The sequence below is a fragment of the Vipera ursinii genome (assembly GCF_947247035.1).
Source record: "Vipera ursinii genome assembly, chromosome: 2".
Taxonomy (NCBI): Eukaryota; Metazoa; Chordata; class Lepidosauria; order Squamata; family Viperidae; genus Vipera; species Vipera ursinii.
The window spans coordinates 227,265,759-227,337,847 of NC_139513.1; positions in this window are offsets into that span (position 1 = coordinate 227,265,759).

A 72,089-nucleotide genomic window follows, 5' to 3' on the forward strand; every position below is an offset into this window, starting at 1 on the left:
GAATCACAAAGGTCAGTTGCTCTCCCTAAGGTAGTGCAGAACTGAGACTGCAGAAGGAGTTGTGGTTTAATGGACCAGCAAAGATCAGATCCAGTTGGTGAGGAAGACACAGGCTTTCTGCCTGTCCTGTTTTACTAGGAAGCCCCCACTCTTCTTAGGAATCAAGAAATTACAACATCCATTGCAAATAATCCACTGTCGATCTTGCTCTCTTGTTTCTTCTTTTGCTCTCTTTCACTCCCTCATGCTCATCTTGTTCTTCCTCTCACTTTCTCTGTATCAGTCACTTTTGTCATTCTTTCTCATCTGCTGAGCTTGAAAGGAAACCTGAACTGAAGCTCTCTTTCTTCATCCCATAGTGGAGAAAGAGGAGCAGCATGAAGGCCAAGGTTGGGGCAGGCTGGAGCATATTATGCTCTAACATTACATGTTGCCCATTGCTACTTCATGCTTAAAGCCCAGGAGTTAGGGAAAAGTTTCCTTCCCCTCATCTTTATTCATGGGGAAAGTCACATACCTACACAAATACACACCTACACAACTATACACACAGACACATTCCTGCATGTTATAATGCTGAATTTAGGATGATGTACTGAATGAAAGTGATTTCTTGTTTATGAAGGATTAGGGTTAAGTTAAATTAGGCTCCTTGGACATCTGCCACCGCTTCCTTCCTTCCTTCCTTCCTTCCTTCCTTCCTTCCTTCCTTCCTTCCTTCCTTCCTTCCTTCCTTCTTTCTTTTCTTTTCTTTCTTTTCTTTTTCTTGTTTGTCTTTCATGGACAAAGTTGGGGGAGCAAGGGTGGCTAGGAGAGGATTCTACTCAGCTTAGTTTCTGTTGATTGCCCTTAAAAAAAGGAAACATAAACTACGACATGTTTATTGTCAATGTTCACAATTTTGTTTCAGTTTTTACCTTGTCGCTTATCTCCTAGGACAATTAACACAAAAGAGTTGCCTCTCTTGGTTTCAATTTTCTACCAGTTCTTCTTTATTAGTACCATTATAGATCACACACATATGAAATGAAGAGCTCAGCAGCACTTAAGCTACGTACTTGAAGCTGGTTTATTGTTCTTAAGAGCAGCTGGAAATTTGTATAGCTTAGTTTCTGGAATATTTTTTAAGGATTATAAATTATACCGATATTGTTTGAAAGCTAACTGAATATATATTGAACAGGTTCTTTCCTCTGAAATACACTGTTTCTTGAATAATAATTATTGGCATAAAGAAATTACACAAGAGGCCCAATTGTTCTACAGTGCTATAACCATTGAAAAGAAATATTTTTTATGAACAAGGTGAACAGTTTTTTTGTCTTGGTATACCATTTTATTTATAAGATTATTTTTTGCTTGCAAACTCTTAGTCCAGGTGTGCCTTTGCACATGTTCCCCCCCAAAAAAAACCTGTTCATTGTATAAAAACAACACAATTACTTTCAGTACTAACTTCACTCTACTATAAACACTCAGGATATGAGTTGTAAAATTCAGATATTAAAGAATTTATAAGAAGACTGTCAAGGTGATGATTTAAGAGCTGACCAGCTGATGCAATGATGGGAATGAGTCAGCAGGTTCTTTGGCTGTTGCCTCTTTAAGAGCCTGTGTAAAAAAGGGGAGGCTCTGCTAGTGTGTCTTCTTTTTTTCCCCCTTTCCTGCTCTATTTGCTGTTTGTTGGGTTCTGCTCATAGCACGTGTATGTATATTGTTCCTAGTGATACTTGTATAACATTGTAGATATTGTAGATAAACCATCATTTGGTGCAAACCACTGTTTGCTGTGCCAGCTCCTGTGTCAGCGATAGGACTGTGCAATGAGAGCTTGCCCCAGGGCCAGAGGGGTTATACTTCATGGTTTGTTTGTGGTTAGTGGTGGTTAGAGGAAGTAGGAAAAATGGACTCTGTCAGCGTAATGGGAGGAGGTTTCCTTCGACACCAGCATAATCATTCTGCCAGCAGACAAACGCAACGCCACGGTGGTAATGAACTCATCTGACTACCATATCAAATTATCCAACCTACTCCGAGACTCCACATACAAACTCCTCAAGACAGATCCCACCAACTACCTGGAAAAAACCACAAAATCCAAAATAAAAGCCACCCCCATCAGTGAAGAGATCCAGCAAACAATCATTCCCAGAGAAAAATCATCCAGATGTCCTAAGCTCTATGGTCTACCCAAGATACACAAAGAAGGAACCCCACTCAGACCCATAGTCAGCTCCATAGGCTCACCTCTACAAAATCTAGCCAAATTTCTTGCCAAACAACTACAGCCTTACGCAAATTCCATCACCTCACACATACAAAACTCATTCCAATTCATAGAGATCATAAGTAAACTAAACTTACAGCCCTGTGACCTACTTGTTAGCTTCGATGTCGTATCCCTCTTCACCCAAGTGCCAATCAAAGAAGCCTTGACAGCTATCCTAAATAAATACAACCCCCCAAAACACATCCTAGATCTGACCAACCACTGCCTATCTAACACATACTTCATCTACAATGGACAAAGATACAAACAAATGGAAGGAGCACCCATGGGATCACCCCTTTCACCTGTCATCACAAACCTCCTGGAACACTTTGAAACCCTCGCTCTAGAAAACTCCAACCACAAACCCAAACTCTGGCTCAGATACGTAGATGACACCTTTGTAATCTGGCCACACGGCAAAGAAAAACTGGATGACTTCCTCACACACCTCAATAGCCTACACCCCAAAATACAATTCACCATGGAAACAGAAGCTAACAATCAACTTCCCTTCCTTGATGTCTTAGTCTACAAGAAATCCAATGGCTCCCTAGGACACACTATTTACCATAAAAAAACACACACAAACCGCTATCTGAACGCACTCTCACACCACCACCCAGCACAGATCAACCCCGTAGCCAAGACACTCATCTCCAGAACAAAACACCTAGCTGACGAACAACACCTAAAAACTGAACTACACACTCTCACTAATGTACTAACTGCCAATGGATTCCAAAGAAACACAATTACCAACTTAATCCGAAGAGAGACACCCACAAAAACCCAAGACAGAGAACAAGAAAATGGCAAAGCCCTACTCCCATACTTAAAAGGGACCACAGACAGAATCAGCAAGGTCCTCCAAAAACACAACATCAAAACAGCATTCTACACAGACAGAAAAATATCCACCATCCTAAGAAACCCCAAGGACATAATTGGGTTAGAAAACCAAGGAGTATACGAAATCCCATGCACCACCTGCCCCACCACATACATCAGACAGACCAACAGAAGAATAAGTGCATGCATTGAAGAGCACAAAAACTCACTCAGAAAGGGAGAACAAACTTCATCCCTGGTCCAACACTTTGAAGCCACGGGACATGAAATTGATTTTAAAAAAACCAAAACTATCGCCAAAATTGAACATTTTAACAACAGAATAATCAGAGAAGCCATTGAGATAGAAAAACGCCCCCACAGCATGAACAAACGAGATGATACCTCTCGCCTACCAGCCATCTGGAAACCCGCCTTGATTGACAGACGAGGCCCAACCACCAAGAATGATACCAGACCCAAACTCATGATAACATCACATGACATCACCACCACACAACCATTCAAAAAGCAAATCCGAACCCACAATGATAACGAGGCACAACCACAAAACAGAAACCTAACTACAGCTGCAACATCAGCCACTTTAAACCCCTCCAAACCACACAATAAGCAAACTGACACCCACTATAAAAACATGGCACCACCACAAACACGAAGCCGAACAAAAGCAGCACAACTCACCAGCTCAGGTCTGGGGATGGCAGCTGAGACCAGCCCATCTACTCAGAACACCCACCCACCCAATCAGAACACACCCACCATTCAAAACACACTCCCACCCAATCAGAACACACTTGGTCCCCCACCCAATCAGAGCACACCTCCACCCACAGAACACACCCCCTCTGGCAGTTTAAAAAAGAGGAACAAACAGCCACATGCTTCTCCCAGAAGAAGGAAGCTAAAGCCACCAGCCTGATGATGACGGATGGGATTCCGTCGAAACGTTGCACCTACACCTTTAGTTCTACGCGGGGAAAAAACCCGAATAACCAAAGATCCATACACACACACACACACACACACACACACACACACACACACACAGAGTCATGCTCGAAATTGTTGGCACCCCAGAAATTTTTCCAGAAAATCAAGTATTTCTCACAGAAAAGTATTGCAGGAACACATGTTTTGCTATACACAGGTTTATTCCCTTTGTGTGTATTGGAACACAACAAAAAAGGGAGGAAAAAAAGCAAATTGGACATAATGTCAAACAAAACTCCAAAAATGGGCCGGACAAAATTATTGGCACCCTTTCAAAATTGTGGGTAAACAAAATTGTTTCAAGCATGTGATGCTCCTTTAAACACACCTGGGGCAAGTAACAGGTGTGGGCAATATAAAAATCACACCTGAAAGCAGATAAAAAGGAGAGAAGTTCACTTAGTCTTTGCATTGTGTGTCTGTGTGTGCCACACTAAGCATGGAAAACAGAAAGAGGAGAAGAGAACTGTCTGAGAACTTGAGAACCAAAATTGTGGACAAATATCAACAATCTCAAGGTTACAAGTCCATCTCCAGAGATCTAGATTTGCCTTTGTCCACAGTGTGCAACATTATCAAGAAGTTTGCAACCCATGGCACTGTAGCGAATCTCCCTGGTCGTGGACAGAAGAGAAAAATTTATGAAAGGTTGCAACGCAGGATAGTCCAGATGGTGGATAAGCAGCCCCAAACAAGTTCCAAAGGAATGCAAGCTGTCCTGCAGGCTCAGGGAGCATCAGTGTCGGCGCAAACTATCCGTCGACATTTAAATGAAATGAAACACTATGGCAGGAGACCCAGGAGGACCCCACTGCTGACACAGAGACATAAAAAAGCAAGATTATAGTTTGCTAAAATGTACTTAAGTAAGCCAAAATCCTTCTGGGAAAACGTCTTGTGGACAGATGAGACAAAGATAGAGCTTTTTGGTAAAGCACATCATTCTACTGTTTACCGAAAATGAAATGAGGCCTACAAAGAAAAGAACACAGTACCTACAGTGAAATGTGGTGGAGGTTCAATGATGTTTTGGGGTTGTTTTGCTGCTTCTGGCACTGGGTGCCTTGAATGTGTGCAAGGCATCATGAAATCTGAGGATTACCAAAGGATTTTGGGTCGCACTGTAGAGCCCAGTGTCAGAAAGCTGGGTTTGCGTCCGAGATCTTGGGTCTTCCAGCAGGACAATGACCCCAAACATACGTCAAAAAGCACCCAGAAATGGATGGCAAGAAAGTGCTGGAGAGTTCTGAAGTGGCCAGCAATGAGTCCAGATCTGAATCCCATTGAACACCTGTGGAGAGATCTTAAAATTGCTGTTGGGAAAAGGCGCCCTTCCAATAAGAGAGACCTGGAGCAGTTTGCAAAGGAAGAGTGGTCCATAATTCCGGGTGAGAGGTGTAAGAAGCTTATTGATGGTTATAGGAAGCGACTGATTTCAGTTATTTTTTCCAAAGGGTGTGCAACCAAATATTAAGTTAAGGGTGCCAATAATTTTGTCCGGCCCATTTTTGGAGTTTTGTTTGACATTATGTCCAATTTGCTTTTTTTCCTCCCTTTTTTGTTGTGTTCCAATACATACAAAGGGAATAAACCTGTGTATAGCAAAACATGTGTTCCTGCAATACTTTTCTGTGAGAAATACTTGATTTTCTGGAAAAATTTCTGGGGTGCCAACAATTTTGAGCATGACTTATAGTCATGCTCAAAATTGTTGGCACAAATATGCATATATATATGCATATATATATGCAAATTATTCAAATTGCTAATAAAGAATTTGGGAGGCTAAGGGACTTCCGGTGGCGGCGCGGCGCCGAAGACAGCCTCCCCTGGCTGCCCGCGGCTCAGCTGTTTGTTTTTTCGCCCGAAACAGCGCCGATCAGCTGTTCGGGCGAAATTGAAGCCCCCTCCTCGGGAGAAGAGGAGGGGGTGAGGCCCCAGGTAGGGGTAGAGTTCTCCGAGGCCGCCTGAGCTTGGAGCTTGGGCGGCTGAAGGATCGAACTCCCCCGAAGCCTGGGTTGCTCCCAGCTGGCCGTCGTCTCTGCTCCGAACTTCCTGGAGCAGAGCCAGGCATCTGCGAACCATCCCTGCCTGAAGAAAGGACTATGATTTAAAGGAACAGGCAGAGCGGTACAAGAGGAAAAGGTGAAGAGGACTATTTTACTGTACTCTCTAACTTGTTGGACTTTTTAAACTTTAATTGAAAGTGCGTCATAATTGAGGATTAAAAGATGGCGGCTAAACCTCCCTCTAAAACTCTTCGGAGTGGAGGATCCTCGCCGGTGCAACAATCATCACTACAGGCATTGCATCCTCCTGAAGTGCTGACATCGAAGGATTTGCGAGATGCCTTGGATAAACATGCCCAGGTACTTTTGGAATCAATTAATCAATCAATTGCTGATAAATTTGCACAGATGGAGGAGAAATTGGAGAAATTTGAGGAAAGAATGGAAGAGAGGATGGAACAGAAGTACAGCGTGATGAAGGTAGACATTTTGACTTCAGTGCATAAAGTGGCGGAATGTGTGGAAGATTTAGATGAAAAAGTGGATGATTTGGCTCAAAGGAATGCTATACTAGAAGTAAAAGCACGGGAGAATGAAATTGAAAGAGGCAAGTTGGAAAGGGAGTTAAGCCATGCCCAATATTACCAGATGCAGTTTGCTGTCAGAATTAGAGGCTTAAAAGAGAATGTTAAAGAAGATTTAAAGCAGCTGATCTCTGAGGCTCTCGAAGGGGTATTGAACCAGCCAGCATCTGAAATAAGAGCAGCTATGGATAAAGTGTTTCGGGTGAATTCATGGATTGCCAGACAGAGAAAGTTGCCTAGAGATGTGGTGGTTTATTTTGCAAAAAGAGAAATTAGAGATCAAGTTATACAAGCTGCCTATGATGCTAAGGTTGTGATTGCTGAACAAGAAGTCTTGGTTTTAAAAGAAATTCCTCCAAGGATTTTAAGGGGAAGAAAGGACTATACATTTCTTGTGCAAGAGCTCAAGCAAAGAGATATAAGGTTCAGATGGGAGATTCCAGAGGGGCTGATGGTGATGTATGAAGGTAAAAGGTATAGGCTGATTACTGTGAAACAAGCACGTGATTTCTACAATAATGTCTTAAAAGCAACCCCATTAACGCTCCTGGAAGCTGGAAAGGGATCTGGAGAAGAAGAACAACAAGAGGAGGAAACAGAGGAAAATGGTGCTGGAGGAGATCAAGCTACAATCTCTTTGGATGATCCTGGAGAGCAAAGAGTGACGCGTGCTGCTTTAAAACGAGCAAAGAAAATAAAAGAACAAGATCAGCAAAAGTCTTCAGATTCTTCACAACGCATTCATAGCCAAGCTGTGGGAGGAGCACGGCCTAAAGTAACCAGTCCTATCAAAGCTGTGGTCCAAGAGCTTTTCGGGGATATACATGGCAACTAAATTTTTAACCTGGAATGTTAATGGACTAAACTCACCGCAGAAGAGGAAGAAAGTTTTTCAATATTTAAAACAATTTAAGATAGATGTTATATGCCTGCAAGAAACGCATATTAGAGTTTTGGATCAAAAGTATTTATTGAACTCGAGGCTGGGTACGCAATTTGTTGCTTCTGCAGAGAATAAGAAAAATGGAGTGGTTGTTTATGTTAAAAGTGCCTTAACAGCGGACCTAATTGAAGCAGATAAGCATGGAAGATATGTTATAATCGAGCTGTTGTTTGAAGGTAAAAAGACGCTTTTAGTTGGATTATATGCTCCAAATCAACAACAAGCTGACTTTTTTAGTTTACTTCATACAAAGCTTACCCAGTTGGATTATAAATCCTTTATTTTTATGGGGGACTGGAATGGAGTTATGGATGTACAGTTGGATAAGGCTGGAGCCTTTAAGCGCATTCCAAGTCACGCTAGACTGCCTAAATCTTTTTTTGAAATGATGGATGACCTGGAATTGCGAGATATTTGGCGTGAGAGACATTTGCAGGAGAAGGATTATACATTTTATTCTGATAGACACCAATCTTTTTCGAGGATTGATTTTATTTTGTTGACTAATGATTTTCTTTTGAGAACTAAAAAGGTGAAAATCTGCACAAGAATTATCTCTGATCACAGTCCAGTGTGGTTGGAGATTGATAAGGAAAGAGGAGATAGACGCTCATGGCGCGTAAATGAGAATTTGTTTTGAAATCAGAGAAATGTGGAAGAATGCAAACAGCGGATGAAGGATTTTTTTGAGATGAATATGAATAAGGGTACCTCTATGGATATGGTTTGGGATGCTAGCAAGGCCTATATGAGAGGGGTGTTGATATATATGAATAATAGACATAGACGTGCAGTGGAAACTAGAAGGAAAGAACTGGAGAATGAAATAAAGGAAAAAGAAAAGGCTTTGATTTTGAACCCAGAGGAGGTGAAGATCAAGGAGGCTATTAGACTGTTACGAGGACAATTTGATAAATTAATGGCTGATCAAGTGGCGACCAATCTGCGGTTTGCTAGGCATAATACTTTTTGCAATGCTAATAAGCCAGGCAGATGGTTGGCTTATAGACTGAGGAAAAAACAAAGGGCATCTAATATAGATAAGATTGAGTATAAAGGAAGGGTTGTGTATCAACAGAATCTTATTAAGGATGCCTTTGTGGATTTTTACTCGAAATTATATACTAAAGAGGACATTAATGCAAAAGATATTGATACATATTTGGAGAAGGCTAGCATCCCGGTTCTTACGCAAGTACAAAAAGAGGGGATTAACCAACTGATTACAGAAGAAGAAATTTTTACAGCTATTAAGGAATTGAAGGTGGATAAAGCACCAGGCACTGATGGCTTGACTGCGGCCTATTATAAAAACTTACAATTAGAGATGATAAAACCGTTAAAGGAACTGTTCCAGACAATCCAGAGGGGGGGAAAGGTGCCCCCGTCTTGGAGAACAGCTTTTATCTCTTTGATTCCGAAGGAAGACCAGGATGCTACTTTAGTTAAAAATTACAGACCGATATCGCTTTTAAATACAGATTATAAGATATTTGCTAAGGTTTTGGCTAATAGACTGATGAGGGTTCTGCAACAGGTGATTCATGGGGACCAAACGGGGTTTATTAGTGGAAGACAAATGAAAACTAATGTGAGACATATAGTTGATGTGTTAGAGTTTTTGGAAAGGCACAACCAGATCTCTGCTGCGCTAATCTTTTTAGATGCTGAAAAGGCTTTTGATCAATTGAACTGGCAATTTTTGTTGAAAGTTTTAGACAAAATGGATTTTGGGGAAAATTTTTTACAACCGATTAGGGCATTATACCAAAAACAAACTGCCCGAATTATAGTTAACAATAGTTTGAAAACAGTATGTAATATTGAGAAGGGCACAAGGCAAGGGTGTCCGCTATCGCCCTTGTTATTTGTATTAACATTAGAGATATTATTGGTTAAGATTCGGAATTCGGAAAAAATTAAGGGGATACAAGTTGGAGATCAGGATTACAGATTGAGAGCATTTGCAGATGATCTGGTTGTTACAGTGACCCAGCCAGAGAACTCTGTTGTGGACCTGATGGAGATAATAACACAATATGGGAAGGTTTCTGGATTTAAAGTAAATATACAGAAAACTAAAATTTTGGCTAGAAATATGACAGTTTCGCAGAAGGCTCTCCTAGAAGGATTAACTGGATTTGAGATTGTTAAAAGGGTTAAATATTTGGGGGTGATTTTGTCGCCCTCTAATACAAAGCTATATAAAAATAATTATGAAAAGTTATGGGGGAAAATTCAAAAAGAACTGGAGAGTTGGGAAAAATTGCAATTGTCTTTGTTGGGACGGATTGCAGCAGTGAAAATGAATGTCCTGCCCAAATTTTTATTCTTATTTCAAATGATACCGATTCTTAAGAAAGACTCTAACTTGGAGGAATGGCAGCGTGGTATCAATAAATTTGTGTGGGCAGGGAAAAAGCCACGAGTTAAACTTAAGATTATGCAGGATACTCGTGAGAGAGGTGGCCTTAAAATGCCTAATTTTAAATTATATTATGAAGCTGCTGCACTAGTAGGAATAAGTGATTGGATTAATTTGACACAATCGAGGTTATTAAATCTTGAGGGCCATGATCTGTTGTTTGGCTGGCATGCATATTTGTTGTATGATAAGAAGGTAGATACTGTGTTTAGGATGCATATTTTAAGACAGGCATTGCTGAGAGTTTGGAAGAAGTATAGACATAAGTTAAGCAGCAAGATACCATTGTGGGCAATTCCAAAAGACGCAATAGAAAATATACATGCTGGTTTCAAACATGATGAGACTACTTACAAGGAAATTTTAAGTTTGGAAAGGAATATTTGGTGCTTGAAATCATATAGTTTCTTGCGAGAAGAGAAGGTTGTTCAGACTTGGTTTCAATATATTCAGTTACAGGCCAGGTGGAAAGAAGACCAAAAAAATGGATTTGCAATGATTGATGAAAATTTGATAAAGCAAATTAGAAATCAAGGACCAGCACATATTAAACGGATATATCTTGCATTGATAGAGATCGATTCAGAAACAGAGCTTGTTAAGGATTGTATGATAAAATGGGCCCAAAACATTCAGGAAGTTATTACAATGGACACGTGGGAAAAGATCTGGGTGAGGAATGTAAAATTCACTCAAGCTCAAAGTCTAAGAGAGAACTTTTACAAAATGTTTTATAGATGGCATCTAGATCCTAAAAAGCTTGCAAGTATGTATCCGAATTATCAGCCTAAATGTTGGAGGTGTGGTGATGAAGAGGCAACATATTTTCACATATGGTGGACATGTAAAAAGGTCAAGGCTTTTTGGATAAAAGTCTGGTGGAATATGCAGAAGATTTTTAAACGGAGGATAAAGTTTTGTCCGCAATTTTTTTTGTTGGGAATAATTGTTGACGCTACAGTTGTGGACTCTAAGCTGATGTTGAATTTAGTTACGGCAGCAAGACTTTTGATAGGTCAATATTGGAAGAAAGAGGAACTGCCGACTATACAAGAGTGGATTTTAAAGGTTTCCGACTTGGCAGAGATGGCGAAGATTTCGGCCTATTTGAAAGATTACTCGCAAGAACATTATATTATGGAATGGAGAAAATGGATTGAGTTTATCCAGAATAAGTATAGGGTCAAGAAGTTTTATCTAGCATTTGAATAAGTCTTCTTTCGTTTTCTTTTTTCTTTTTTTATTTTGTCTTCTATATATATTTAATAATGCTAAGTTTTGTTTGATCCTATATAAGTTAGAGAGTGATGGATTTTAGAATTTATAGTTGTTAGTATATGGTTGTTTATGATTGCTTTTTTATATATATATACCTTGTATTTAGCTCTGGGAAGTCCGGGGGGGGAGGGGGGTTGGGGGGAGGTGGGGGGGAGGAGGGAGGGGGGGAGGGGGGGGAAGGGGGGAGGTAGGGAGGGGAGGAGGGAGGGGGAAGGGGGTTTTTTAAAGGAAAACTGTATTTTTAAAACTTTTCAATAAAAAAAAAAGAATTTGGGAGGCTAAGATGATCATTTCGAACTCTTTATGTTCTCATCAGTTAGTCATACCCTTTATCTGAGATTCAGGTATGACTAACTGATGAGAACATAAAGAGTTCGAAATGATCATCTTAGCCTCCCAAATTCTTTATTAGCAATTTGAATAATTTGCACAAATAATGAGCTGTCATAAGTTGACTATGTCCTGTGGATAAGCCCTGAGTCGGGCCAAAACAGGAATGAAAGAGTTAATTAGCAAGGTCCACTCAAAAAGCCTTGACAAATATATATATATATATATATATATATATATATATATATATATATATCTATATCCCCTTCATGGATTACTGCCTTGTCGTGGCGAAGGGGCTTGCGTAATTCAATGAAGCTATGAGCTATGCCATGCAGGGCCACCCAAGACGGACAGGTCATAGCAGAGAGTTCTGACAAAACGTGATCCACTGGAGAAGGAAATGGCAACCCACTCCAGTATCTTTGCCATGAAAACCCTATGGACAGTACCAAAAGGCAAAATGATATGACGCTGGAAGATGAGCCCCTCAGGTCGGAAGGCGTCCAATATGCTACTGGGGAAGAGCAGAGGGCTAGTACTAGTAGCGCCAGAAAGAATGAAGCGACTGGGCCAAAGCCGAAAGGACGCTCAGCTGTGGATATGTCTGATGGTGAAAGGAAAGTCCGATGCTGTAAAGATTTTTTCTCCATAGGAACCTGGAATGTAAGATCCATGAATCAAGGCAAGCTGGACGTGGTCAAACAAGAGATGACAAGACTGAACATCGACATCTTAGGTATCAGCGAACTAAAATGGACAGGAATGGGTGAATTTAATTCAGATGACCATCAGGTATACTACTGCGGGCAAGAATCCCTCAGAAGAAATGGAGTAGCCTTCATAGTCAATAAAAGAGTAGGAAAAGCAATACTGGGATACAATCCTCAAAATGACAGAATGATCTCAGTTCGAATCCAAGGCAAACCATTCAATATCACAGTAGTCCAAGTCTATGCCCCAACCACCGGTGCTGAAGAGGATGAAATTGACCGGTTCTATGAAGCCCTACAGCACCTTATAGAACTAACACCAAAAAATGATGTCCTTATCATCATGGGGGATTGGAATGCTAAAGTAGGAAGCCAAAAGATAACCGGAATAACAGGCAAGTTTGGCCTTGGAGTACAAAATGAAGCAGGGCACAGGCTGATAGAATTTTGTCAAGAGAATACGATGGTCATAGCAAACACTCTTTTCCAACAACCCAAGAGACGGCTCTACACATGGACATCACCAGACGGTCAACACAGAAATCAGATTGACTATATGCTCTGCAGCCAAAGATGGAGAAGCTCTATACAGTCAGTAAAAACAAGACCAGGAGCTGACTGTGGCTCAGACCATGAGCTTCTTGTTGCAAAGTTTAGGCTTAAACTGAAGAAAGTAGGGAAAAGCACCAGGCCAGTCAGGTATGAATTAAATCATATCCCCGTTGAATATACAGTAGAGGTGACAAATAGATTTAAGGAATTAGATCTGATAGACAGGGTGCCTGAAGAACTATGGACAGAGGTTCGCAACATTGTACAAGAGGTAGCAACCAAAACCATCCCAAAGAAAAAGAAATGCAAGAAAGCAAAATGGCTGTCTGAGGAAGCTTTGCAAATAGCTGAGGAAAGGAGGGAAGCAAAAGGCAAGGGAGAAAAAGAAAGATACGCCCAATTGAATGCAGAATTCCAAAGAATAGCTAGAAGAGATAAGAATGCCTTCTTAAATGAACAGTGCAAAGAAATAGAAGAAAACAATAGAATAGGGAGGACCAGAGATCTTTTCAAGAAAATTGGAGAGATGAAGGGAACGTTCAATGCAAAAATGGGCATGATAAAGGACCAAAATGGCAGGGACCTAACAGAGGCAGAAGAGATTAAGAAGAGATGGCAAAATTACACAGAAGAACTATACAAGAATGAGCTTAACGTCCCTGATAATCACAATGAGGTGGTCGCTGACCTCGAGCCAGACATCCTAGAATGTGAAGTGAAGTGGGCCTTAGAAAAGCTGAGCAACAACAAAGCTAGTGGAGGTGACAGTATTCCAGCTGAGCTATTCAAAATCTTAAAAGACGATGCAGTAAAAGTGCTACACTCAATTTGCCAGCAAATTTGGAAAACTCAACAGTGGCCACAGGATTGGAAAAGATCAGTTTACATTCCAATTCCAAAGAAAGGCAGTGCCAAAGAATGTTCCATCTATCGCACCATTGCACTCATTTCTCATGCTAGTAAAGTTATGCTTAAAATCCTACAAGCTAGACTCCAGCAGTATGTGAATCGAGAACTACCAGAAGTACAGGCAGGATTTCGAAGAGGCAGAGGAACTAGAGATCAAATAGCCAACATACGCTGGATCATGGAGAAAGCTAGAGAGTTCCAGAAAAACATCTACTTCTGCTTCATTGACTATGCTAAAGCCTTTGATTGTGTGGATCATAACAAACTGTGGCAAGTTCTTAAAGAGATGGGAGTACCAGAACATCTTATTTGTCTCTTGAAAAACCTATATGCGGGCCAAGAAGCAACAGTGAGAACTGGACACGGAACCACTGATTGGTTCCAAATTGGGAAAGGTGTCCGGCAAGGCTGTATACTGTCGCCTTGCCTATTTAACTTATATGCAGAGCACATCATGAGAAAGGCAGGGCTAGAGGAGTCAAAAGTTGGAATTAAGATTGCTGGAAGAAATATCAACAACCTAAGATATGCAGATGATACCACTCTAATGGCAGAAAGTGAAGAGGAACTGAAGAGTCTCTTGTTGCAAGTGAAGAAGGAGAGTGCAAAAGTTGGGTTGAAACTAAACATTAAGAAAACCAAGATCATGGCATCCGGCCCTCTCAATTCCTGGCAAATAGATGGGGAAGAAATGGAGGTAGTGACAGATTTTATTTTCCTGGGCTCCAAAATCACTGCAGATGGGGACTGTAGTCAAGAAATTAAAAGACGCTTGCTCCTCGGGAGGAAAGACATGGCAAATCTAGACAGCACACTAAAAAGCAGAGACATCACCCTGTCAACAAAAGTGCGTATAGTCAAGGCTATGGTCTTCCCAGTTGCAATGTATGGCAGTGAAAGTTGGACCATAAGAAAGGCTGAGCGCCAAAGAATTGAGGCCTTTGAACTCTGGTGCTGGAGAAGACTCCTGCGAGTCCCTTGGACTGCAAGGCGATCAAACCGGTCAGTCCTAGAGGAGATCAACCCTGACTGCTCTTTAGAAGGCCAGATCCTGAAGCTAAAACTCAAATACTTTGGCCACCTAATGAGGAGGAAGGACTCACTGGAGAAGAGCCTAATGCTGGGAAAGATTGAGGGCAATAGAAGAAGGGGATGACAGAGAATGAGGTGGCTGGATGGAGTCACTGAAGCAGTAGGCGTGAGCCTAAATGGACTCCAGAAGATGGTAGAGGACAGGAAAGCCTGGAGGAACATTGTCCATAGGGTCGCGATGGGTCGGACACGACTTCACAACTAACAACAAATATATATATATATATATATATATATATATATATATATATATATATATATATATATATATATATATATATATATATATATATATATATATATATATATATATATATATATTGCTTTGTGGTTTTCTTTCTTGAATACACTAGATCACATTTTACCATAATCATCTGATAAGATGGACTGAGATTTTTTTTTTAAATAACCACTGAAGATCTTCCCTCATAAACGGATCAGCAAATTAATGAACAGAGGAAGAAATAAGCAAGAACAACACAAAATTGTGATGACTACAGTTATGTGCATTTTGTCTGACCAGTTGAAAGTAGTATTCTCCTAACTGATTCATTCCAAAGGTGTTCATTTTGTGTCTCCTATAATTCACAGTTTGGTTTAATATGTAATGATAATTGATAATGTAACAACCTGCTTTGTTGAAAGCTCAGATTGTGGGATAATCTTAACAGTGATTATCTAAAATACACCTTTCCCCAGGAAATATGACCTTGCAAACTCTTTAGTGCCTTCCTATGTTAAGCTTTTGAAGCTGAGCTATAATTTGCAAATATAAGTCTTTCATCTAAGTTATTAAAATGCAGCAAGTGTTTTTCAGACTTTCACTGTTCAGGGATTTTTTTTGTTCAGTATAGCCTCTATTGAACATGAAGCACTTTTCTTCCTTTTTGTCTGGATTAATTTAATTCCTATATTTTCAACACTTTGTCTCTCAAAGAAAAAACAAGCACTTCTGAAATGCCATTTTTAAGACTTATGAACAATTTGTTAGAGAGTATGATAATATTCTTGATACTCAAACTTTAAAAAAAAACTTCATTTCCTTGATCCTCACAGGTTAAATTTTTTCCAAATGAAATAAAACCATCAAGCTCCCTAAACAAAGAGTACAATGGAATGTTAGCTAGAAACAAGGATTTCAAATAATGAAGGATAGGACAGTGTTACCGTCATGAAATTAAGACGATGTAATAAAATTACTGAAACGAGCAAAAACTAGAGGAAGAGGATGGGACAGAAATTTTTTAAAAAATATTTCACTGTAAAAAAAAATAAGAGAAAGATTGCAAATTTGAAGACCAAATAGATTTAAGCAATACTGAAAATCAAGTCTAGAACTGCAATGTGTTTATTATAGTTATATTTGTTAAGTGCAAAAGACCAGGTCCGCATATGAAGGTTCAGTTATACTGGTTTATTGGTAATCATGACTTTGTATGGGATTCTTCCCATGTAATGGTCACCACCTGTTATATAAGGATCAAGAGCACCCAAAAGGGGTTGAACTTAATTCATTTGTGGCTATGTAGGGATTCTAGGCTGATACTTCTTTTCACTTCACCCCCAGGTTTTGCCATCTCTTCTCATACCATATTAGAAATAAATTTAACTAGAGGATATCAGGATTACTAGATCATAGCCCTTCTATGATATCATCCCCAAGAAATTCATCTATACATTTAGCTTCCCTTCAGCCCTTCCACATATCTCTCAGTTATCTGCTAGCTTTCAAAGGATTTGTGATACCTCTGCAGTAAAGATAGAGATCGCTGGAGTAGGAACAGAGAGGCAACCACCAGCAAATTTTCATATATTTTTTTCCTGGCCTTTTTGAGAGGTGGAGGCATCAGCCCAAGAAATTGCCTTTGCTTACATGCAGTGATGAGTGGCGGGGAGGGGGGGAACCTGTGCATCAGAACAAGGACAATGGTTGATTAATCAGCTTGGACATCAACAAGGACAATAGCCAACATAAGCAAACATCCCGGGATTTCCCACCAACTGAAGCGAACAAAATGTACAGGGAAATGAGAATGAGAATGAGAATGAGAAAGTTTTAAATAGAATTTCATCTGGAAATGCCTGGTATCTACAGCAGATTTCTTAAACAATATAGAATCCTTGTCCATGAAGGGTATTTCTAAGTATCCATTCTAGTGCATCTTTTATATATATATAATATAAATTATATTTAAATATAAGCCAGTTTGATGTAACAGTTAATGTGGTGGCTAGAAACTGGGAGACTATGAGTTCTAATCTCACCTTAGGAACAAAGCCATCTAGGACTCCTTAGGCCAGTCACTCTCTCTCACCTGATGAAGAAGGCAAGAGCAAACCACTTCTGCCAAACTTGGCAAGAAAACTGTAGGGACTTGTCCAGGCAGTCATCAGAAGTCACATAATGACACACAGAATGATACAAAGGAGAAAATATATATTCCAGATCTCAAATTAAAGTGAGAAAAAACCAGATTGTTTGTAAAATAAGAAATTCTACTTAGGGAGACATTTCTTAGTAACTTTGTAGATATTGCAAGTACCAAATATCTCAAAGTACCATGAATGGGAGAGAGGGAGGGAGGGAAGGAAAAAGGGAGGGAGGGAGGGAGGGAGGGAGGGAGGGAGGGAAGGAAGAAAGAAAGAAAGAAAGAAAGAAAGAAAGAAAGAAAGAAAGAAAGAAAGAAAGAAAGAAAGAAAGAAAGAGAGAGAGAGAGAGAGGAAGGAAGGAAGGAAGGAAGGAAGGAAGGAAGGAAGGAAGGAAGGAAGGAAGGAAGGAAGGAAGGAAGGAAGGAAGGAAGGAAGGGAGAGAGAGAGAGAAAGAGAAAGAGAAAGAAAGAAAGAAAGAAAGAAAGAAAGAAAGAAAGAAAGAAAGAAAGAAAGAAAGAAAGAAAGAAAGAAAGAAAGACTTCACAATTGTTTGTTTGCTGAGCTGTCTCAAGATCCTGTTCCATTTTCCTGTTATAATGTGCATGTATTTAACCTGTCATGGAATTAAATATATTGTCACTCAAGGTCTAATTTGAAGGCTAATTGAATGATAAACAACAGTTGTATTTTCTAACAGATTATCTTTTGAAAGGAATGACTCAGCCTATTAAACAATTAAGCTTGGGAAAGGGCACTTAAGAGTGCTTTGAATAATACTATAGAAAATGAAATAGCAGGTATGAATGTGGTACAAGAAGGAGCTCCTGGATGAAGAACGGAAATTTTTCCTTTTCTATTCTCATTAACCAAAACAGTTTCAATTACTTTCATTTTCTTAAATATATTAAGCTTCATTTCACATTCATTTCTATTTAAACCTGTACATTGAGAGTGAAATTGTGTATTACCTTGCTTGGAAAAACATACTGTGAGTAAAATCTTGCAGAAATGTAGGTTGCAGCTTCTTCTACTGTTGCACCTTTGTTCTCCTGCCATTGTCAGCATTTTCAAAAGTCCTTTGGATCATCCCTAGAAAGTCCACTCCTTTGCCACGAAAGCTGGAGAAAACTCACCTGTTTCCCCATGTCTTCTTTGTTTTCTTTGCTTTGTTTATGGGAACTGAAAAAGGATGGAGTTGATTGACAGGCAAATGGACCAAATTCCACAACTGGGTCTTGCCAAACCTGAATGTCGCCCTTCTGCTGAGCTCCCTGGCAACCTACCAGTAGATTTAGCAGGAAGGCTTACATTGGATGAAGAAAAGAAAGGGGAAGAGGGAAGAAGAAGAAAGAGGAAGGAAAAATGAATGTAAGGCCCTTAAGCATCTAAAATAAATCAAAATTTATATTAAAACTAATAGGAGACACAAAACGAGTCAGGAGAGAAAAATAATAAATAATAAAAGGCACGGGTGGTGTTACTGAAAGGCTCCTGAAAACAAGATGTGTTTTTGACTTCTTAACTTCTTTTAACTTCTTTAAAAGCTACCAGGAAGAGGGCTGATCTAATCTCAGGATGACTTCATTTCCTAGTATTGGCGCTGCAAAAGAGAAGCAGCATCTTCCAGTTTGGGCTATGCCAATTTTATTTATTTATTTTCTATTTATTCATATACCACCTTTATTATTTTTTTACAAATAACTCAACAGAGAACATATCCAGCACTCCTCTTTTTCCTCCTCTTTTTCCTCCCAACACCAACCCAGTGGGTTGAGCTGGGCTAAGAGAATGTGATTGAGCCAAAGTCATTCAGCTGGCTTTCATGGCTAAAGGAGAACTTGAACTCATGGCCTCCTGTTTTCTAGCCTGGTGCCTTAATCTCTAGACCAGGGGTAGGCAACCTCGGCTCTTTTATGACTGATGGACTTCAACTCCCAGAATTCCTGAGTCAGCATAGCATAGCTGACTCAGGAATTCTGGGAGTTGAAGTCCATCAGTCATAAAAGAGCCGAGGTTGCCTACCCCTGCTCTAGACCAAAATGGCTCTCTAATATCCTGGAAAAGTCATACAAGGAGCTGTGTCCCACATGACCTTCTTTAGCTCCAGTTGGCCAAATCATCCTAATGCAAGCATTTTAAATCTACCTGGAACTGAATCAGGACCTGCAATATACTGTAGGTATAATATGGACCTAATATCAGGAGCTATTTAAGTCACAAATTGCTGCATTCTGGACTATTTATAATTTCCAGATAGTCTTTAAAAGTGGACCAACAAAAAGTGCATTACTAGTGTTTATAAGTAATGATGAGCTATTGTCACCAGTTTCTCCTGTATCAGGTAAGGATAATAGAAAATAGAAAATAACCAAAGACCTATTCTCTTCACTGTCTTGCTATACATTGTCTCTGAAGGTAAGGGGACTCCAGTCTTCCTTGCATTTGGCAAAGCAGTAAAAACTTTCCTATTCTGAAATGGTATGGGAACAGATAGTGAACCTGGGTTGCTTTTTTAATCATTGTTTCTTAACAATTGTTTTAGTTTTATACATAAATGTCCTCGAGTTGCAAGAAGTAAGGACATTAGATGCCCCTTTGGCTGAGGAAATTTACAGTATTTATAGGCTAAGATTTCTTTGTTAAATGATGTCCTTATTAACAAATGTTGATCTCTTTTAATAATGTATATGTTCTGTTTTTTATTTTTAAAGAAAATTTCAGAGCAAGATTAGGAGAGAAGAAAAAATTAAGACATTTTTTTCAAAGTTCAAAATTATAATAATTCATAACAATTTGTAAAGGGTGTTGATCATAACTGCAACAGTTTCACCCAGGGCTGGAACTGAAGATATCTCATTCTGTAGTTCAAAAGGAACTATGCATTTTTTTAAAAAAATAAATAAAAATATTCATAGCTATGAGGAAGAGTAGGTGTGTTCTGCTTTGGCAAATGTTTTGTGTTGATACCCCCTCTGCCTTGATGCTTTGGTTAAAAGTGTTAAGGGGGCTCTTTTTACAACCTCTAGAAAAGGGGGAGGGGTTGCTCATGTTCCTTAGAAGTAAAAGTTAAGTTCTTGTTTTGTTTTCTGAGGCACCTAAAGAGAAACATCTTCATCAAGCATTCATTCAAAGCATGCATATACCTACATTATCTTTGATCCAGTTTTCCCAACCTGGAAATATTTGGTGGATAGTTTAATTTGAATTCCTACACTGAGGAGAAATTTGAACTTGGTGGCTTAATCTGTCTGGCTCCTTGACTTTCTGGCTTGGAATTCCAGAGCATGAATGAAGGAATGAACCTTTATTGTCAAAGTACCACCATGTATACATTGAGATTGACTGAGCCTCCCTTCATGCCCCCCCACTCACAGTGACAACAAACCCTCCATTTTGTTACACCATGTGAGCTAATTGCACAACACACCGGCCTCACAAGTCAGTCATACATAAAATTATAAAATTATTTCCCGTTCAAGAGCCTAACAGCCCATGGATAAAAGCTGTTCTTCAGCCTGTTGGTACGGCTGGCTATACTCCTATATCTCCTACCTGATGGTAGGAGAGTAAAGAGATACCGACCAAGGTGTGAGTCGTCCCTGAGAATTTTCCTCACTCTTCCAAGGCAACGAGCCCTGGCGATGTCATCCAGTGGTGTCAGGGAACAGCCCACAATGTCTTGTGCTGTGCTCACCACCCTCTGTAATACTGCCCAACATTCCAGGCAGGATATTCCTCTAACAACTATAAGACCCCATCAAGAAGCAATTTTTGGATGAGATCTATGGCAATAAACTAATAAACAAGCAAACATTTTCAAGGGCCCTCCCAATAAGGGAAGTAGCTGACCACTTGAATAGTATGATATTATGTGGATTTGATGAAAAAGACAAGGTGGCATTGGAGATGAAGAAGTCTGTGTGTTAATGAATGAAGAGGGAGATGGAGATACTAAAGAATCCCATGAAGAAAAGGCCTGGTTGTGAGAGACACAAGTGCTGAGAGGACAGAAGCAATGGTGGCACATTTGGCTAAAGAAGAGCTCCTCAAAGCCCTAGAAGGACAGCAGCAATACCTACCAACAAGACTAGAGGATGGTAGGTCCCAGTCACAGAACCCAGCAGAAGTCAGCTCTGATAGCTAAGATAGAACAACAGGGTAGAGAACAAATTACAAAAGCTAAGTTATAGCTTTATTATTTACTACTGTGTAGACCCAACCACATGTCATCTAAGTGACTTTGACCAACCAGGAAATGCTATGCAAGCAACTCTGAGAAGTTCAGATCATAGAAATAATTGTAAGATTTGGAATAGAACCTATGGCAGTGCACAAAAATAGAAGATAAAACATGGATATTATCAAAAAGGAGGGGAGGGAGAAAAAAGAGAGAGATTACACCTTTGTAGATAAACATCAATACTTATTTAGCATCTTCCTTTTCTGTAACATTTGCCATTCTTTCCACAGGAGTAGGCCTGCATCTTATCTGAATCTGTACTATTCTGAAAACTATGGCAGAGGTATGTGGGCAAATGGGGAAATGATGTGCATCTCCTATTTTCATTCCAATTCTAAGCGTGCATTTGCAGAGCCTTAAATACAGATGACCAAATCACCCTACATGGTTTTTCAAGAGTGGAGATTGATGAATTCTCTCTCCTGCTTCCTCTCTTCTTGCTGACCAGTGGAATTCTAGCTTCTTTGACCAGGCTCCACCATTCCCAATAGCTTTGTGTGCTCCTTTGGACTGTCAGTTGCAAATTTACCACTTGGTGTGGCACATGAATGAAATATTACTTTGAGTACACATTAGAGCCGTGGTGTCAAACTGCCGGCTGGATGCATCATAGGAAAACCGCACCCACCTCATTGCTGGCAATGGCAAAAAAAGTCACGATATGTCAAGACATGTCATGTAACATTGCGAGTTTCACACACACACACACACACACACACATATATGTATGTATGTATGTATGTATGTATGGGTAGGCAGAGATTTATATATATCAATGAGAGATCCACTTATGAATCTATACTTTCCTTATTAAATGGTCTTTTGATACTTTCTTGATGAAAGCTAGGTTTGTGTCATTCAATGGGATAATTGATTCAATCAATAATACGTTCAGCATGGAGGGAAACTTAATCTTAGACTATATATAATGCCCCAAATAATCCTGGATGGTGTGAAGTAATTGATCCTACCATGGGTGCAATTGTCTTTGCTCATTATAAAACTTGGAGGGTTGCATTTTAATTGATCCTCTTTTTAAATATGAAGAGCTGTTACAGGATTTTAAGGGACTGGAGTTCTTATCTCAAAAACAACATTGCTAAATGTCATGGAAACTACTGTGGAAGTAATTAAGTTGGTCAGGACTTTTCCAAAAAATATACATTGTACAGATACTGAAAGCATTTTGTTGAGTTGTCAAAAAGCCACAAACTATTACAATTTTGGTCTTGGTTTAAGTACAATTGTTCAGACATTATTATGATACTTCATAAAGGATTATGGTCAATGTTACCATATTTACACTCTACTCTTAAGTTAATTAGTGAATAAACCTATTTTCTAGGTTGACATAAATTACTGAATCATAAACTTTCACCACACTCTGTACTGAAGACGGATGTGGCAATGGCCAAATAGAGAAAATGACTAGTGGGGACATGACAGCAATATTCCAGTATTTGAGAGGCTGCCACAAGGAGAGGTCAATTTATTTTCCAAAGCACCAAAAGGCAAGACAAGAAACAATGGATGAAAATTAATCAAGGCCAGAAGCAATTAAGGAATTAAGGAGAAACTTTCTAACAGTGAAAGTAATTAACTAGTGGAACAACTTGCCTTCAGAAGTTGTGGGTGCTTCATCACTAAAGGTTTTTAAGAAGAGACTGGATGGCCACTTGTCTGAAATGATATAGGGTCTCCTGCTTGAGCAGTGGGCTGGACTAGAAGACCTCCAAGGCCACTTCCAGCTGTATTCTGATTCTGAATAATTAAGGTTTAAAAAAACCATGGTGAATTAATGCCTAGAAACCTCCAGCCACTGCTGCACTACAACTCCCAGCACCCTTACTGTCATCATGTCTAGTAAGGGGAATATAATGTGGAGAGCATAAGTTCACCATACCCAGGCCTTTTTTTGTTATAGAACGCCCAGAACGGAGTTTCGGCACCTTTTTTGGATGGAACCTTGTAGGGTAGGCAAGGCGGGTTGTATGATGTGTGTGAGTTCCAGCATATTATTATTATTATTATTATTATTATTATTATTATTATTATTATTATTATTATTATTATTATTATTATTATTATTACAAAAAAAGCACTGACCACACCTAACCATTAGCTGCCATCTGTTTTGTTGTGTTTGAATTTACAGGAGCCATTTTGTGTAATTTCAATAACAATGATTCAGGAAAAAAACAATTAAGCTTGCTTATGATAATGGGAATTATGTTATCTATTCCCAATTTACATAATTCCTAATATAAATACATCTGAAAAATGATCACAAATCCAGTCTTCCTAAGATAATCATGGAAAAGATAAATAAAGGAGTACCATAAGAGTAGAAAAATGGAATGTAAAGTAAAATGTATGCATGTATGTATTGTATGTATGTATGTATGAATGAATGAATGAATGATTTTAGTATTTGCCAGTCATACCTGGAAATTGATATAATTAAATATTTATTTTGGCAATCTTCCTTCCTTCCTTCCTTCCTTCCTTCCTTCCTTCCTTCCTTCCTTCCTTCCTCTCTGTCTCTTTCTTTCTTTCTTTCTTTCTTTCTTTCTTTCTTTCTTTCTTTCTTTCTTTCTTTCTTTCTTTCTTTCTTTCTTTCTTTCTTTCTTTCTTTCTTTCTTTCTTTTTCAATAGTCATGTCATGATAGCACTGTTTGTCTAGGACTGGAAGGAAAGTGATTGCACACTTGTTGCAACTGCTTCTTTCTGTCACCATCGTCGTCAATGCCATCATCATCATCATCAATCATTATCATCATCATCATCATCATCACCATCACCATCACCATCATCACTATCACAATACACATTATGCCAGATTGGACAGGGGGTGGAGGGATGGGATGGATGCTTTATTAAACTTCTATTAATACATCCTCCCTCTCATTGTCTTTCCCTTGGGTTCATTTCTGATCCCAGGATTTTTCTTTATCTCAATTAACTCAAGATTTCTCTTTATCTCAATCAATTAATGTGTAAGGTGAGTGGGTGCAAGTCCTTAGTGTGCCTGCATTTAAATATGGGTGCATTGGTAGCCTATGTACACCTGCCTGGGTCCCAAGGCAAACTTGTCATCTGGGTCTCCTTGCTCTAAAGAATGATGATGAACTATGAACTAATAATATGGCTATATATACAACTAGCAATTTCCTTCCCATATTAGAACGTCTTTTTGGGGCATGCATACATTTTTTTCTAGAAGCATCCATTATTGCATAACCTAATAAAGTACATATTCTATTTAGACCAAAAGGCATCAGCTATGAATACAAAGGTGAGGTTACCATTCTTTTTTTAAAAAGGATATAAAGGAACTTTTAGAGAAGAAATTAAGGGGATAGAAGAAAAGGAAAAGATCCAGACAGACAGCATTGTTTCATTTGTTGGGTTGGAAGCTGAGAAAAGTGATGGTGTAGAATATTGGAAAAAGACATAGCTGAATGATGCAATGTTGAATGAGAGAATTCAGTATTGCAACACTGAGTTATGGGCTCCCCTTGTAAGGTAGCATAGCACTGCAACCTGGGACATCAGGTTTCTGCCTGCTAAGATTTAGACCAGGGGTGCCCAACCTTGGCAACTTTAAGACCTGTGGTCTTCAACTCCCAGAATTCCCCAGCCAGCATGGGGAATTGTCTAAATTAGGGGTACCTAACCTTAGTAACTTTAAGACCTGTGGACCTCAACTCCCAGAATTCCCCAGCCAGCATGGTGGGCTGGGGAATTCTGGGAGTTGAGGTCCACAGGTCTTAAAGTTACTAAGGTTAGGTACCCCTAATTTAGACAATTGCCAAATGCACAGAGCTTCTTCTTCAATTCCCTTGAAGACATCATCATCATTCTTCCTCAATCAACCTTTGAAATATTTACAAAATAGTTAAAATTGTTAGTAGAAAGTCAGGCAGTCAGCTTCAAAACAGAAGTAGGATTAGAACGTCCATATTTCAGAGGAGCATGCTAGGAAATAATGCCCTTATATGAAGTACATGCCCTTTTAATGCCTTCAGAGTTTCTCATAAAAAGCAGATAGCCACAATGACAGATGCAATGCATGCTAATAAAACTAAATTCATGAGGATGACACAAAGAAGCAGGAAGTTTCTAATTACATGCTATTTTAGAAAAAAAATAGCCATTGTTTTATTTATTACAGAACATCCCCCTCTCTCCCTACCAAATACCTATGTGAAAACAATTTCTGATTAGTAAGTTCCATATTCTGTGTGTCTTAGGCAATTACTTGTCTTTATGTCAGAAATGATCTCCCCAAATAGTTTGACATTTCATCTATTGAAATGACTATAGCACACATGTCTCTAAGCAAGATAAAAGCCTTTTATCTCACTAATGCAACAGTAGTGTGTCATTTGGCAAATCTGATATGTCCCATTGTGAAAAGAGAGTTTCCTTTGGCATAGCTTATGATTTGAAGAAAAGCACTATGTTGAAGAGAATGAAAGTGAATCCACGCAAATGGGGCTCTAGCAACCCAATCCAGGACTTTTTTTCTCTTTGCAAAGAAAAAAAAAAACAATTTGGGGACTCTATATAGGAAAAAAATCATTTCAGTCAGAATAGAAACTTTTGTAATTAAAAATATTGGAGTACTAGATGGATATGCACAAGGATATTCTTGAAGCTGAAATTCAAATACTTTGGCCACCAAATGAGAAGACTCATTGGAAAAGACCCTGATGTTGGAAAAGATTCAAGGCAAAAGGAGAAAGTGATAGCAGAGGGGTCCTTTTGGTGCTCTTTGAGCTTGGTTTTCTTGCAGATATCTCATTACCCAACTAGGTAACATCATCAGTGCTAGAAGGGAGTGGGATTTGTTCAACCCTGAGCTACAAATATTCTCCTTTACTGAGGATGAGATGGTTAGATAGGGTCATCAATGTGGTGAGCCTGGGTTTGGGTGAACTCCAAGAGACAGTGGAGGACAAGAAGACCAGGTGTGCTGTGGACCATGGGGTCCTGAGGAGCCGGGCATGACTTAGCAACTGAACAACAACAAGGATATTCCTATTAATGATATTAATAGAACATTAATTGAATTATTATTCTAGGCTTTATGGTAGGCTTTATGGAATTAGAATATGATGCAAAGGACTTTGAGAAAAAAACACCATCACATTCATTAAATAAACTTTCTAGAAAGCGAAAGATAGCCTAAAGAAGATAAAATGTAGAGAAAGATGAGTAAGACAGTCAAATATCATTTGCCAGGAAACAGGATGGAGTGGGACATATGCTGCATTCTTGTTAAAAATAAAGAGAAATGGTACAAATGAAAAGAAATAGCTTGGAAGACCTGAAGCTTCTGCAGAATGGAAAGTTAGAAAGTGAATGGTACATTATCACAGCAGATGAGCATTAAGCTACAATTGGAATACTTGGAACAATTATGAAGTGTGTTTTCACAGAGGAAACATGATGTAACAGCAGTCAAGATGAGGAATTATCTCATTACTGGGATGACATTGTAGAATGATTGGTGGAGACCAAATGGCATTGCAGAGAAGGTTAGAAATCAGGAACAGAGATGAGCAGAGAAAGATAGCAAAGATACCACCTTGAGAAATTTGTAGACAAAATCCCTTGCAGAAAGCAGTTCCTACCCTCTTAACTATTTTAGCAATTAGACAAGAAAAGTCTTCGTGGTAGCTTCAAAGCTAATAATGTGGTAAAAGTCAGAAAAATATTAATTTTACTATAAGGCATGTAGTTATCTAACACAGATAATCAATCCTTACTGGAAATTTGGTGGCACAATATGTTGACAGTGGTCAATTAATACTCTCTCATTCTACAGGATAGGGCCTATCTACAATCATCATTTTGTGTAGATGCTAAATTACTTGATAAAAAAAATGGAATTGACCAGAATTCTCCAGACCATTGCGAAGGAGTAAAGCTTGCTGGAAAAAAAGTTATTGTATATTGTATATTCCCCTTGAACTGTTAAATTTGCACCTATAGAATAGAATAATAGAGCTGGAAGGGACCATGGAGGTCTTCTAGTCCAGGGCTTTTCAACCAGTGGTATGCGTACCACTGGTGGTACTTTAGAATCTGGCAGATGGTACGCAACCTAGACAAGTGTAGTTGGGGGGGAGATGAGCTGAAGTGATAGCAGCACCACTCAGGCCTTTGGGGTGAGAGAGTCAGCTGGAGCTGTAGGGCTGCCAGGATTGGTAGAGGCCCCAAGATCAGAGTGTGTGGCTCCAGCTGATCAGCACTTTGTGCAATGGCCAGCTGGGAAGTGGATGACCCCATTGGGAAGTGAGACTGGGGTAGCGACCAATGCTGCACCCAGAAGAGAAAAGGAGAGGAGGGGGAAGAGAGGAGAGGATATAAAAGGAGGAAGTTTTGGTGGGATAGGGAGAGAAAAAAAAGACAACAGGGAAAGAGAAGGGGACAGAGAGAGAGGGAAAAGAGGAGAGGCTTCTATGAGACAAGCAGAGGGATCAACGAAGGAGTAGAGGCTGTGAAATGAGAGCCCACCAGGTAGTGAAAAAGAGAGAGAGAGGAGAGGGAGAGAGGAAGAAGGGCAGACTAGCCACCTGACCACCAAGGTAGTGGTGCATATTGATAAATATGGATACATTCATCATGCATTCATCAGTGCAAAGGGAAAGTGATTCAGCAAAGGAACTGCCACTGAAGAAATTAAAACCGGTACTTTCCCCCTTTTTTTGGTCATCACGTTTTTGACAGCTTGCTAAGCACTGGGGGTACTTGAATATTATCATGTCCTAAAAGTGGTACAATCTGTGAAAAGGTTGAAAAGCCCTGTTCTAGTCCAACCCCTTGCTCAAGCAGGAGATCCTATAGTCTTAAGGATAAGTGGCTGTCCAATCTTTTCTTAAAAACTTCCAGTGATGAAGCACCCACAACTTCTGAAGGCAAGCTGTTCCACTAGTTACAACTTTGTTTCTAGATGTTCACAGATATGTTTTTTGATTATTTTTCCCAATATTTTCCCAGATAGTGATGTTAGGCTGATTGGTCTGTAGTTTCCTGGATCTGTTTTTTCTTTCCTTCCCTTTTTTGAAGATGGGAACTACATCATTTTTTTTTCCAATCATCTGGTAGTTCCCTGGTGCTCCAGGATTTTTAAAAGATATGATACAATGGTTCTGAGATAACATCTGCCGGTTTCTTCAGTAGGATGTAATCTAGTAGATCTCAGTGATTTATATTCATCAAGGTCAGACAAGTGTTTTCTTACCATTTTCTTGCTTATTTTAATTTTTATTTCTAGTCTGTCTTTTACAGTTATGTTTTTGGTAGGTTGGACTATAATTTCTTTTTGCATGAAAACTGATGCAAAGAATGAGTTAAGCAGCACTGCTTTCTCTCTACTGCCTATTACTTCCTTGCTATCTTCTCTCTTAAGTGGACTGACTGTTTCCTTGTCTTTTTTCTTGCTATTTATATGTTGAAAGAAACTTTTTTATTATCTTTGACTTTAGTTGCAAGTCTTCATTCATTCTGAGCCTTTGCTTTCCAGATTTCACCTTTGCAGATTCGGGCTATCTGCTGATACTCTGCCTTGGTTATGTCCATTCTTTGTACTTATCTTTTTTGTTTTTTAGTTATCAGAGAGATCTTTGTGAAACCATGCTGGTTTCTTCTTGGATTTCTTGTTTTTCATGTTCAGTGGTATTGTGTTGGGCTGGGCTTTTATGATCATATTTTTCAATGTTTCCCATATTTCTTGAGTTGTTTTCCCCTTTAGGATTTTTATCCATGAAATTTTGCTTAGGCTCTCTCTGACTTTGTTAAAATCAGCTCTAGATTATACTCTATTGCTTGTGTATGCGTTATATTGAATTTTAATCTGACGTGGTCACTCTTGCCCAAGGTTCTAGCAACTTCATCTCCCTCTATCACTTCTTCTCTGCTAGTAAGAATTAGGCCCAGTATAGCTTTTTCTCTTGTTCCATCCTCTACCTTTTGGATGACAAAGTTGTCAGCTAAATTGGTTTGGAATCTGTTCGATCTCCCACTTGCTACAGAGCTTGTCTCCCAATTGATATCTGGATAGTTAAAGTTCCCATTACTACTGTGGTGTGTTTCTTACACAAAGTTTTAATTGATTTGCATAGAGTTCATCTATTTCTTCTGCTTGGTTGGGTGTCCTGTAGTATACTCCTATAGCAATTCCATTTTTTTCCTCCCTTTATATTGAACCATATGAAAACCTAGGAGGTTTTCAAATAATGTGGAAAATAGAATCCTTCTATTCTTTATGGCAGCTGCTTAGATATCAAAAGATGCTTTCATGTTACCTGTGGTCCATTTCTTTATTAGATTGGACATACCCAGTTCTTGCAACTGTTCTTTATGTGTTTTAGTCTCCAGTCTCCTAATAATTTTAGTTGCTCTTCTCTGCACTTTTTCTAGACTCTCGATATCCTTTTTGTATTGCGGCAACCAAACTTCTCTGTCACATTTTTAAAAATAAAACTCTTCTACTTCATTAATTATAAACCATTTAACCCTTGGCATATTAAGATTTTTACAGGATTCTATGGTACTCTTGTTAAATGCCTACTAGAGAAGGTAATTTTCTATTCACCTAGTCTCAAGAGGGTTCTTTTAACTTTCCAGTTTATCTTTGGCTTTATAGTTGTTTGTTTGTCATTTCTAGACAAGAAAAATGGACCGTAATAATTTCTTTCCCTCTGAAAGTCTGCGGAGATATGGTCACATGTCATAAAGACGTTTTGTGCCCCCCAAAAACACAGAGGACTGCAGCGGCCAAAATTAACCTCTGTATCTTTCAAAAAACACTATTTGTTAGTTTTCTATGACATAAATATAGGATTAATACCGCACTTAACAACAAGCTCATAAGATGAGCAAATTGAGATGTTTATTAGGGAAATTACTTACATGATGGCATAATGTGTTGCTTTTCAAATGGAAGGAGAAGATTGCTTAAATGCACGGTTCTCAGCTTAAATATGCTGAGTTGCAGTTTGTACAATACATGAGAGAGGTTTTTTCCCCCTCAACAAAATACTTTCTCAGTAATGTTTGCCTCAGACAAGACTTCCTTAAAACTCTAGTCAAACCCTCACCAAAAGGGACACAAGCCATATAACTTTAAAAAAATATCCTTCTGCTCTTAGTTCCTAGGATAATTATGTGTTTCAAGTCCTACTTATTGAAATGCTCCATGTCTTCAAGCAAAGGGGTTGTACTAACCCTACTTCAGAACATATCATCCTGCTTTATTCAGCTGTCAGCTGCATCAGCTGTTTTTTCAAGCAAGATTGCCTCTGATTTTAAAGCAGGGAGCTACAGTATATAGCTCTCTAATCAGATGTGTGCAACCTTGATAACTTTAAGACCTGTGGACTTCAATTCCCAGAACTCCCCAGCCAGCTTTCTGGGAGTTGAAGTCCCAGATTACTGATTCTTAGAATTCTGGGAATTGAAGTCCACAGATCTTACAATTGTCAAGATTGGACTGTCAGGTTTCCGACGTATGGGCTTTTCAAGTGACTCTGAGGCATTGTTTACCTTAAAAGTAAGGTTGCTGAAATCTCACAATCTATATCAGGCATATCCTATGGTGGTAGATGTTTGGTAATTGTAGTTTAATAACCAAATGGCCATAATATACCTATCCTGCTTCAAGTCTTCATAATTCTTCTCCAGCCACCATCTCTGGTCTTCTTCCAACCATCAGCTAAAACTTTTCTCCCATTAAGGCAGTTGCCTAATATACAATAGCAAAGCCAAGCTATTTATATTATAATCTTCTCAGGAAGTAACTGACAGAGTAATTGTTAGCAAGCATAAACAAACAAACAAACAAACAAACAAACAAATAAATAAATAAATAAATAAATAAATAAATAAATAAATACAGACTCTCTTCACATTTATTTATTTATTTTATTTTATTTTATTTTATTAAATTTATATACCGCCCTATTCCCGGAGGACTCAGGGCGGTGTACAGGGAGGATTAAAACAAACATACAAAAATTAAAATCAGATTAAGACAATTAATTAAATGAAGTCCCTGAAATTTAAAACTAAAACCCAGTAAAATTAAAACCCCTCAGCCTGGGCCAGACAGCTGAAAGAGCCAGGTTTTCAGGTCCCTGCGGAATGAGCGAAGGTCGGGGGCAGTCCTAAGTTCCATGGGGAGTTGGTTCCATAGGGCCACAGAGGACGCTCTTCCCCTGGGAATAACTCGCCGGCATTCCTTAACCGGCGGTATCCTGAGAAGGCCCTCCCTGCGGGAGCGCACGAAGGGAGCTTGATGCCGGCAGCAGGTGTTGCCTCAGATAACCTGGACCCAAGCCATTTAGGGCTTTATAAGTCATCACCAGCACCTTGAATCTCACCCGAAGGGCAACCGGAAGCCAATGCAGCTCGCAGAGTAGAGATGTTACATGGGAGTATCGGGAAGCCCCCATCACAACTCGCGTGGCCACATTCTGCACCAGTTGAAGCCTCCGAGTGGTCCTCAAGGGCAGCCCCATGTAGAGAGCGTTGCAGTAGTCTAAACGGGAGGTCACGAGTGCATGAGTGACTGTGCGTAGGGCATCTCGGTCCAGATAGGGTCGCAACTGGCACACCAGGTGAACCTGGGCAAAAGCCCCCCTGGTCACGGCTCCTATGTGGTCTTCAAAATTGAGCCGTGAATCAAGGAGGATGCCCAAGTTGCGAGCCCTATCAATGGGGGGCAACACCTCACCCCCCATCGTTAAAGATGGAATTGTCTGGGTGACCAAAGATGCTGGTATGCACAGCCACTCAGTCTTGGCAGGATTGAGACGAAGCCTGTTTCTCCCCATCCAGACTCGGACCGCCTCCCGGCAATGGGACATCATGGCGAGGGCATCACTGGGTTGGTTCAGGTGGAAAGAAAAAAAGACTCTTCTGAACTCAGTATGATCAGAAAAAATCTCAACTGTTTACCATCCAGAATTTGACCAGAGTCAAATTCCTGGCCATCCTATCATGATATAAACATGCTCTCTTGGTATAAAAGTTCAATCACTGATCAGTTCCTTTTATTAGTCTACATAGCTCAGAAATAGATAGTTCCACAGTTTCAGACATGGATATATATGGGGGAGCAGAGATTGATATCAGGGTATTATCTTTGACTCTTATGGATATTGATAACAGGATGGATTGTATAAGACAGAAGATATCCTACATGTGAGGTAGATCTTCTAAGTTATATTGCTCATATTGCACCACACTCAAGAGATATGTGATCAAAGAAGCAAGAGAACAAAAGAAACATATGCAACAAAGAGAAAATGAAGAACCAATAAAGGAGAATACTTGGAGCACAGGGTTGTTCTTGGTGCTCTCTGTGCTTGGTTGTTTTCTTGTAGACTTTTTCATTACCCAACTAGATAACATCATCAGTGAGCACTGATGAAGTTTGGGTAATTGTTCTGACCCAAGTCATGCTAGCAAGGCAGAATTTAAGTAAAGTCTGTTTATTGCACATTTAACACAGTGCCAAATGACCCACCAATGGTGCTGGTGAAGCTACACCCCAGGCCTCAGTTTTTCCTCAGTCTGAATTCCCTGATTTCATGAATTAAGTCCTAGCCAACTCATAAGGCAAAGAGGGAAGTCACAATATTCACAAGTACCAAGTCTGTAACACAAGTCCAGGATTTCAAAAAATCAAAGCATGGTCCCACCAGGCTCAAGGTTGACTCAGCCTTCCATCCTTCCGAGGTAGGTAAAATAAGGACCCAGATTGTTGGGGGAAATAAGCTGACTTTGTAATAATGCCGCTTGGGGAAGCCCAAAAGCCCTAGTAAGCAGGCATATACATAGAATGAAGGCTACTGCTAAGCTTGTAAGCCGCCCTGAGTCTTCAGAGAAGGGCTTGATATAAATGGGATTAAAAAGAGTCCAAAGTCAGAGAGCCAAGTCCAAAGTCCATAAACAAAGTCTGAAGTTCAGAGCCAAGAAACAAGATCCAAGATTCACAAGGCAGCATTCACAAAAGCTGGGAAGGTGCACATCAAAGGAAACAAATGTTCCCAACAAACACACTTTCCCCAAGCATCCAGCTAAATCGCCCCATCCCAGGTATTCCTTGTGAGAAGGGGAGGGCTGCTTTCTATCGAGCAACCTCGCTGACTTCCTCTCACCTCCCTCCACTCTGTGCTCCACACCCATGTATCAGGCATGGGAGGCAGCTGTTCCTCATCTGCAGCCTATCATTGCCACTGGCCCTCTGCAGCTGATCCTCTCCTGCAGGCAGCTCTTCACCCAGTTGGCCACCCCTCCCAATGCCAGATGGGCCTAGGATTTCATCATCCCTGGCCCCTGGATTCTCTGGGCATTTCAGGGGAGCTGTGCCATCCCTGCTGGATGCTCCCAGTTCCAACTCCTTCTCCTCCTCCTCTGAACTGGGCTCTGATGCAGCCATCACAGTAATGAAATGTCTACAAGAAAACCACCAAGCTCAGAGATCACCAAGGACCCATCAGAAAATGAAGTATCTAAGTATGCATTGCTGACTTTTGTCCCTTCTAAGCTCTATGTTCCAGATTAATGGGATGTGGGAGAGGTGACATGGGTCAAAGGCTACCATGTTCACAATGCAAAGGTCTTGTTATATTGAGGAAAGCTTTTTCTCCAAATAAAATGAAATAGAAGACTTAGAAAAATCTGTAAATGCTTATTGACCTTGCTCAGCTACGACTTTATAGCTTTATTTGGGTACTTGAACAAAACTCAATACAATTCCATTACATAGTCCTTGAAGAAATGTATCTATAAATTTGCAAAGTATTCTGCTTAGATATCATAGACAAATATGTTTTTATAATCTGTTCACAAAATCCATTAAGGACCAAACAAATCCTTATAGACCGAAATAGGCTGAATGGCCAACCTTTATCTGTAGGAGTTATACCCATAATTCTTATGAAATTTTAAAATACAATGGGATCCCTGCCAATAAATTAGCCTAACAGAAATTTTGCACCCATGTTGTCAAAATAATATGGGTTTTCAATCTAATCTGTTGCACTAATATTTTAAAATTAGCAACTACATTTCATGTGACGTTACAATTAATATCTATTTATTCTGCTCAATTTATCAGCTTCACACCAGCTCCTAATAGAAGTTAGTAATTCATGCATAATAGATGAACAATGATTCTTTCCAGGATTATAATTTATCTACCATTTGTTTTCTAATAAGGTAATTAGTTGCCATAATTGTAGAAGAAATATATAGACTGCTTAGCAGCTTTTCTACATGCCAAGGAAAAGAAAAGCTTGGCTGGGATTTTCTGAAATACTTCAGTCATTTAAACCCACATGTAGCAACCTAGGTGTGACTGTATTATTTTAACTATCTCCTTCATTTGAAGATAGATGAATAGAAAGTGCTGATAGTTGATGTTCAAAGGGATGATGGGTGGGGCTTAGCCTTGAGGCTCCCATTGATCTTAATGGATGTTTCTTGGCACTGACAGAAATCTCCTGCACCACTTTGAACAATTTTCTTTCCATCAAGTAGACTGCCATTAACCTTTGGGAGAGCAAAAGCATGGGATGTTGAAAGACATCTATCATTCCGCTGAGACCATCTATGGCATGAATGAAAACTACTGAGGGAAAAAATCTAAGTAGAAGGTCTTTCTTTTTGGGTTGATTGCTTGCCAGGGTGACTAAGCCCCTATGTAAAGATGTGGTTTTGAACGAGAAGGTACATTATAGTACCCATTACTGGATATTTGTAGACAGTGTTTAACAAATGTCTTTTTTGCTAACCCATTCAGGACCAGATGGTAGCCTGCTAGCTTCATTGGATTAAGTCTACCTTAAATGGAAGCAACATGAACTACTGTATCTGGTGAAATAATATGAGCTGCTGATATTTTGTTGGCCAAAGATTTGCATATAGTTAGCTTACTTATGAAGGTCTTCCTCTGAACAAAGAGAAAGAAATGATCATTCCTGTTAAGTCGTGGGCTCTGGAGAGCAGGAATGATGACACGAAGCTGAGTACAGAATAACTCATACTTTCATTCTTGCTGGAACTGTACTGAAGCTTGGGCAGCAACCAGCCACAATATAGAGTCTAGCCAATGGTGGCAGCCAATAGGTTTGAACCCACACTTGCCTCCTGGGGCTGACCAATTGCAGGACTGGAGACGGCCTGTCTGGGTTGCTGGAGAGCCGTTAGCTCCTCCAGCAATGCACGTGGTGTAATACCACAAGCCCAATACATAACAATTCCATTTGACATTTCTATACCTGCAATAGGTAACTTCTCACGTCTTATTTTTATAATCTCAGTTTAAGGGTTAGTTCCTAGCAGCAGACTTCTTTGACATATTTATTCCTTGATCAGTACCAAATGATGGTTTAATACTTTATAACGAGTGACCTAATCTTATGTTATAATAAGCAACATCTTTCCTTTTATCTTTAAATATCAATTATGTTGGAAATGAGTATTATCAAGAGGAGGGTTAATTCCTTTTCATAACCGGGATAAAAGCAAGCTAAGGCACACTGTAACTTTTGGCACTTGTATTTTAAATGTTACATAAATAAGAACAAAGCTTTTTATGTAAAGAAAGGTACCAGCAGAAGCCAATGTTTTATAGAAGATGCATTGATTGTTGTCTCCTTGAGATTTTGACCTCCAGGTAAATATAAACTTTATTTCTCGTTCCTGCCTTTTTTCCCCCTTTCCTATGACAAGTTCAAGTATTGAATAAACCAACAATATACGGTAGAACAGTGAAGTTGAATAATGAACTGGAATATCACCAAGGCAAAAAAAGCAGACTTTTAATTGCTTTAACTTCAGTTCTGCTAATAAAGGATTTTCAAGGTGATTGTGTGTTGAAAGGTTTCACCATGCCCTAAATTTTGAGTAATGCACTAAATAGAGTTGTAACAGCTCTGACTGTTCTTTCTACTGTGACCTTGCTAACATTGCTATTGATGATCTTGGGCTCTGCTTACCTAACCCCCTGACACCGTGGAGAAGAAGACTCACCCAAAGGTATTATTTTCTCACGGTTTCACAGAGCTGAAAGGGAGAAATAATTTATTTCAACTCCCCGTTCAGTCTCTTCACAAAGCATCTTATGGACCATAGCAAAAACTCATGGACCACAGCAAGCCAGAGTGCCACAATAAACAACCTGCAGTTAAATTTACCCCAGATTAAGCCAGCCAACCAATGAGCCAGCCTATTAAGTAAGAGAATATAGGAATGCAAACAAACCCTAATTTTGCATGGAATAGGTTTTAGTCTTGGGACTCTATGACTGTAGCCCAGGGGTCCCCAACCCCCAGTCTGTGGACCGGCACTGGGCCACAGCATGCCAGAAGCTCGTCTGTGCAAACAAGCAAAGCTCATCCGCAGGATGCAGGCAGTACATGAAACCATGTCCCCTCCAGTCCGCAGAAAAACCTCTCTCCATGGAACCAGTCCCTGGTACTCAAAAGGTTGGGGGCTTCTGCTGTAGCCTATAGAACTACGGTTTTTCATGAGCAGCATCCCAAATTATTTTGCATGTTTCCTTAGAAGAGGAATTAAAATAGTTGTCAGCTGGAGCAGTGAAAATGTGTTTAATAAAATAATGACTAGCCTCCATAAAAATATCCCTAGAGTTTCATGCATTCCCTGAAATATATGGTACATGTCTAAACTGCACTTCAAAGGCAGACAGGATCCAGGAACATTAACAGCTAAAATGGGTCCCATAAGTAGGGGGGCAAGCATTCATTTTTTTCCTCTGTCCCCAAACAAAACAAAAACAGTATACAAAGGGGCCTAAGTGTTTGGTTAAATTGACTATGGGCTAGGTTCTGAATACCATAAAAAAGTTTATAGTGGGCCACCAGTAGCCCATAGATCACAGCTTGTTTTCCTAAAAATAATCAGTGATCATTTTTTTTTCTACATTTACCAGAAATCCCTCAAATTGCATTGATGATGCAATGTTTCCTGATGTTTTGAGGTAGAAAATGCATGGAAATTGAAATACGTCTAACAAAGTCTTAACAAAACCCAAGAAAACTGGCAACCAACATTTTTAAAAACCTTAGCTTTTTCCACATATCCAATATGGCTCTTTACCCTTTGAAATCATCACTCTGCCCACTGCCATACCCCCCCAAAAAAAAACTATTAAATATGGCCCCTGACCACTAAACATCTATTTTGATGTCCTAAAAGGAAAGCTTTATATGATAAATGGCAGAAACTTTGACATTTATTTCTCAGGTTTGCTGACCTTCTTCAACTTCTGAAGATCAAAAGAGGTAGAAAAACAGATTTGAAGACTATATATAGAGAGTCACAATTTTTCAGTATACATTACATGAAGTATCTAGATTTAATGAATGCAGCACATGATTCTGATTGCAACATTTGCTTATTCCGCAGTGTTAAGCTTATCACACACAATCTCCCAACAATCTCCTGTCTTTCTTTGCCACTCTGAAAACCCTTGGGAAGTTCATATGTTAAATGAAGAGTGGGCAATCTGCAACCAGATCTCATTTATGCAAACCTCAAGAGGATCCCAAAATTCAGGAGCAAATTTTCAAGCTTTGGAGGCAAAGTAAAAAGGCAAAATACGTTCTTGAAGCCTTTCCTCCTTTCATTTTCATCCTTGTCTCTAGTTAGTGATGTCACTTCTATGCTGCTTCTAGCTCTTAGAACCCTAAAATTAGTTAATTGCTCAACTACAAGGAGCCATGGTGTCACGGTAGTTAGAATGCAGTATTGCAGGCTAATTCTGCTGACTGCCAGCAGTTTGATCCTGACTGGCTCAAGGTTGACTCAGTCTTTCATCCTTCCAAGGTTGGTAAAAAGGAGGACCCAGATTGTTGGGGGTAATATGCTGTTTCCCCCAACAGAGAGGGCTAAACAGTGGTATATAAGTCTATGTGCTATTGTTATTGCTATTGCTATTGCAATAACCTAAACATGGAAAGGTACTCATGTTCATAAAATTACCAGAAAACATCTATCTGTTTTTCTCAAAGGTAGTACAAGTTAGAAATGAGTAGTGTTTAGTGTTTTAGATTTAAAAGGAAAGAGGTATTTAGGAGCACTTACAACCCTTATAAAAACTTTTTTTTACAAATTTTATTGATTTTCTAATATTACATTCACATATTTGAAAAGCAACATGGTGGCCGGGTAGTAGTAATTCAATTACATACAGATATCATTAGTACAGATTTCAAATTGGTACCATAAACATTTCTTCTCTTTTCCCCTTCATATATCCTGTCTATTTGTAGATTTAAAGTTTTCTCCTATCAATCATATAGAAAATAACTTTCTTACATATATCCATAGTTTTTAGTTTACATATATTCTAATTGTTTTAACATACAATCTTTTAGACAATCAATGACCTAATAGATTTTTCAATTTTAATTTCCACTAACATTTAGATTTAACGTTTGATATTTATCATTCCCGAGATTTTTAGTATACCTCCAGTTCATCTATCACCGTTCCTCACAAAATCTAATATTCAAAATACACATCCCATTTACTTAACTTCTCATCCTCTATGTCAACAAATTAAGGATACAATATGATATCCTTCCTTTTTGTTAATTTTCAGTTGTTTTTTAAGTAGTAATCAAAATTTCTTTTTATTTCAATATTTAATACTTCCTCTCTTCCTCTTTCTATCTGCTATCTCTTGCTTAAGCTGATAATTTTCATTTTTAACATTCCATATAGACCTATTTATTACTTTCAACAATAGGTTTTTATCTTGTCTACATTATTCACCTTTACATGACCTTTATGCACAAATCAATATTCAAATTAGCTATTAATATTTATACTGCTAAATTTTAATGACCAAAATTTTTTCTTTATCTCAGTTCATAACAATGTCTTGTGTTCAACATACACATCTTATCTATTTAAGTAATTCTGTTTCAGATTTCAATAAGATGGTTGAAACTCCATTCTTCTTGAGTCTTATTTTGGCTTTTTTCCTTTGCCAAATCATCTTCCTGTCCTTGTTTTTGGGTCATCGAACCAATCTCCTTGTAATATCATGTATATTAATTGATATTGGCAAAACCATACGATCACCATTTTTTTAGAGGACTTGTAGGTCTGGTGGGTCGTCTCTTTATTCTTCCATATCAATGTAGTTGTTCTGAATTCTTTGTCTTCTCGTCCAACTGTTCTTTTTCTAGATCCTCTAGTTCCTTCTGAGTTGTATAAGAACCCTTCTCCTTTTTCCAAGTTGTCAATGTCTTTTCTGGATTTTCAAATATCAATATTTGTTTAATAGTAGATTCTTCTGTCATCATACTTGAATGTTTAATTTTTTCTATTGTATTTTGTATAGATGATTCTTTAGTTGTGGTTAAAGTTTGGGCTTTCATATCTGGTCTGTCTTCTTGTTCCTTCACATAGCCTCTTAGTATTTCATTCGTTGTGATAAAAATTTGGATTAGTGTTTTCAACATAGTGAGAGTTTGTTGATCTTCATCCATAAATAATTTTTGTTCCTGGTCTTCTTCCATATTGGTATTTTAAGCCAAAGGCTTTACATTTAGAAACTCCAGAAGAGAGATTTTTTTTCTAGGTAGAGAACTTTCACAGCTGTTGTTTCAAAGTTCTCAAAGTTATGTATCTTATCTATTTTCCTAGGCAATCAGCCAGGCCCCTTTTAAAGTTTCCCTTTGAGTCCCAAAGTTGTCTTAATCTTTTCAGTTTTCCTTTTTCTTTTTTCATAAGAAAGAATCCAGATTTCCAACAGAAGCAGACAATGAAGAATAGGAAATAAAAAAATCTTTCAATCCACATGCTTTGAGAAATAAAATTCCAATTGGGATTCAGTTACTTTTTCAACGTTTAAAACACCCCTGGGTATTTAGTCACTGCTCTTTCTGGAGGGAGGGCAAAAGTTCCCCCTTCCCTCACTGCAGGGGGGGAAATGCTTAGCAACTTAAGGAGGTATAGAAAGTAATTAGGGTGTAAAAGAGGTAGATCTCACCCAGTCTCTTCCTGCTGCTTTAAGAGTTACCTGGTGGAAAATGTGACTTCGGCTGTTCACAGCCTAGGGATGAGCCATAATGGCCGGTCCTTTTTTCCGCCGGTTTGGAGGGATCACCAGGTCTAACGGGAGAATTGCAGCTCTCCCACAATCCAACGAGCGCCCCTCCTTGCTGGTCACCTCTTCAGGATGACTTTCAGCTCTTTTCAGGGCTCCCCAGCGATGCGAAACTGGACGGGGGAGAGAGAGAGCAAGTCTCCCAGCCACCCATAGTGGCTGCGTGACAAACCGGAAGCCTCCCCTTATAAAAACTTTGCTGACAACTCATTAAAGCAGCCACCTCTATCCTCAGGCTTATGTAGCTACATGATCCCAGGAGATGTGTTAGGTTTAAGGAGATGCACTTTTCTCCTTCAAATCCAGCTCCAGTGTGCAAGGTGTGCAAGTTTGTGCAGCCCTGAAAAAACATTTTCTCTGGAAAAAAGCTGAAGCTCTCTCCCGAGCAAACTATCTTTAAAGGGGGTCATTGGGTTAAATTTAAAGTTATCACAATCTGGTTGCACGAGGCTAATTTAATTATTTCCATTAATTTCCTTCACCTTTACTCTCAACTAATTTCTTTTCCTTCCTTGGGCATTTTTGTCAAGGTTACCAACTATTCTGACTATATTAAGGTGAACTGAAAGGGAGGTGCACTTCTCCTTCTGAAACCTGCTATAACTCAAAACAGCTTCAACACTTCTAAATATAATATCCATTTTATAGCTCCTCATTTGCTGAATCTTGCAACAGGGTTTTTTTTTTTCCTATTAATTCTTTGCCTCTGGCCATTCTTCAACTATAATTCTGTTTTACTTAATTATGACTAAAAGGTTCTCTTCTGCTTTTGGAATAAACTTTACAAAAATTGAGCAGAATCAGAACTATTTCAAGTGCAGCTTAACTTTTTAATGCTGATAATACATTTCATGCCTTTGGTACTGTTTTCTCCTGCCTTTTGCTTTTTTAAACCTTTTTTAACCAGTGTTAGCAGGGAGAAAGGATAATAAGGAATCACAAACTATTTCAAAGTGTAGGGGGGGGTCTGCTTTGAAAAGTCATGTAGCACGATGGAAAACGTTGATGCTAAACTTAAATACTAAGAGGAAAACAACTCAAACTGTTCAGCCAAAAAGATCCACGGAAGTTCCTTGTTTTTGGAAATCCTTGAAATTTTGGCATTCTACAATCTCCCTTTGAACAAAATATCGAGATCAAAAGTTGTTGTAATTAAGGTTACCAAACTTGAACCAACCAAATAAAGAGCACAAAGTCTTTTTGAGTTTTTCTATGCCTCTTTGCTGGCATCCTCTAGCATTTTGGAGACTTGCATCCCAGATAGTTGTTATCAGAGTTACTGCCCTGGTTTACTAGCATTATTAAGACATAATATTTTTAGGCCTGGGGCATTGTGATGTACGAATCTATCCATAATAATTTCCTCTAAGCCATAGGCCAGATTATTATAATCTAATTTGCACAAATCACAACCATCTAACACAATACAGGCAGTCCTCGCCAACAGCAGTAACTGGGTCCAGAATTTCCTTTGCTAAGTCATTAAACATGATGTCATGTGACCATGCAGCTTAGTGACAGCAGTTCCAGCTGTTTCAGTTGCCATTGTTGAACAAATCCCATACCATTGTTAGGTGCAATGTCATATGGTCCCCATTTGTGACCTCCTGCTGGTTTCCCCATTGACTTTGCTAATAATAATAATAATAATAATAATAATAATAATAATAATAATAAAACCTTTATTGTCAAAGTACAACATGTGTACATTGAGATTAGCTGAGCCTCCCCCCGTGCTTTCTCCCCCCAACACACAGTGACAACAAAGCCTCCATCCTACCACACCATGTGAACCAACTACACCACACACCGGCCTCCCAAGTCAATTCTGCATAAGATTATGTCCCATTTAAAAGCCTAACAGCCCACGGATAAAAGCTATTTTTCAGCCTGTTGGTACGGCTGGCTATATTCCTATATCTCCTACCGGATGGTAGGAGAGTAAAGAGATACCGTCCAGGGTGTGAGTCATACCTGAGAATCTTCCTCACTCTTCCAAGGCAACGAGCCCTGTGATGTCATCCAGTGGTGTCAGGGAACTGTCCACAATGTCTTGTGCTGTGCTCACTACCCTCTGTAATACTTTCCTGTCCACGGCTGTCAGACCAGCATACCAAACCACAATACCATACGAGAGGACGCTCTCTACGGTAGACCGGTAAAAGAGGGTCATTAGCTGTTGTTCTACCCTGTTCTTCCGCAAGACCCTAAGAAAGTGAAGCCTCTTTTGGGCCTTTCTAGCCACCTGGGTTGTGTTAACTTTCCAGGTCAGATCTTCACAGAGGTAGACTCCCAGAAATTTAAAGGAGGAAACTCTCTCTACACAGTCCTTCCCGATGTAAAGTGGGGCAGGTTCCTCCTTTTTTCTCCGGAAGTCTAACACCATCTCTTTCATCTTGCCGATGTTTAGGTGCAAGTTGTTGTTACTACACCATATGGATAGTTTTTGTACCTCCACCCTATATACCGTCTCATCCCCACCTGTAATAAGACCCACCAAAGTTGTATCATCTGCGAACTTGATTATCGCAGTGGATGGGTTAGATGATACACAATCATAAGTGTATAAAGAGTACAGGTAGGGGCTAAGCACACAGCCCTGTGGCGTGCCGGTGCAAAGCTTCAGGGAGGGGTGGACAAAGCATACCCGACCCTCACTGTTTGTAACCGATCCCTAAGAAAGTCTTGAATCCAATCGCAGATGGCGGGGGAGAATTTCAAGTCAGTCAGCTTCTCGATGAGAATGCTTGGCAAAATGGTGTTGAAAGCATGAGAAGCATGTGAAGTTGGCAGTGAAAATTGGAAATAGTGACCACAAGACCATAGGGATGCTGCAACAGCTGCAACAAGGATCACTCATAAAACAGTTGTCGAATGAATATTCATTAGGTGAATACTACCTATACCAGGGGTAGGCAACCTGGGCTCTTTTATGACTCGTGGACTTCAACTCCCAGAATTCCTGAGCCAGCATGGAATTCTGGGAGTTGAAGTCCATGAGTCATAAAAGTGCCAAGGTTGCCTAACTGACCTATACAGATAGCCATAAATTACAATTTACTAGCATAATTACCTTGTGGTACCTTGAGTTACCTTGTGGTAAGATGGATGGTCAAACAAACAAACAAACAATAAATGTTCAAAGCTTCTTCTTCATATGTATGTGCCTTCTTGCTTGCATGTACAAATGAGACAGGGCTTTTATCATGCAGCCACAACTGCCATCTTGACTATTTTCTCTCACACACACTCACACCATACATACACACAACACACACATACAAACACACAAACACAAACACACACACACACACACACACACACACAAACACCCCTGGAAGTGTTCTGCCCTGATGATTCTAAATTGCTTTGAGATTGCTTTAAGTTGCTTTTCCTTTGCTGGATAGGTAGAGTTTACATTTAAAAAAAAAGAATAAAAGCACAAGAGGAGAAGAGTGTTATAGTTGAGGGTGGGTGCATCAGTGGGCAGTCAGAGTGTGTCTAATTTTATAGGTAGTGGAACATAATTTGGCTGCAGTTGAGGACACTAAAGCCTGTCAATCTGATAACAACCACTGGACACTGGTGTTTTAGGATCCATAGAGAATAGTGTTTCTCAATTATAGGGTCTTTAAGATGTTGGACTTCAACTCCCAGAATTCTCCAGCCACCCATAGCTGTCCTCAGTAAATAAAAAACTCAAGCTTGTGAGGAAAAAAACAATATCTTTAGCCAGTATGCTGTGAGACAAGTTCATGTATTCATTTTGACTTTAGTCAATCTTCCCTCCCTCCTGAAATCTACTTTTGGAATACAGTCTTTAGGAAGAGGGATAAAGATGTGCATTTTGAATTGATAACAGCAGTGATCAAAAGCTGTTGAAGAAGCATAGATTCTAATTAGAGTTGATAGTGACCTCAGAAGTAAGTGATGAGGGAGGAAAATGTAAAACAGCAACATTTATCATTTACTTAAAGCCACAATACATTCCCTGAGGTGTACAGGGAAATATTTTAGCTCCTATATTTATATAGCTTTATGTCTTTCGGATGGTTGTTAGTCCTACTTTATGGAAGATGGCTCTGTACAGTCCTCAGCTTACAACCACAATTGGAACCAGAACTTCTAATGCTAAGCAATGTGAGTCATCATGTGACACGCCTGATTTTATGACTTTTGTTGTTGTTGTTGCAGGCCTTAAACAAATCTGGAAAACTATTGATTTTGTGTGTCGGAAGCTGGCTGGGAAGGTCAGAGATAGTGATGACGTGATCCTGGGATGGTGCAATCATCATAAATACATGCTGGTTGCCAAGTGCCTGAATTGCATGTGACCGTGTGGAGGCTATGATGCTAATAAGTGCAAGGACCACTTACAAGTCCCGTTTTTTTTGCATTGTTGTAACTACAAACTAGCTAAATCTAGCTGGGCAATCTAGCTAAACATATGGTCATAAGTCAAGGGCTACCTGTTAGAGATATATTTGAAGATGATCAAAATTCAGGCCTTACGTTTTGAAGGCCTGTCTAGTTCAAGACCACTTTAAAGTTTATACAAAATAACAGTTAATATCAGGGTAATAGACACAGAATCACCTGCTCACTGCTATCTATGCTGTAAAGAGATGTCTTTTTCCTAATGAAATTAAGGACATAGAAAACTGTGTTTTATTCACTTTCATCACATAACTTAGTATTATAGGTAATGAATGGCAGCAATTGTCCTGCAATTCAGTCCGCGCTAGATATTGGAGTTCCTGGATATCTGGTGAAAAATGGGTTACAGGACTCAGGACTGTTGGCTGAGCAACCAGGGCCAGCAGCTGCAGAACTACTGGAAGAAAAGGTGTTTACCCATCGCAAATACACAATGATTGAAAACAAAGAAATAATGATCTGTTATTACAGATCAAGTCCAACAAGAAGAGGATATCTAAAATGAATGCACCAGTTCTGGAAAGAACAACATCCAGAATCAGATATAACAGAACAGAGACTAGCAGATCAATGCCAATTTATAATACGAAATAAAGTATTCACAGAAACAAAATTGGATGAACTGCAAAGGTTTACCCAGGGCAAAGAAATCAAAGCCTTGCCAGAAGTAATTAAGAATGTAGAGGCAAGCCAAGGGGAGTTGGCAGTGAAGGAATCCAGCAGAGATATACAACTGTTCTCATTTGGAAACCAGGCACCTCTTCCTCAGGAAGAACAAAGCCCTCTAACTAAAGAAATAAAAGAATTGAAACAAAGAATAACTGAGTATCTAGAACAGCAAAAAACAACAACAAAATAAGGCTGCCTGCACTGAACCTTGTTCCAAACAAACAGCTAGCACAAGCATTAAAAGATGCAAATACTGCAATATCAGGTATAAGCACCAATTCACTGCAAGAAACAAACCAACTAATGTACAGCACAGCTGCAGTTATAGCTGAATACCTGGATGCAAAATCAACAAAGAATAAAAACAAACAAACAGTGCACCACAAAAATGAAAGGTTAGACTAGAAAATAAGATCAGCAAGTTAAGATCACATGCAAGCAAGCTAGAACAGATGAAAGAAAAGAAGTTGAAGAACAAGAAGACCAAAGAATACCTAATCAAGAAATACCACTTAGAAACAAGGAAGATCAAGGAAATAATAAAGCAGCAAATAACAGCTATAGCCAGGAAAATCAATAGATATGAAGCTCGAATTGCAAATTATAGGCAGAACCTCCAATTTCAATCCAATCAGAAATGTTTCTACCAATCCATCAATGGAGAAACTGCAATGAATCAGTCAGTACCTGACAAGAAAGAAACAGTGCAGTTCTGGAAGCAGATATGGGATAACCCAAAGAAATACAACAAGGATGCAGCTTGGTTAAAAGAGGTGTATGCAAATAAAACAAAAGTTGAAATGAAAGAACTACTAATAACAACAAAAATGGTAGAAAAAAGAGCAAGGAAGATCAAAAATTGGTCAACACCAGGTGAAGATGAACTGCATGGGTTTTGGTTGAAACATCTAACTGTTATATACCCACTCATTGCCAAGCAGTTCAGTAATATACTACAAGGAGGAGAAATTGAAAAGTGGCTAACAACTGGAAAAACCTACCTAATAATGAAAAATCCAGCAAAAGGGGCAATACCCAGCAACTACAGGCCAATTACCTGCTTACCAACAACTTTCAAATTGCTAACTGGTGTGGTAGCTGATGCAGTACAACAGCATCTAGTTGAAAACAATCTCTTTCCATCCGAGCAGAAAGAAAACCGTCCCAATAGCAGAGGAACAAAAGATCAACTCCTAACAGACAAAATGACCTTGGAAAACTGCAAGAAAAGGAAGAGCAACCTGAATGTGGCATGGATTGACTACAAAAAGGCATTTGACTCTCTGCCACATGACTGGATAAGCAAGTGCCTAGAAATAACAGGAGTCAGTAGAAACATCAGAAAAATTGTGCAAAGACTGATGGCACAATGGAAGACACAGTTGCAGGTCAATGGTGAAAGACTGGGAGAGGTTAATATCAAGAGAGGAATATTTCAAGGAGATTCATTATCACCACTACTATTTATTATTGCACTGTTTCCTCTGTCAACAACACTGAATAACTCAGGACATGGCTATCAAACATCAAAAACATTTGCCAGATTATCCCACCTCTTTTACATGGTTGATCTGAAGCTGTATGGAAAAACATCATCTGAAATAAAATCGCTGCTGAATACTGTCCATATATATAGCCAAGATATTGCAATGGAGTTTGGCTTGGACAAATGTGCCACACTTACTCTCAAACAAGGAAAAATAGTGAAAACTGAAGGAATAAAGATGCCCCACAAAAATAACATTAAGAGTCTAGATGAAGAAGAATACTACAAATACTTGGGTATCCTTCAAGCTGACAACATCAAACACACTGAAGTCAAGAAAAAGATTAGAGGTGAATACATCAAGAGAGTGAAGAAGATCTTAAAGTCCAAACTCAATAGAGGAAATACTGTGAAGGCAATCAACACCTGGGCAATTTCAGTCATTAGATACACAGCTGGAACACTGGACTAGACTCAAGCAGAACTAAAAGCAATGGATAGAAAGACCAGAAAAATAATGACAATGTGAATCATGCCCTTCATCCACACAGTGACATTGACAGACTTTATCTACCAAGGCAAATAGGTGGACGTGGAATGCTGCAAGTACATCAGATGGTTGAAGAAGAAAAAATGGCTTTGGAAGAATATCTGAAGGACAATGATGAAGATGCACTGAAATTAGTTTATCAGGAAGGCTTACTGACTACTGGAGAGACCCAACTGGCCTACAAGAAAGACCAAATGAAGAACAGAATAGAGGCATGGGAAGACAAAGCACTACATGGCCAGTACATTAAAAAAAATAGCTGGGAAAGCAGATAAAAACAAGATCTGGCAATGGCTAAGAGCAGGAAAGTTGAAGAAAGAGACTTGGCTGCACAAGGCCCAGCCTTAAGGACAAATGCATACAATGTCAAAATTGAGAAGACAGCAACAGACAGTAAGTGCCGCCTATGCAAAGAAGCTGAAGAAACAGTGGAACACCTGGCAAGCTGCTGCAAGAAGATTGCATAGACTGACTACAAGCAGTGGCATGACAAAGTAGCAACAATGGTGCATTGGAAGATCTGCAAGAAATATCATTTGCCTGTAAGCAAGAACTGGTGGGATCATAAAATAGAGAAAGTCATAGAAAATGATAAAGTTAAATTGCTCTGGGGCTTCAGAATTCAAACAGACAAACACCTGCAACATAACACCCCAGACTTAACAATTGTTGATAAGAAAGACAAAAAAGTCTGGATAGTGGACGTGGCAGTGCCTGGAGACAGCAGAATAGATGAGAAAGAACTGGAGAAGTTAACAAAATACAGTGACCTACAAATAGAAATAGAAAGACTGTGGCAAAGGCAAACAAGGGTAGTACCAATAGTAATAGGCACCTTGGGTGCAATCCCAAAACAACTGGAGCACCATTTGAACACCATTGGCATTGACAAATTCGCCATTAGTCAATTGCAAAAGGCGGCCTTACTAGGAACTGCTTCCATCCTGCGACGATATCTGTAATACCATCAAACATCCACATATGCCAATCTCAGGTTCTTGGTAAGGACTCAAAAGGGAGACAAAAATGCCAAATCCAGTCTGAACATCTGGCTGACTGTTCGAATAATAATAATAATAATAATAATAATAATAATAATAATAATAATAATAATAATAATAATAATAATAATAATAATTGGGGAGGCAACATGGTCCACAGTAATGTAGCTTGGACCTTCTCTTCAGTTGGCTTTGTAGAAAGTAAGTCAAGAAGGCTTCTGGGCCTTGTAATAGATATACCGCTCCTGTGTCATTTCCCCACTAAGGCAACATCTGTGCCACCAAACTAAATTGTAGAGACAGCTGACCAACATTTCAGCTCAATTCCTCTCTTTCATCAGGAAGAAGGAGATCTGCTTCTCTCTTGAAGCTTGAAGATGATTTCTCCTCCTTGCTCTGAAACATCTTTACAAGTAAAAAGAAATGAGATGTTTGAAGAGCAAGTGTGAAGAACATTCCTATTCATCTGAACATTAACCATTGCAATAGTTCATGTAGTTTTTTTTTTTTTGGTCAACTTAATTTCAAAGTCAGCTGATCCTAAATTCTAGAGGCAATTATAGTATATCAAATTGTACACCATCCCTAGGGGGTAGTTTTGAGATACCTTGGCACCGCGTCCTTTCTCCTGATTTCCCTTCTAACCTAGAGCTCACACATCCAGCAGCTGCTTTCTTTTTAACAATTCGTCACTCCCTTGAAAAATGTTTGCAAGCACTTTGGATAATTTCCAATTCATTCTTGCAGTAAATGAGGATTTGCTTCCTCACTTGGGATACCTGCTGCTAGGTTTATTCACTAATAAGCATGATAAATGTTTTAGCCTTTGATCAGTGCTAATTTAACAAGTAAGCTCCATAGGAAAAAAAAGTCTTTGAGGCTCAGGGGCTCAAGACGATGCATGAGTTGAAAATATGATTGATTGTGTAGCTGTGAGAAATTTCCATAAAAAATCTTTTATCATGCTGCTGTATTTTGAACAATTAAATCAAACGTGAAAGGTATCGCTACTTTACAATAGAGGGATAAATGAAAATGGAACTTCACACAACTTTGTTTCAAAACCATGTATATTGATTTTCCAGGTACATTTTCAATTTCTTCTTTAATTAATAGGTAGATTTTTGTTTTAAAAAAATCTATTGGTCTTTTTCCCCCTCCTGGTTATATTCTATTTTTGTTATACAAGATAAACACTTTTAATACTATAAGACAACTTTCCAGTCTAAAATAAGTGAATCTAAACCATCTCCTTAGTGTAAAAATGAGACTATATTGGTAAAAATCACTGACAATCATCAGTATTTTCTTGTTGCTGACTTTCTTGTGCCACATACAACAGCAGAAAAAGTGCAATATTTATGATTGGAAGAATTTCCTCTATGGATATATGGACTTTCATTACATACTGCTACCACCTTCTATTTTCAATGTTCCTTCCATTTATAAATTTCTTGCTTTATATCTTAAAAATGTATGATTTTAGATAAAAGTCATTAAGATATCATGGCTAAAAGATTGGACTGACAATAATTTTGAAATGTGTCAATAATCCCATTTAGCTACTGGAAGCTTTTGTTCACCCAAACCTAATTAACTATGAGCAAATTGTGACTTATAAAGACATTTTGAATATTGAAGGAAAACTAAAATCTAGACAAGAACTAGAAGAACAGGGTATCGATCTATCAGGGTGGCCACACCTGCAAATTCAAATAAGATATGAAAAAGATGCTAAAACATATGGATTCTATAAAGAACAGACAGAATTTGACCAGATACTATTGGCATCAGATGAAAAATTGATTAAGAAACTGCATAAGTACATGCTAAGTTCAAAGATGGAACAAGTTAAAAGAAACAACGATAACATGGGCAAAAAACTTTGGGCATAACATAGAGCTAGAAACCTGGCAAAGACTTTGGGAAAGAAATTCTAAAATAAGAAAGGCTTACAAAGAAAACCTATATAAAATGTTTTACAAATGGCACTTACCACTTATGAGGTTAGCAAAAATGTTTAAAAATACGTCTAGCAATTGTTGGAAATGTAGACAAAAACCAGGCACATATTATCATCTTTGGTGGACATGCCCTAAGGCTAAAAGATTTTGGCCAAGAATACATATATGGTTAGAGTAAATGACAAAAAAAAACCACGTAGATTTTAAGCTAGAATGATTTCTGTTGCAGAAAATTATGAGAAAGAATGTGTATATTTAATGTTACCAGTGGAGGAAGAGATAATCAGGAAAATTTTGGTCTTTGCAGAAATGGACAGACTTACATTGAAAATGAAGGAGAAAGAAGATTCAGACTATAGGGATAGACAATCTTGACTCATTTATGACTCGTGGACTTCACCTCCCAGCATAGCTGGTTCAGGAATTGTGGAAGTTGAAGTCCATGAGTCATAAAAGCAGTGCTTTTTTTGTAAAAGAAAAAGGTGCCGGAACTCACACATGTCATACAACCCGCCTTGCCTACCCTACAAGGTTCCATCCAAAAAAGGTGCCGGAACTCCGTTCTGAGCGTTCTATGAGAAAAAAGCCCTGCATAAAAGAACCAAGGTTGCCTACCCCTGCTTTAGAAGATGGGATACATTTTATCAATGGCTAGAAAAACGAGGTAGAGAGAAAGGAGTTTAACATGTATTAGTAAGCTAAATATTGGAACCCAGACAACATGTTGCTGATAAAATATTAAGGATTTGTGATTATTAAAAAAAATAATAAAATATAATTACAAAAAATAATAAAAAATAATCCCATTTAGCTACAAAGTTCAGATTATTGGGCCACTTTTCTTCTCTTTTTATCATTGGTCTCTTGTAAGCATAAAAGAAGAATTTAAAAAGGAAAGGAACCATTAAATCTCTTTGGAGTTCGGTATAGAAATTATACTGAACTATTATAATTATAAGGGACATGGTGGCTCAGTGCGTTAGGACGCTGAGCTTGTCGATCAGAAGGTTGGCAGTTTGGCGGGTCGAATCCCGAGTGCCGCCTAGCAGACTGAGCACCTGTTACTTGTCCCAGCTTCTGCCAACCTAGCAGTTCGAAAGCACGTAAAAATGCAAGTAGAAAAATAGGGACCACTTCGGTGGGAAGGTAACAGCGTTCTGTGCGCCTTTGGCGTCTAGTCATGCCGGCCACATGACCACGGAGACGTCCTTGGACAAGGGCTGGCTCTTCAGCTTTGAAACGGAGATGAGCACCGGCCCCTAGAGTTGGAAACGACTAGCACACATGTGTGGGGGAACCTTTACCTTTTTATTATAATTATAATAATTATAACTATTATAATAGAAAACACGATGCATAGCGAATGATCAGATAGGAGGAGAGGAGAGAACTGAGGTGAAGAGAAGAGAAGAGAAGAGAAGAGAAGAGAAGAGAAGAGAAGAGAAGAGAAGAGAAGAGAAGAGAAGAGAATATTATCTGTAATTCAATGTAATTACTGTAGAAGAATCCTACTATCCACATTCTGCACACAATTAGCTGAATCCTTATTTAGCCATATCTACAGTAAACCCACAGAAATCAAGTGAACTTCCACTCTGTAGGTTTACTTAGATACTATGAATTCTGGCCAGTATTTTCAATATTACTAGCCCTGCAATGGAAGGCAGTCCAATAATTCTTTTGGATATCATCAGTTACATTCTGGCCTAGAAAGTTTCTTCCAGCTCACTTCGCCAGCCAGCTAGCTTGACTAAATTCTCACTGCCATAGCACACAACATCCAGTCCAACTATTTTTAGAAGTAGTTCTTTCTAGCTCCTGCTTACTTCCAAAATATTTCTTAATATTTCTTACAGCCTTAGTTTGTCTACTCAGATTTCTTGTCTTCTATCTCCCCAAGCAGATTTTCTTGACTCCAAGCTGCATTTTCTATCACCTCTAATCCATGTCCACCTTTTTTTTTTTGCTTTGAGTGTGGTTTCTTCTGAAAATAAGTGTGTTTTAACTCTCTGTCTGATCCAGGAAAGAAAGGGTAGCTTAGCAAAATCATGTAATCTCTTCTGCATGTCTCAAGAATTTATTTCTCTCTCTTCCAGGTGTTTCTTCTCCTTGTCTCTTTTCCAGGTGATCTGCCATTTTTTGCATCTGCACCTATCTCTTTTTTCCTTCCTTCCTTCCTTCCTTCCTTCCTTCCTTCCTTCCTTCCTTCCTTCCTTCCTTCCTTCCTTCCTTCCTTCCTTCCTTCCTTTTAAACAGGAAGTGTTCCCCTGCTGCCTGGAAATCAGGATACCAAAAATGGCAAAACATTTGTTCTTTCTAGTCAAATGGGAGGGACAATGGATTGTTCCCACTGCTGCATTTGAGGACATTAGGAATTTACCTGTCCACTTGTTCAGATGTTTGGAATTTGTGTGTGAGCTATTTGGTTGAATGAGGTAAAGTGGGGAAAGAACTTTCCTATCCATTCCCTAAATGTAATAATAAATTCAGCTTTCCTACTAAGGTATGACAGCTTTTTAACTTGCTCTGTGATTCATAGCCGGTCCTGGAAACTGATAAGCAATTAACTTCCAAAATAATATCAAAATAGTAAGCTGAGGTAGATGGTAATTTATTATTACCTATGGTTATATTATTTATATAGCTATTTGGGTAAGCTAAGCATTTCTATAAACAATTCTTGATATAAGTACTCCATTGCAACATTCAAATAAATGTGCAATCCAATATTATCTCTGCCTCCGAAACTGTCGGTAGCCAACAATAGTAATAAAAAGTTTTTAATTTGTTTATTCTTTATATTAGTCTATTTCAAAACTATCTTAGTTTTGGAGTTTTAGATTTCCCCCAAGGAACATGTGCAATTAGATGGCTTAGGACAATTAATTGAAACTGAACATTTTCACATAGCTACATACATTCACCAGACTTCATATTTTGTAATATTAGTTTCTGTTTTATAATGCAGTAGAATTTTTGATGTCTGTGCACTTTCAACAAACAACAGTTCTCTATGCAAATGCACTACATGGATCTTTTCAAACAAGGTACTTAGTGCCACAGTGGTGACTGCTTTATGAATGATTGCTGAAAATGCCCTGTCAGTTCCTCTCCTAAAATTCTGCTATAGGCATACAACAGTGAGTAATTCTTGGAATGTATAGTTACTGATTTCCTCTCTGACTTGATGTAGCAAAACTGTGGTTAGAGCCATATAATAGATATCTGTCATACTTGATATCTGTTTCCAGCAGTGTATTTTATGAATAAATGAATATGATTCATATACATTTCCTCGAGTTGAAAGGACTTTTTTCAATCTGTACCTCAAAGGAATTCAAAGTGCCAAGTCTTGGGAATATCGAGGTTGCAGCAGCCTTTGTTTTGCATTGGATTAAAATTTCAAAGTACAAAATTACTATGTATCACATCTATGGCACTTTTTAATATACAAAATATTTTGCATTTCTTGGAGCTGGGTGATAAAAGCTCATCATATCTTGGGGGAAAAATACCTCTGTGATTCCTAACAAGTGCACATACAAGTTTTCAGCAAAACATAATCCAGACTGTTTTCATCCAGTAGGGGTGGGTCCTTGGAAACACCCGTGTTTTTTTTTCTCATTGACTTGAAGAAGATACTGTGGAGAAGGGATGGAAACTTTGTCCCCTTTACAACCTGTGGACTTCAACTCCCAGAATTCCTGCTGGTCCTAAAGAGGCCATAGTTGCCCACCCCTGCTGTTGTCCACCCCTTCTGAAGCAAATCACTAAGATCTTCCTGAAAACTGTGGATCAGGTGAATCTGTATGGAAATTTTCATCCACTAAATTTCTCAAGCATCCTAATTCATAGCTATCATTAAACTGAATCACCATGATAGATACAGCAGTTGAAAGCTAGTATGGAATACTATGGCCATCACCACCAAATGTTTCTTTGAAACCATGTGCTATGGTGCTATAGCCAATGACTAAAACACTTTCTTTTTCCTAACATACATCCTTGCTTCCATTTGTCGGAGTCAGCAATCTGTTAAATTATATAGTCATTGCAATGATTATATTCCTCGCATAGTCAGCCAGACATTCAGACTGGATTTGGCATTTTTATCTACCCATCAAGTCCCTCCCAAGAACCTGGGATAAGCGAATGTTGATGTTTTGTGTTCTGTTATTATTGTTATTATTTCATTTTTGTACCCGTGCAGCAGCTTGTATAGCAGCATCTAGAACCACTTCATGCCAAGTTCTTTGGCATGAAATAAGCACAAAGTAATGACAAGAGCCAATATCTAAATATGATCGGTATTCAAATCAACATTAGCAATGCCTGTAATATTTCCAATTAAAACATAGTCCATTAGAAAAGCAATCCAATACAATTTTGGAAGGCCTGAAGGACCAAACTGAACACATATCATCCTGAAGAAAATCTAGCTTTTCAGTCATTGTTTATGCTGTCTTGATTCCATTTAATCATTTAAACATATCTTTTGGATTCAGGATCCACGTTCATGCTAGCAACCTAAGTAATTTATGTTCTACAGAATACCTGTCTGAGATGATATAGGTTATCCTGCTTGAGCAGGGGACTGGACTAGAAGACCTCCAAGGTCCCTTCCAGCTCTGTTCTATATAGCTCCATTTGGAGGGGGGGTTGGGTTTTTTTTAGCCCAGGTCTTCAACAACAATTGTCCTGGAAGCCTACTGATTAAATAGTAATTGATGGATTTTTAACATTGAATTTGCACTATGGAGTGGGGAGATAATCGTAAATATTATCTTAGTGATTGATTCTAAATAGGATAGTGAAACATAATCCTACCCTTAGGTGTAGGATTATGTTTCACTATCCTATTTATGATGTAAACATAAATCTTAGCCAAGGTTTGGATCAAAGGTCTGCTTAAAGAGCACCAATCCAACAGAAAAGGATTTTCCCAGGGAAAGCACAGATGAGAGCTTACGGGAAATAAGTGCAAACAAGGAGTTTTGCATGACGCTGGGGCAAATCTACAAATGATCCTAAATCTTCTTATAAATGGCAGAACATAGAATGTAAAGGTGGGTGAAAAAGGAAGCTATGAGAAGTACGTGCACTACACTTTTCACTTGTTTCTTAACAGCTGAGGATTATCGGGGGTCCAGCCTGGATACCACACAGGAGGAAAATAGTGATGGGGAGCTTAAAATGACAACTGATGCCAAAAAGAAAAAAAAAACCAGATCTAAAGAGCCAGAAATTTCAAACGTCCAGCATTGGCGGTTATGCTGTGATTTGAGGCAGAATAGCCTAAACAGGAACTCTTAATCATTTTTTTAAGCCCAGCTGTTCTCACAACAGAAGAGTGAACATGGTTCCTTGCAAGGGTTTGTACAGTGTGCTGATACCTTGTGCCTGTCTAGTTTGTGTAGGCAGGCATGCAGTGGTGGGATTCCGCTGGTTCGCACCAGTTCAGCAGAACCAGTAGCTAACTTGCATCACGGAGACTTGGTTGGGCCCAGAGGGCGGGATTCCTCTGGTTGACCTTTGTCCACCAGGTTTCCGGGTGCTACACCGGCCTCGGGCTCAGGGTAGGGGTGGGGGTGTGGCTGTTGTTATGAGGGAGACCTTGTGTCTGCGGGAGGCCACCGTTCCCCAGATAGTCGGGTGTGAGTCTCTCTTTTTGAGATGCGGCCCTGGTGCGCAGTTGGGCTTGCTGCTGGTGTACCTTTCGCCTAGTCACGCAGCAGCAGCCCTGCCTGAGCTGCTCGATGTCCTCTCTGGGCTGGTGATTGAGTTCCCGAAACTTATAGTTTTGGGGGACTTCAATCTACCATCGTTGGGAGGATCATCCGAGTTGGCTCGGGAGTTCATGGCTTCCATGACGGCCATGGACCTGACGCAAGTAATTTTGGGACCGACACATGAGGGAGGCCACACCCTTGACTTAGTTTTTTTATCTGGATGGTGGTTAGATGATCTTGGTGGGGGCTCTCCAATTATTATGCCCCTGTCATGGACCGATCATCATCTCCTGCGGCTGGTCTTCCGTTTTGCCACCCCCCGCTGTGGGGGTATGGAACCAATTAAATGGTACCGTCCCAGATGCTTAATGGATCCCCAGAGGTTCCAGGCGGCGCTGGGGTCCCCACCTGCCTCCCTTGCTTACAGCTCGGCAGATGCCTTAGTGGAAGCCTGGGAAAGGACGGCCACTGAGGCTCTTGACCGAGTTGTACCCCTGCGGCCCCTGACCCGGTGCAGATCCCGTCGAGCTCCATGGTTCTCTGTGGAGCTCCGGGAGATGAAGCGTCGGAGACGGGGCCTAGAGAGCGTTTGGAGATCCAGCCGATCCGAATCCAACCGATTGCGACTAAGAGCCCACATTAGGTCTTATCTCGCTGCGATAAGGAAGGCGAGGTCTAACCACTTCGCCACCCTTATCGCATCCGCAGATAATCGCCCGGCCGCCCTGTTTAGGGTGACTCGCTCCCTCCTAAATCAGGAGGTGAGGGAGGATCCCTTGCAGGGTCGTGCCGAGGAGTTTAACCAGCATCTGTCGGACAAAATCGCTCGGATTCGGACCGGTCTGGACTCTGACTGGGCAGAGTCTGGCGATCAGGACACGGGCAGTCTTGTTGATACCACCTGGGATGAGTTTGATTCTGTGACTCCGGAGGAAGTGGACAGGATCATGGGGAGGCTGAGCACCACCACATGTTTATTGGACCCGTGCCCTTCCTGGCTGGTTTATGCAGCCCAGGAGAGGACACGCAGCTGGTTCCAGGTAGTTATATCAGCTTCTTTGAACGAGGGTAGCTTCCCCGCCGTCTTGAAAGAGGCGGTGGTGAGGCCCCTCCTCAAGAAGCCTGCCTTGGACCCAGCTGTATTGAATAACTTCCGTCCTGTCTCCAACCTTCGCTTTCTTGCGAAGGTTGTTGAGAGTGTGGTGGCACATCAGCTCCCTCTGGTCCTGGATGAAGCGGATTATCTAGACCCGTACCAATCGGGTTTCAGGCCCGGGCACAGCACGGAGACGGCATTGGTCGCGCTGGTGAATGATCTCTGGAGGGCTCGGGACAGGGGACATTCCTCTGTTCTAGTCCTATTAGACCTCTCAGCGGCTTTCGATACCATCGACCATGGTATCTTGCTGCGGCGTCTCAGGGGATTGGGAGTGGGAGGCATGGTCTTACAGTGGTTCTCCTCCTATCTCCAGTGACGTTTGCAGTCGGTGTTGGCAGGAGGGCAGAGGTCGACCGCGAGGTCTCTCGTTTGTGGAGTTCCTCAGGGGTCGGTCCTCTCGCCTCTCCTGTTCAACATCTACATGAAACCGCTGGGTGAGATCATTCGTGGTTTTGGAGTTGGGTATCATCAGTATGCTGATGATACCCAACTTTTCCTTTCGACCCCAAACCACCCCAGTGATGCCCTCAACGTGATGTCCCGTTGCCTGGAGGCGGTTCGGGTCTGGATGGGGAGGAACAGACTTCAACTCAACCCCGACAAGACTGAGTGGCTTTGCATACCTTCATCCCGGGTTTATTCGGACATTCCACCTCTTGCTATGGGGGGTGAACTATTACCCCCCGTAGATAGGGCTCGCAACTTGGGAGTCCTCCTAGATTCACGGCTCACCTTGGAAGACCATATAGGAGCTGTGACTAGGGGGGCTTTCGCCCAGGTTCGCCTGGTGCGCCAGTTGCGGCCCTATCTAAGCCGGGATGATTTATGCACGGTCACTCATGCGCTCGTGGCCTCTCGTCTGGACTACTGCAACGCTCTCTACATGGGGCTGCCCTTGAGGACCACCCGGAAGCTCCAACTGGTACAGAATGCAGCCGCGAGAGTTGTGTTGGGAGTCTCCCGATACTCCCACGTTACACCTTTGCTCCGTGAGCTGCATTGGTTACCGGTTGCCTTCCGGGTGAGATTCAAGGTACTAGTAATGGTGTTCAAAGCTCTCCATGGCATGGGGCCGGTGTACCTCAGGGAACATCTGTTGCCGGCATCAAGCTCCCTGCGCCCTGTGCGTTCCCACAGAGAGGGCCTCCTCAGGGTGCCACCGATCAGAGAATGTCGATTGGTGGCCCCCAGGGGGAGATCCTTCTCTGTGGGCGCTCTGGAGCTGTGGAATCAGTTACCGGTAGAGCTCCGGATGGCGCCCGATCTTCGATCCTTTCGTCGCGATCTCAAGACGTTTTTGTTTGTACAAGCCGGCCTAGCCTGATGGGGATTGGTGGGGTTTTTTATTTTTTGTATTCTTAATTTTATCTTTGGGGTTTTATAATTGAATAGTAATTGTTTTAAACTTGGGCAATTATTTAATTTCTTTTTAATGTTTGTATTTTGTATTCTACTTTTGCCCTGTGAACCGCCCTGAGTCCTCAGGGAGAAGGGCGGTATAGAAATATTATTAAATTAAATTAAAAAATTAAATTATTTTTTTGTTACCCAGGCCCAGAACGAACTTCCAGAAGTGGCATCCGCACAGAGAATTAGTTGTTCACATATTTGAATCCCACCACTGCAGGCATGGGGGATACATTGTTCCTGCTTCTTCTCTCCTTAACTGGTATTGGTAAAAGTTTTCCTTGATACTCCAGCCAGAGCTGGCTTAATCAGTTCCAGGCTTCTTACACTGTTTCACGTACCATACACACATGCATATATTCATGCTGGAGATTGGAATTGAGACAGGAACTTTTCAGTACACACAGACACAGTTACAGTATGTGAATGAACGAATGAATAGAAATCTCTGATACTCTGACAGGGAGCTGACAGAAGAGCTTGTTGGAATTTTCAATCACTATTCAACGTGCAGATTTGTAGTAGTAGTAGAGAGAATCAAATATTACACAACAATTATTCATGGTACACTCTTTTCACATTTGTCATATTTTTTACAGCTCTGTTTCCTGATCTGTATTACCTATTTGTCAAATCAACAAATCTCCATCTTTTTTTTCTTCAATTCACTCCTTTGGAAAGCGATTTTTACAAGTGTGAAGTCCTGAGCTTGGACAAATATTCTCCTGATTGGGTCAAAAATTCAGTTGTTCATCCCTGCTGCAATGCTATTGTAAGTTTAGAGTGATTCAGGATTCTAGAAGCTTACTGTGACACCTCTTTAAAATGATTTACCAGAGTTGGTCCTTTGTGCCATGCAGATAAAAATTAGCTTGGTTTTCTGCCAGACCTCATTACCTTGCAGGGCAAAAGCAATGGACATTGGCCTTATATCTTCAATGAAACCATCTATTTTGTGAAATATTTGAACAAGAACATGAATATTCCTCTCTAGGACTATGCATTAGCCCATGGAGTTAATCATCTTTCACCGTAAACTCAGAATTTAAGTTTGCTAAACATGAATGGGAAAGGCTACATCCTAAGGATCCCAGACCAGATTGTAAATTGGTAAAAGACCTGCATTGTTGGTGAGACTTTAGCTCAATGGCAGACTATATATATATGCAAAAGGCCCCCAATTTAATCCTTGTTATCTCCAGATAAGGTTGGTAATGTAGAGGTCCATTTCTAATCAATATTGACAGGACTGGCTTAGATGGGTGAATTATCTGTTGTGGAATAAGTTTCTGATATCCACATTTTTATTTATTATGTATCAGATTCATGTGCCAGCCATCTTGCCTGGAGGCAATTCATCCATATGCTTTGCAAACAGAAATTGTTGTTGTTAGTTGTTAAGTCATATCTGTCCCATCGTGACCCCATGGACAACGTTCCTCCAGGCCTTCCTGTCCTCTACCATCTTCTGGAGTCCATTTAGCCTCACACCTACTGCTTCAGTGACTCCATCCAGCCACCTCATTCTCTGTCGTCCCTTTCTTCTCTTGCCCTCAAACTTTCCCAGCATTAGGCTCTTCTCTAGTGAGTCCTTCCTTCTCATTAGGTGGCCAAAGCATTTAAGTTTCAACTTCAGGATGTGGCCTTCTAAAGAGCAGTCAGGGTTGATCTCCTTTGGACTGACCGGTTTGATCACCTTGCAGTCCAAGGGACTCACAGGAGTCTTCTCCAGCACCATAGTTCTAAGGCTTCAATTCTTTGGCACTCAGCCTTTCTTATGGTCCAACTTTCACTGCCATACATTGCAACTGGGAAGACCATAGCCTTGACTATACACACTTTTGTTGGCAGGATGCCTCTGCTTTTTAGTGTGCTGTCTAGATTTGCCAACACTTTCCTCCCCAGAAGCAAGTATCTTTTAATTTCTTGGCTGTAGTCCCCATCTGCGGTGATCTTGGAGCCCAGGAAAATAAAATCCATCACTACCTCCATTTCTTCCCAATCTATTTGCCAGGAATTGAGAGGGCCGGATGCCATGATCTTGGTTTTCTTAATGTTAAGTTTCAACCCAACTTTTGCACTCTCCTTCTTCACTTGCAACAAGAGGCTCTTTAGTTCCTCTTCACTTTCTGCCATTAGAGTGGTATCATCTGCATATCTTAGGTTGTTGATATTTCTCCCGACAATCTTAATTCCAACTTTTGATTGATCTAGCCCTGCCTTTCTTATGATGTGCTCTGCATATAAGTTAAACAGGCATGGCGACAGTATACAGCCTTGCCGGACTCCTTTCCCAATTTTGAACCAATCAGTGGTTCCGTGTCCAGTTCTCACTTTTGCTTCTTGACCCGCATATAGGTTTCTCAAGAGACAAATAAGATGGTCTGGTACTCCCATCTCTTTAAGAACTTGCCAGTTTGTTGTGATCCACATAATCAAAGGCTTTAGCATAGTCAATGAAGCAGAAGTAGATGTTTTTCTGGAACTCCCTAGCTTTCTCCATGATCCAGCGTATGTTGGCAATTTGATCTCTAGTTCCTCTGCCTCTTCGAAATCCTGCCTGTACTTCTGGTAGTTCCCGATCCACATACTGCTGGATTCTAGCTTGTAGGATTTTAAGCATAATTTTACTAGCATGTGAAATGAGTGCAATGGTGCGATAGTTTGAACTTCTCCATTTTTGGCTGCAGAGCACATAGTCAATCTGATTTCTGTGTTGACCTTCTGGTGATGTCCATGTCTCTTGGGTTGTTGGAAAAGAGAGTTTGCTATGACCATCGTATTCTATTGAAAAAAATTCTATCAGCCTGTGCCCTGCTTCCTTTTGTACTCCAAGGCCAAACTTGCCTGTTATTCCAGTTATCTTTTGGCTTCCTACTTTAGCATTCCAGTCCCCCATGATGATAAGGACATCATTTTTTGGTGTTAGTTCTATAAGGTGCTGTAGGGCTTCATAGAACTGGTCAATTTCATCCTCTTTAGCACTGGTGGTTGGGGCATAGACCTGGACTACTACTGTGATATTGAATGGTTTGCCTTGGATTCGAACGGAGATCATTCTGTCATTTTGAGGATTGTATCCCAGTATTGCTTTTCCTATTCTTTTATTGTCTATGAAGGCTACTCCATTTCTTCTGAGGGATTCTTGCCCGCAGTAGTATACCTGATGGTTATCTGAATTAAATTCACCCATTCCTGTCCATTTTAGCTCGCTGATGCCTAAGATGTCAATGTTCAGTCTTGTCATCTCTTGTTTGACCATGTCCAGTTTTCCTTGATTCATGGATCTTACATTCCAGGTTTCTATGGAGAAAAAAATCTTTACAGCATCGGACTTTCCTTTCACCACCAGATACATCCACAGCTGAGCGTCCTTTCGGCTTGGGCCCAGTCACTTCATTCTTTCTGGCACTACTAGTACTAGCCCTCTGCTCTTCCCCAGTAGAATATTGGACGCCTTCCGACCTGAGGGGCTCATCTTCCAGCGTCATATTGTTTTGCCTTTTGGTACTGTCCATGGGGTTTTCATGGCAAAGACACTGGAGTGGGTTGCCATTTCCTTCTCCAATGGATCACATTTTGTCAGAACTCTTTGCTATGAACTGTCCATCTTGGGTAGCCCTGCATAGCATAGCTCATAGCTTCATTGAATTATGCAAGCCCCTTCACCACGACAAGGCAGTAATCCATGAAGGGGGTAAGCAGAAATATGAGATATTTATTCTGGCAAAAGTGATCAGATTATAGGCTATGGGTAAGATCTCTGCGGGATGAACACTACCAGTCAGTGAGAGATGGCAAGATTGGACTAGGATGTCCAGTGTGATGTCTTTAGTTTGTCTTGGTGAAGTCTGGTGTACCATCTGGTAACTTGTATGAAATCAACCAATGATAGTTTATTCAACAAGCCGTGCTCAAGCAAGGCCTAGCTTAGGGCAATGTGAGAAGCCAGTCAGAGTCTGCTAAATTCAAAGGCAGATGTTTAAAGAAGGCATTAATTTTAAGGGTTTATCAGGAGGATTTTATATTGTTCTTTTTAAATGGCCAAGATGCTGCAGTGGCAGACCAAGCCCTTGAAAGACTGACCTGCCTGTTGAGTCCTTATCCAACAGGAGAATGAATATACGTGTGTGGGATTGAGATGCTGCCTTTGTATTTGTTCTTATGAATGGTTTTATAAAGTGATAATTGGATAGTCGCCTTCTGCATTCTGATTGCCAGAGGAGCTTCACTTCACTCTAATAAAACATATTAAAGTAACATAAGAAAAGTGCAGCTTTCTATTTAACAGCACAGACTGTATTGATTTATGTATTTAAGGGTGTGATTACTTTTTCTCAGAGTTTGAAACCACAACCTCCCCACCTTTAAAAAAAAAAAATCTATAGCCAGAGTGGAATTGCCTCGTGAAAGAGAGATCAACCACGTCTCTGATTATCTAGCTCTCTTCTCCACCATTCAGATTCTTCCCAACTAGATGACTTCTTCCTTCAAGGCAGGGGAGGGAGATTTGCAAATAAAACGGCAGGAATGACACCACACGATAAATCAAGTCTAACAGCATACTGGAAAATGGGCCAAAGACAGCTGGTGCTGTGACAAATACAGCTGACAACAAGTATATACATCTGCTTGGGAGGATTTATGAGAAGGGAATACAAATAAGGCCACATGACATTTGGGTCTGATAAGTTGTTTTAAGATCATTATTATTATGTGGTTAATAAGACACTATTTAAAATGCACAAACAAATACAAGTTATATCTTACTCTACACATATTTTAGCAAACCTCTAGAACTTGGTAACTCTTAGGATTTATTGGTAATTGTTAAGGTTATTTTTTTAAAGAAACAGGGAAAATGAGGATGTCAACACTTTTCTCTAAATCTCAAGGACAGCTGAGTGCTTCTTCTTAGTGCTTTTTGTATTCAAGAAAGGCTGATTTCAGTGTGAACTCTGTAAATCTCTTTTCTCTCCTGAGCTTATAATAATCCCTCTGTATCCTGAACCCCTCTTGTAAGTGCTCTGATTTCATTTACCAGTACAGGATATTTATTGTGGGACAACAGGAAATATAAGAATGGGCCATACAATTCTTACCACAAACATTTCTCTCATTAAGCATTTTGTAAAAAAAAAGGTGGGGGTGGGGTTGGAGGGAACAACCTAAAGCATCTTCATCAAAAATACATTGATTCAGAAACAGGATGCTTTTGCTGTCTTCTTTTTAACTATTTCTCAACTCCAGAAGGTCAGGTCCCTTCTTGGCTTTGGCAGCACATACTACATACCAAAATTGAAACAGCACAGAGAAGACTAGCATGGCCCCTGTGCAAGGATGACATGCAAATTCGTGAAGCGTTCCATATTTTTTGCACAACCATTTGTCTGAAATGGTTTAGGGTTTCCTGCCTGAGCAGGGGATTGGACTAGAAGACCACCCCCCCAAGGTCCCTTCCAACTCTGTTATTCTGTTTTCTGTTCCTTTTCTCCTCTTCCTCTCGTACCATTGTTAGGAGGATCTGGAAGCAAGAAACACATAGGAGGTTTCTAAGTGACAGACAAGCATCAATGCAAAGTGTCTATGGAGCTTCTCAGTCATCCAGGTCATGGTTGCTCCAAAGGTGATTTTTCAAGAGGCAACTGGACTTCCTTGTTTTTCCCTGAAGACATTTCGCTTCTCATCCAAGAAGCTTCTTCAGCTCTGACTGGATGGTGGGAAATTGAAGGATTTATATTCCTTGCAGACACCTGATTATGCAAATGGGCGTGGAACATTCTTGGAACTTGCTGAAAAACAGTTCAAATCAGCAGTTCCAAGAAGGCTGCACACCCATTTGCACTATTCAGGTGACCCTGAGGACAAAGGCAAACTCCCAAGTGGCCTCAACAATTCTCTAAAAGAATGCAAATGACCAGCTGTGTGCAAGGAATATAAATCCTTCTATTCCCCACCATCCAGTCGGAGCTGAAGAAGCTTCTTGATGAGAAGCAAAACATCTTCACAGAAAACAAGAAAGTCCAGTTACCTCTTGAAAGAGCACCTTTGGGACATTAATGCAAAGTGTTTTCCCTATGTAAGCCTGAGGTTCTCCAGCCTCCATAATGGGCGACTCCAGTCGGCAGCTTGCCTAGTCAGATCTCCTTACCGGTGTCATAGTAACTGGTACACAGTCATAGTAACCGGTCAAAGTTGCCATTTTGAGAATACAGAATCACTAACTTTTTTTTTTTGCAAAGATGTCACACATCTTCTAAGCTCTTGAGCTAGAAATGAACTTCTCAAGAATGCAGCAATGCACCTGGAAGGGAAGGGGAGATTTTTAAAGAAGACGAAAGGCAGCAGTGCCCTGATTTATATGGATTACTTATGTATCCACTTTAACTTTCCACAATCTTTCCCCTATATCCCCTTTGCCTATCCCCACCATCAGGCCAAGGCAATATTCAATCAAAGAGTCCTGACTCAAATGGACATTGAGTCACTTGAAATTTCATTTTCATGTATGCCAATTAGTGTACATTCAAAGTGACAATAAAGTTATTATTCTATTCTATTCTCATTGAAATGGCTGGCCAATAATAAAATGACCTTCCGAGCAGAAAAATGCTTGACAACAAGTTTGACTCAACATCATAGAACAGCCCTTATCAGAGTAGGATTCGATTAGTTTGAGTCTATGGTCAAATACGGACAATTCTATTGTCCGAATGATCAAATATGATTTGCCATATCTTAAGAGAACATGTGTTTCTGGAGCACCAGAAATAGAGTCATTGCACTTCTTTTATTCGAGTGTCAGTTATATGCTTTAGCAAGGGCTCAGTACTTACAGACACATCTTGACAGAACCATAGACTGGGACTCAAGCAAAAGGTTATCTTATTTCCTTCAGAGCACAAATATATAAGTAGTCATTAGAACTGTTTAAGTGTCCAACTGTTTAAGGCTGTCCAACAGAGAACAGGTTTTATAGAAAGCATAGTGGCTGCATGCAAAGGTGTTCAAATATTCACATAATCGCATACTGTTTTTGAACCCTTAAGATTCATTCCATCACATATCTTTGCATTCTTTTTTTTGCCTTACACTATTTTATCTCAGTCTTTTTAATCTATATTTTATCCACTCTATTTTAGTCTATTCTATATCAGCATAGTCTATTTTATTTCATTTCTCTGTATCTTACCTTATCTCATGTTACTGTATCTTATGTTGCCGATATTCATATTTTGGTGTGGTTAACTGATTAATCAATAAAGTATACTACTATGGTACTACTACATTGCTGATCCCTATCTAATGCCGTGCATTAAAACCTACAGAGAGCAGAAAGCAAAATACTGAATGAAAGGCAGAATAATCTCTTTCCCCCCCACCCCCAAAAGTGGTCATATTTCTTTCATGGAAGGCTTTCAATGTAAGAGAAAACCAACACCTAAAAAAGCCATTGTCCAAAATCACAGCAGGCTTAAAGGGGACGTTTCCTGTAAGAGGAGAGGGAGGGAGGGAGGGAGGGAGGGAGGGAGGGAGGGAGAGAGGGAGGAAGGAAGGAAGGAAGGAAGAAAGGAAGGAAGGAAGGAATGAAGGAAGGAAACAGAAGAAAAACTGTTGCAAGTAATTCAACGATAGAAAGCAAAGGTGGATCCACAGGCATCAGATATCTCCTGTCATCCCCAGAGATTTGATTTTTCTTAATCTCTGAAAGCCCCATGTAGATAAACTTTGCAGAAAAGTAAATTCTTTTCTTTTGTCCAATATCATGTTTCTGAGTAGACAGGTTTCTATCTCTTTAACTTTGAAGCATGTCACCTTATGTGCATGCATGCATGCATACTTTTGACTCCTGTTTACTACAAGGACAAGACCGTGTATTTTTTTTTTAAAACAGCTGCCTTCTTCCTAGGGCTAAGAGAAGTGACAAGTCAAAAGTCACCCAATCCTCTTTGTGACTAAGGCAGGACTAAAACTCATAGTGTCCTGGTTTCTAGCCCATTGCCGTCAACCATTACACCAAACTGGCGCTTAGAAATATTGTACTAATATTGTACTATTCCTGTCTTGCCCTCATTTCTAAAGAGTGGGCCTATAATTAAGGTGATTAGCTGCCTCAACTATTAGAGACCCTGCAATTTCTTGTGCATAATTCAGGTCCAGTAGAAATATAGCCATCCAATCAGCTTCCTTTGCTGGCCTTGAAGGGACAGCAAAGAACCAAAATGTTCTGTATTGATTTGTTGCCGTTTAGACATCATCCACATTTTTTGCCCTCCAAAGATGGCGGTTCTAGCCATGTGATTTTTTTTTTCTTAGACAGTAGAATATCTCTCCATCTTATTTTCCTTAGATGGTAGAATGCTCAATAGTGGCGAATATCTGTAGCTTCGGTATAGGATGAGGGAAAAGGTTCCTTCTCCGAGCTTGTGGGTTGGTTTCTGAGCATTTCCTAACCAGAGTTTAGGAAGATGTCAGTGTCAGCAGAGTTTAGGGGATGTCAGTGTCAGTGTTCTTCTGTGTATAAGGGCTTCAGATGTGAGTGTGTCGAGGGTGTGTGATGGGTCTCGTGATGGGTCAGGTGTGAGTCATTAGTGAGAAGCTTGTGATGGGTCTTGTGATGGGGAAGGTTTCATCAGGTCAGGGTCATTGGGAGTTGAACTGCTGGTGGGAGGGGAGAGGGGTCTTGCATGGTTTGGTTGAGGGTCAGTGCTGTCTCTGGTTGGCTGTGTGGTTGATTTGGATTCTGAGGGGTTTGTACGCCGGTTGTAGGCCAATGTCTCTGTCGATGGAATTGCTTGTGGAGTGCCAGGCTTTGATGAACTCACGACCGTGGTGGGTGGTAGCGTGGCCGATGGTTTTTGTGTTGCTCCAATCGAACTGGTGCTGTTTGGTGTTGGTAGAGATTAAGGATTTGGGATCCTGGCATTTGACTGGCAGCCGGTGTTCGTGGATCTGGTTTTTAACTGACGTGATGTTTGTCCCAGATAGAATTGGGTGGTAGAATATCTCACCATGGTACCTGGATGAAAGGAAATTCTAATTAGAAGAAGATAGTAAATGTCCGGAAGATGAAGGAAGGTTTTCTTTACATACAAAATCTTGTGTGAATTTGACAGAGAGAGATGAGAGAGGATTAAGAAGTTTGGAATCGGGCCTGGAAGACCAGATAGGCTGCTTGGGGCCATTCACCATCTCTCAATTTCAGTCATTCTCCCAGAGTTGTTATTAGGATAAAAGGAGGAAAACCACCACCTTATCTTCCTAAGAAAAATATGCCTTGCAGCATGGTAAATGTAACAAACTACAGGTAGTCCTTGACTTACAACCATTCGTTTAGTGACTATTCGAACTTGTAGCAGCACTGAAAAAAAGGAGTTACAATCAGTACTCACACTTTTTTAATCCCATTTATATTTTTTTATTTATTTATTTATTTATTTTAATCTCATTTATATCCTGCCCTTCTCCGAAGACTCAGGGCGGCTTACAATCTAAAGCACAAATCAATGTGCTTAGCAATAGCCTTCATTCTATGAATATGCCTGCTTATTAGGGCTTTCGCCCCCCCCCCAGCGGCATTATTACAAAGTCAGCTTATTGCCCCCAACCATTCCAGTATCTCCAGGGCCACATGATCAAAATTTAGATATTTAGCAACTGGCATGTATTTATGATGGTTGCAATGTCCCGGAGTCACGTGGTCGCCAGTCACGACCTTCTCTGCAGCCTCAGATAAGCAAAGTCAATAATGGGAGCTGAATTTGCTTAACAAATGTGTGATTGACTTAACTGCCAGGATTCACCTAACAACTAAGGCCAAAAAAAGGTCATAAAATTGTATATGATTCACTTAACAACCACTTCACTTAACAATGAAAATTGTGGTCCCTATTGTGGTCATAGGTCAAGGACTACCTCTACTTGATTGATTATGCACCATCCAATTTATGGGGACTCTTAGTGTGCACGTAGATTTCCTTAATTTCTCAATGCTCTACATTTAAATTGTAGAGTATTATTAGTTAATTCTCTCTAAGAATTAACTTAAATCTCTAATTAACTTAAATGAAGTTCTAGTTTCTATTTCCCTGCATGGAAAAGAAGGCAAACCTATCTCCTGTCAGTTACCTTTCTGCACCGCATTGATCGACATTTTAAGGTTTCACGATATTAGGAATTGGTCTTTTCCTGTTTCACCTTTAGAGGTAAACTACCTATGAGCTGAGTAGTAAATGAAAGAAAGTGGCAGTAATGTCTGATGGAAATTAGACTTTCCTCAATGTCTTGGGCTTCCCAAAGTGTATTTTATGTATAGGGGAAAAAATTATGCATGTTGCATGTCTCGCTTTCTTCCATCCAGATTACAAATGGGTGGTGCCAATTTGCATTTTGATTATGCGTGATGGTTCCATATATCTGATGAACTGATATTAAAACAATTCTTTAAAAAAGCATACTGATTAAAGACACATTGATGTTGCTATTTTTAACGCACCTTTTCTGCTGTAAATCAGAGTTTTAAATTCTCCTTTCATAAGGCTATCATAATACTATCCGTAGTGGGGAGAGGGGAAGAAAAGCTAATCCTCCAATTATTTTTCCTTTTGGTTTTTCTTCATCTTTTTTACTCTTTCAAATGACTTTACCAAAAACAGGGGGATGGGGAGGTGGTGATGGTGGGGAGGTCAGTAATCAAACTTTCTTCAATTAACTTTATCTCATGAAATAATCAAGGTGCCCTTCCTTTTGCAATCATGGGATCCCATCTCATTTGAAGTTTAGAACTTTGTATCTATTGCCTACATTGTACACTGCTGCAGTTTACAGCTCCCGAGATATTAATTCAAGGAGTAAAGCTTTAGTCTTTTCCCCAAAGCATTGGCAACAATTATTTGTTATAATAACTGCTGTGCGTTGTTTTAAATGGAAGATCGGAGCCATGATAGGTTAAATGGGAAGTCCATATAACAGACCTGCATTTTTCTGCTTCCTGAGCCATAAACCAAGCCTGAGCACTGTTTATATCTATTCTAGTATATCTAGTATATAGATATACTAGATATAGTATATATCTACTATATCTAGATATATACTATATCTAGTAGTAACTGTGAGAGGGATCTCGGAGTCCTAGTAGACAATCACTTCAATATGAGCCAGCAGTGTGCTGCAGCTGCCAAAAAAGCCAACAGAGTGCTAGGCTGTATTAACAGAAGGATAGAATCAAGATCACATGAAGTGTTAACACTACTTTACAATGCTTTGGTAAGGCCACACCTGGAATACTGCATCCAGTTTTGGTCACCACAGTGTAAAAAAGATGTTGAGACTCTAGAAAGGGTACAGAGAAGAGCAACAAGGATGATTAAGGCACTGGAGGCTAAAACATACAGGTGAAACTCGAAAAATTAGAATATCGTGCAAAAGTTCATTTATTTCAGTAATGCAACTTAAAAGGGGAAACTAATATATGAGATAGATTCATTACATGCAAAGCAAGATAGTTCAAGCCGTGATTTGTCATAATTGTGATGATTATGGCTTACAGCTCATGAAAACCCTAAATCCACAGTCTCAGAAAATTAGAATATTACATGCAATCAATAAAACAAGTAGTGTACATAGAACAATATCAGACCTCTGAAAAGTATAAGCATGCATATGTACTCAGTACTTGGTTTGGGTCCCTTTTGCAGCAATTACTGCCTCGATGCGGCATGGCATGGAAGCTATCAGCCTGTGGTACTGCTGAGGTGTTATGGAAGACCAGGATGCTTCAATAGCGGCCTTCAGCTCTTCTGCATTGTTCAGTCTCATGTCTCTCATCTTTCTCTTGGCAATGCCCCATAGATTCTCTATGGGGTTCAGGTCAGGTGAGTTTGCTGGCCAATCCAGCACAGTAATCCCACAGTCATTGAACCAGATTTTGGTGCTTTTGGCAGTGTGGGCAGGTGCCAAGTCCTGTTGGAAAATGAAGTCAGCATTCCTATAAAGCTTGTCTGCGGAAGGAAGCATGAAGTGCTCCAAAATCTCCTGGTAGACGGCTTCATTGACCCTGGACTTAATGAAGCACAGTGGACCAACACCAGCAGATGACATGGCTCCCCAAATCAACACAGACTGGACTTCAAGCATCTTGCAGTGTGTGCCTCTCCATTCTTCCTCAAGACTCTGGGTCCTTGGTTTCCAAATGAGATGCAAAAGTTGCTCTCATCAGAAAAGAGGACTTTGGACCACTGAGCAACAGACCAGGTCTGTTTTTCCTTAGCCCAGGTAAGATGCTTCTGACGTTGTTTGTTATTCAGGAGCGGCTTGACAAGAGGAATACGACATTTGAAGCCCATGTCCAGGATCCGTCTGTGTGTGGTGGCTCTTGATGCACTGACTCCAGCCTTAGTCCACTCCTTGTGAAAGTCCCCAAGACTTTTGAATGGCCTTTTCCTGACAATCCTCTCCAGGCTGCGGTCATCCCTGCTGCTTGTGCACCATTTTCTTCCACTCTTTTCCCTTCCACATAACTTTCTATTAATGTGCTTTGATACAGCACTTTGGGAACATCCAACTTCTTTTGCAATTACCTTTTGAGGCTTTCCCTCCTTATGGAGGGTGTCAATGATGGTTTTCTGCACAACTGTCAGGTCAGCAGTCTTCCCCATGATTGTGATTCCTACTGAACCAGACTGAGAGACCATTTAAAGCAGACATGTCAAACTAGCAAAGTCACGTATCGGAGCTTTTTCCCCATTGCCGGCAATGGGGTGGGCGCGGTTTCGTCATGACGCATCTGGCCCACGGGTCGGCAGTTTGACACCCCTGATTTAAAGCCTCAGAAACTCTTTGCAGGTGTTATTAATTAGCTGATTAGAGTGGGACACTTTGAGCCTAGAATATTGCACCTTTTCACAATATTGTAATTTTCTGAGATTGTGGATTTGGGGTTTTCATGAGCTGTAAGCCATAATCATC